The 72,089-nt window shown below is 39.0% G+C and overlaps 3 protein-coding genes across 10 annotated transcripts in view; all 3 read left to right on the top strand.

Moving 5' to 3' along the window:
- spon1a (spondin 1a) overlaps nt 1-6,200 on the top strand; it is a 62,297-nt gene extending 56,097 nt beyond the window's left edge. Inside the window, exons 10-16 of the mRNA XM_034875221.1 lie at nt 1,057-1,132; nt 1,244-1,426; nt 3,508-3,678; nt 3,792-3,959; nt 4,266-4,430; nt 4,914-5,180; nt 5,291-6,200. Of these exons, the coding sequence (XP_034731112.1) occupies nt 1,057-1,132; nt 1,244-1,426; nt 3,508-3,678; nt 3,792-3,959; nt 4,266-4,430; nt 4,914-5,180; nt 5,291-5,454 (1,194 nt within the window). The 3' untranslated portion in view covers nt 5,455-6,200. The remainder of the gene's footprint in view (nt 1-1,056; nt 1,133-1,243; nt 1,427-3,507; nt 3,679-3,791; nt 3,960-4,265; nt 4,431-4,913; nt 5,181-5,290) is intronic.
- A 23,571-nt stretch (nt 6,201-29,771) lies between these two features.
- Nucleotides 29,772-46,809, top strand: syt9a (synaptotagmin IXa). Of its 2 annotated transcripts, XM_034877041.1 has the most exons (7): nt 29,772-30,463; nt 35,647-36,142; nt 36,534-37,089; nt 43,388-43,508; nt 43,605-43,776; nt 43,980-44,109; nt 45,835-46,809. In XM_034877041.1, exons 1-7 carry the CDS (start codon nt 30,316-30,318, stop codon nt 45,901-45,903), a joined length of 1,692 nt encoding a protein of 563 aa, XP_034732932.1. In that variant the 5' UTR covers nt 29,772-30,315; the 3' UTR covers nt 45,904-46,809. The 2 variants fall into 2 exon arrangements, with proteins under 2 accessions (XP_034732932.1, XP_034732941.1); XM_034877050.1 differs by lacking the exon at nt 45,835-46,809 and having other exon boundaries at nt 43,980-44,118.
- A 4,376-nt stretch (nt 46,810-51,185) lies between these two features.
- Nucleotides 51,186-70,533, top strand: ppfibp2a (PPFIA binding protein 2a). 7 transcript variants are annotated; one of them, XM_034874680.1, is made up of 22 exons: nt 51,186-51,425; nt 56,357-56,443; nt 57,477-57,590; nt 59,358-59,489; nt 61,201-61,497; nt 61,782-61,874; nt 63,116-63,227; nt 64,015-64,076; nt 64,735-64,813; nt 64,970-65,094; nt 65,184-65,251; nt 65,340-65,394; nt 65,650-65,788; nt 66,663-66,807; nt 67,322-67,450; nt 67,740-67,890; nt 68,071-68,182; nt 68,489-68,577; nt 68,740-68,862; nt 69,209-69,334; nt 69,449-69,637; nt 69,733-70,533. In XM_034874680.1, exons 1-22 carry the CDS (start codon nt 51,198-51,200, stop codon nt 69,952-69,954), a joined length of 2,877 nt encoding a protein of 958 aa, XP_034730571.1. In that variant the 5' UTR covers nt 51,186-51,197; the 3' UTR covers nt 69,955-70,533. The 7 variants fall into 7 exon arrangements, with proteins under 7 accessions (XP_034730571.1, XP_034730588.1, XP_034730579.1 ...); XM_034874688.1 differs by lacking the exon at nt 51,186-51,425 and adding an exon at nt 52,068-52,625; XM_034874697.1 differs by lacking the exon at nt 61,201-61,497.
- The last annotated feature ends 1,556 nt before the right edge of the window (nt 70,534-72,089 follow it).

Here is a 72,089-nt window from a genome sequence, read left to right as displayed (position 1 = left end):
AGAATAATAAATTGCAAAACACCTCAAAAGAGTTGTGATGCAGCTCCTAAAAGACCTTCAGCCAATTAAAATTTCACAAATCAGTGAGAAAAAGGGACTTAAAACCTTTATGACAGGTATTAAAATCAGCTTAAATATAAAGTTCTTCTGGGACTTGGTGAGGAACATTGAAACATCAAAAACAGTAACAATGTTTCTCACCAAGTCCCATAGAAACTTTAATGTTGAGCCAGATGTTTTAGTGTCAGGGGAAAGGCCAACCCCAAAACTATAGTCTGATGGTCCAAACCCCCATTAATAAAGCTAGAAATTCCAATAATTAACCCTGACAAGGCACACCTGTGAAGTGAAAACCATTTCAGGTGACTACCTCATGAAGCTCATTGAGAGAACAAACAGGATTTGCAGCTATAAAAAAACAAAGGGTGGCTACTTTTAGAAACTAAAATATAAGACAATTTTTCAGTTATTTCACACTTTTTTGTTAAGCACATAATTCCATATGTTTTCATTCATAGTTTTGATGCCTTCAGTGAGAATCTACAATGTAAATATTCATGAAAATAAAGGAAACTTATTGAATGAGAAGGTGTAACCAAACTTTTGGCCTGTACTTTAATATGATGGATAATGAGTGAAACACATTCCCTGGGATCTCTGACTGCAAACTAGAAAGGGATAACATTTTAGCAGTCCTTCAGTGGCATCTAGAGGCAGTTGTAGGGATTTTAGTCTGTGATCCTTCTTCCACAATCCATTTTTAATCATTACATATACTGTACATACATGTACAGATGCTCAGTTTACACTTTTAGAATTTTAGAATGCATGGACTCGTATTCTCATAGTATCTCTTCTTCCAGTTTACTGTGTAGATACCCCAATTAAGAGAGTTTGTAAGCTTATGCTGACTCTCCCATTTTCCGGCTGTCACTCTTGCTGATTGCTATAAGAAACAAACAGAAGGATTTAAAGAGAGCAGAAAATTGAAGCAACAGAGCACCTAGAGAGTGTTGGAGTACGTCCTAACATTACTGTGTGTCTGTGTGTCTGCAGGGCGAACAGTGCAACATTGTGCCGGATAATGTGGATGACATTGTAGCAGATATTGCCCAGGAGGAGAAAGAGGAAGGTCTGAATCCTGCTCTCTCTCTCTCTCTCTTTTTCTCTCAAGATGAAAAACATTGTGTCAGCAACAGTGTTAAGCTATCATAGTATCTTTATTCCCTTTACCATATTTCAGATGACACCCCTGAGACGTGTATCTACTCCAACTGGTCTCCATGGTCCGCATGTAGCTCGGCCACTTGTGAAAAGGGCAAGCGGATGAGGCAGAGGATGTTAAAGGCCCAGTTGGACCTTAGTGTGCCCTGCCCACACACCCAGGACTTTGAGCCTTGCATGGGGCCGGGATGCAGTGATGAGGGTGAGCATCTATCAAAAGACTGAAGGTTACTGTGTTCACGAGGGAAACAAAAAAGTCCAAGTAGCTGATGACTTAAAAGACATCTGAACAAATTTTGAGTTTTCTAAAGGTTCGCCATCCACTAGGAGCATTTTATCTCTGATAAAAAAAGTGAAATGTTAGGATTACATTCCATTAATGTTTTGATACTCTAAAGACTGGAGGCCTGTTTAAAATCATTGTTCTTGTAGACCATTGATTACACCTTAGTGTACTGATTTCCTGCAGCAATGAATTGAAAACAGAAGGACAGGCTAGGACAGCTCTTTGTTTCTATGGCAGGCTTTTACATTTGATTTCAAGTTAAATTGCAGGAGGCTTATAAAATATTTTGTAAGATGTTAAGACAATAAGAAAGGATGTCTGCTGGTTTTTTAAGGTGTTTTATTTTACATTATTATATATTCTCGTTGTTCTCTTTCTCTCTATACAAACGTTTTTGCCCCAGAGGCAGGTTGGGTGTCCATGTCGATTAGTCAGTCTGTCAGTCTTTGTGTTTTACAATTTGGTCTTATCCAATGGCTAATGAAACATAATGACTTTGAACCCCTGACCTTTTGCCAAGCACCACCATCAATTGAAACTTTCCTTTGACCAACATCTCTATGACAATTGTGGATGATTTATATTAATCACAAATGATTAAATGATGTAATGATGAACCCAAACATTATTGCAAATTAAATTAATCAATAGGTTTGATTTTCTGTCATTGAAAGAAGCCCTTTATTTATAGATTAATGGCAGACAGATTGATACATTTAGAGATTAATTATTTGTGCCATGTTTTACACCTTGAATATGCAGAATTAACAAGATAATTACATGAGACGTGATAATATGGTAAACTTTAATTAATTTATATGGCACATTTAAAGGTCTCGTGGCATGAAAATGGTCCCACAATGGCTAGAAATGGTGATAGGTGTAAACAAAGCCATGGGTATCCTGCTCTGCCTTTGAGAAAATTAAAGCTCAGATGGGCCAATCTGGAATCTTGCTCCATATGATATCATAAGGGGAAAGGTTACCTCCCTTTTCTCTGCTTTGCCCGCCCGGAGAATTTGGCCCACCCATGAGAAAGAGGGAGACATCATGGCTTGCAAACAAGCGAAGCATGGCAGTTGGTCAAGGCTACACCCCCACTGGACTGGCTCTAGTAGCTGTTATTCTGCACCAAGGCTGAATTTTGGGAAAGAGACTTTAGATACAGCATGGGGGACCACTAAGGCCTATATAAAAGTATCCAAAAAGCATCATTGGACCTTTAAAGCACTTCAGCACTACAGTTGAATAAAATCAGGCAAATAAAAGTAAAATAGAAAAAGAAATGCCCAAATAAAACTGCTCATTTATTCAAATTAGCTTTGCTGAAAAAGTAGCTCCTGCTTCCTCATGTGGGTGCACATAACACATGCACACTGTTGTCCTCAGCCTGGCTGACTGCCTACACACATTTTCAGTGGCACGACAATAACATATTGGTGAAGCTATATATGTGTTTCATTCCTACGTTGTTTTGCCTGATGTGGATGTAATGACCCTGGAATTAAAGGTAAAAATTGGCATTTTAATCACAATCAATGTTTCATTTTAAATCCAGCGAGCTGGAGTATAGATGCAATACAACAAGAACATGTCACTGTATATTTACTTTACACACATGGCAATGGATGGAAATGCAGCTCAAAGTTATTTACATTAAGTTGTAAAACTATAAAGGTAAGTGAAGTATCTAACAGCCATGAACTGTATATTAGACTGCAATAAGCCCCCAACAACTAGGACTTACAGACAGTTTCACCAAGTTCAACCTCCATTCAAAAAAAAAACTTTGCAACAGGCAGCATTCAGCCAAACATGCGTCTAAACCAGCATTATAAAATATGGGCAAACAACCCCACATAGAAGTAATTTACAGCAATTGGCAATAAAACATGCATGACACCTGTTAAGCTACAATTACACGATTTTGAGTTTCCTGTGCATTTTAATCTTTTTGTCACCTACATCTCTTCCTTTTTTGTCATTTGACTCTTTAGATGCTTCCACCTGTATGTTGTCGGAGTGGATCTCCTGGTCTCCTTGTAGTTTGACCTGCGGGATGGGCACACGTTCCCGGGAGCGTTACGTGAAGCAGTTCCCTGATGATGGCTCTGTCTGCACCCAGCCCACACAGGACACCGAAAACTGTGTGGTCAATGAGGAATGCTGTGAGTTGTCCCTTGTCCCTTTGTTTGTCCCAAGTTTATTAGTTCATACTATGGATCTAATTTAAGTAGCACTGTGGGATTTCTGTACCTTTTCTTTCCCTTTTGGCCCCTAGCACCCAGCAGTTGTCTGGTTACAGAGTGGGGTGAATGGGATGTCTGCAGTGCCACTTGTGGTCTTGGCATGAAGAGGAGAGAGCGCATGGTGAAGATGCCTCCTGCAGATGGCTCCATTTGTGGGGCGGAAGTGCTTGAAGTGGAGAAGTGCATGATGCCAGAATGTCGTGAGTAGCAACATTTTCAGGACCACAACTATCTGCACACCTTTTACTTTTTTGCCTCATTAAGCAGCCAGGAACAAGTGGTCGTCAGCCTAACTGAATTCAGAACGACAAAACTTATAAATCAGGTTTTGTTCCTTCACGATTAAAAAGCCAGATGCTGTTTTGCTGCTACTATTCATGCATGCAACTGTTTAAAAAATTAAAAACTAAAGATTTGATCAGTTGCATTTGAGATATTTCACACATGTGATGTTTGTGTTTGATGGTAAAATACTGGTGTTACTGAGTGACTCGTGTTGTGTTTAGACACAATCCCCTGCATGCTGACTCCATGGTCTGACTGGAGTGACTGCAGTGTGACTTGCGGAAAGGGTTCAAGGACACGACAACGCACGCTCAAGTCTTCAGTGGAGCTGGGCGAGTGTACAGAAGACTTAGAACAGGTGGAGAAGTGCATGCTACCAGAGTGTCGTAAGTATCTCTAGCCACACACCCACATACTAAACATGTATAATTTATGGAAATTCATAATCAGTTTGTTATACAACCCGGTACCTTGATGCAGATAGATACAAGACGGATTAGAGTGTCCCCACAAAGTATTGTAATTTATGTAAAATACTATGGTGTTGTTTTTGGACTGACAGTTGTTAATATTTACTATATGCATTTGTTTTTCACGTCAGTGCTTATTAGTTTACAGCAGTGTGAGAATGCTACATCAGAGCCATGTGACAACAAATCGCACCCCGTGGCAAACCAGAAATGTATTCTGTGGTGTCAATGTATAATTTAGGATATAACAAATTATTATTCCCTAGAAGTGGATTCATATGCAATCCTTGACATCCATACACAGAACATTAAATCAAACACTATTTATTGTCCTTCTCATCAGTAACCACTCTCATCTCACAACTTCCTCTAAACCACTGTCCAATTCTGTCTACCCAGCCATAGACTGTGTCATGTCAGATTGGACTGACTGGTCGGAGTGCAATAAGTCCTGTGGGAAGGGTCACACTATCCGGACACGCATGGTGAAGCTGGAGCCTCAGTTTGGAGGAGACCCGTGTGCTGAAACCATCCAGAGGAAGAAGTGTAAGATCAGGAAGTGCAACCGAGGACAAGCCAACAGTGACGAGAAGAAACGACGCAAGGAACAGCGTGAAAAGAGGAGGAGCAAACAGGGCCGTGCTGAGGTCACCTCTGAGCATCCAGGTTTGTATTCACCCTCCTTAAAAGGAACTACAACGCCATCCAGATGACTAACAAAAAATCTGAGGGAAGAATTATTCTGGTGGTCTCTCTTTTCCTTTTTCTATTCTTAGGGTGTAAAATGAGGCCATGGTCGAGTTGGACAGAATGTACCAAGCTGTGCGGTGGAGGTATTCAAGAACGACTCATGACGGTGAAGCAGAGGTTTAAGACCGCCAAGCTGTCCAGCTGCAAGGACAGGAAGGAGATCAGGGCTTGTAATGTGCACCCCTGCTAGGAAGTAGTAGGGGAACGGGGGTGATTTTGAAGAGAGGAAGGGATGACAGTTGGGCTGGGAACAGAACAGGGCATGGCACACTGTCACACAATGATCCAATGCACTCTGTTTAGGGCTGAAATGACACATGCTTGAATCTGTCATGGTTAAATCCAGAGCTCAGGTCAGTGGTCCTCAAGAGAATTTGAACTCAAAGATCTCACTGGAAAACTCTGGATTTAAACTAGGCTGATTCTTCGGTTTTCAAACTAGCTCTTATACACATAAGACTCTTTTGCAAGATTACTGTAAACTTGTTGTGGTATAATATATCTTGAAAAATATAATTATGAAATATAAATTGATTTAATAAAAAGATAAAGAACTGTTATATATTGTGGTATCCTTAAGTAGAACAGTATATTCCAGACTTTAAAGCACAGGTGCCCAGCCATTCCAGTGTTTTATACGCCTACAATTGTTCAGTTGTTTCTAGGACACAAAATGCCCAGTTGGCTTTTTACCCAGCTATATTGTTTTACATGTAGATGCACCACAATTGAAATCTATATCATTTTGAGCATTGTTAGAAGATTTTATTATTTTTCCTGTGAAATGTTTTGATAAGAATGTGTCCCAAGATTCTTACCAAAGTCTTGTGTAGATGTTTTCTAGATGTCTCCTCCTCCTTTTCTTCTCTGTTCCTCTAACATATTAATATTTTGGAATAATATCACCTTTACAATAAAAGTAAACGTGACAACATGTCACCTGGATTTGTCTTTTTTTATTTTGGAGGGTATATGTGCAAAGTAGAGAGCTGATAGTTTATACTTCTGCTTCCACTAGATGGCGACAACTAGCTTAACACCTTTCATATGGAAATTGGTCTTTCCTGAGGCTGCTTGTTCTTCAGCAGCAAAATATCAGACACACGGCACACATACAGAATATACATAAACGAGTCTTATTCCACTCAGTGATGAAGTGTTAAAAAGTTGTATTGCCTGTAGTAGGATTGATTTCTTGTAGTGGTCCATGTGAAATCGAAGCTGTCAAAGCCTCTTAGAGAAGGTGCTCCTCTGTTGGACCAGTGTGGGGTGGAGAGGGTGGTCGGGGTTATCCATGATAGATAGAACCGTTTGTTCAGTGACCTCTTCTCCACCACAGATTCAAAAGTGTCCTGTTTAAAGCCAACAACGGTGCCAGCCTTCCTGATCAGTTTGTCGATCAGGAAGGCTGGCTGTTTCTGTTTGTGTTGCTGGCTCCGATCCTGCTGCCCCAGCAGACTGCGGAGGAGAACGGAGCGCTGGCCACAACAGACTGGTAGAACATCTCCAACATTCTGCTGCGCACGTTGAAGGATCTCAGCTTCCACAGGAAATAGAATCTGCTCATCCCATTCTTGTAAACAGCAGTGCTGTTGATTGTTCAGTTCCACCAATGGTCAGTGTCAACACCTAGGTACCTGTACCCCTCAACCATGGCAACATCTCCTCCCAGGATGCAAAAGGTCTGCGGAGCCGTTCCCTTTCTCCTGAAGTCAATCACCATCTCTCTGGTCTTATCCACATTCAGCAGCATGTGATTCTTACCAGACCACTCCACAAACTCAATGGCCAAAATGGACAGTGTGATTAAGGAAGACACAGTTAAAATTACAGAGGGGTATTTTATTCATTATTGCATTGTAATTTGATCTTTGGTGGAAGTAGGACTCAGATCATTTACTTAAGCAATGTGACAGAAATATACAGTTAACGGTAAAAGTCCTGGAGCTGCTGCCCCAGCGGCCCGATACCGGATAGCGGGTCGAAGATGGATGGATGGATGGTAAAAGTCCTGCATTCAGAATTTTAAAAGCACAAAAGTATTAGCGTTAAAATATACAATGTATAAATTACCAAAAGTAAAAGTACTGAAGAATGGCCTATTTCAGATAATTCATTATAATACTTATTCATACAGTAGCAAGCTGAACAACTTCTAGTCAAAGGCAATGGCATATTGGCGTATTTTGTAACTCTACAGAGAGGGAGTACTCTCACTTTAAAGGAACATAGAGGTTTGTAGTGCAGTGAGTTGTTACGTTCATGTGCTGGCTCAGATCTTGAAAGAATTTGCCCCCCAACTCTCTGGTGTAATAGATGGGGGGAGGGGATGGAGTCAGGCTTTCCTCACTGCAGGGGCGGAGTTGAAAATTGCAATACACACATTACAATGCCATTCTTGTTTCCATGCCAACACAACCACACATGGGGGAAGCCTACACACTTCACAAGCGTCGGAAACATTGATGGGGAATTAATACAGTCGTGATTGAGCTGTTAAAACCGAACTTGCTTCAGAGACTGTGACAAGAGATGCATGGATTAAATATAAAAAATGCACAAAGAATGTGTGTGTTTATCTTTGAATGTGGTCCGGTTGAAAACCCCTCTAGACCTTATCCAGTCTTGTGCAGTGCAGGTTGTGTATTGCTGCTCTGGGAGCTGACTCAGACTGAAAATACACTCAAAGATGCAGTTTCTGCCAGTAAACCTTCCATGTTTCTGATATTATAATGAGTTTCTTCTGTCTGTGGACACATTCATGAATATTTATATTCTGGGGGCAGGCCACACTGCTGACATAAAAACTGGAACTCTCCAACCTAACTCTCATTTATCCTGTTTCCCACTGAGCTTCAAAGGTTTCAATAACTGAAAAAAATGTAGGTGCATAATGTGGGGATGGAGGTACTCTGCCACATGAGATAGGTAGCATCTTTTTGCATTACTAATCTGAAACATCACCTTTTTGATTTTGACTGGTCTAGTTATTGTGCCTCAAGATCTAACTGTAGGTTACACTTCTTATTTAAAAAATGCCTCAGGAACATTGTTATGTGGCGAAAGCAGTGCACAGTGGTTTTATGCGTACAATTTTCTTTTACAGTGTCTATTAAACTCACTAAGTATGTGGTCACAATTGCTGACTCAACTGTGTACTGAATCTGTAACAGAGATTAAATTCCTTTAGCTTTTTCAAACTGTGAACATCTCTGTGCACATTTAATAATGTAGGCTACTGAAGCTATAAATAGAGACACCTGCAAGAGACACAGGGGTCTTCACAACACGACACTACAACCATGCCAGTGACACTGTTCTTAGGCTAAATGGTTTGTTGAACTTAATGCTAACTTTAGCATACTAACATGCTCATGAAGAAAATGGTAACATGCTGATGTTTGATTCAGTCAAATCAGCAGTGAGACAGATTCAAACTCAATACCAATTTTCAGATTTCCGGTCTCTTTGTCAAGTGTTTTTCCTGGAAAAAGGTAAATGCCCCTACTTGTAAGATTTGATGGTCTAAAGACAGGTTGTCAAAACAAAAATTACGAACTTACTTTCAAATCAAACATTATTTTTGTCCTAAACTTTATGGTACAGCAAACTTATCGTGAATACTGTGAGTTGAGAATGAATCCTATTTTTTTTGTTTTGTCATCATTATGTGTTGGGAACACCCATTTTAAATGCAATGTCTTTTCAAAATCAACCTGACATGTTTTTGTGTACTGATGATAACAAAATGGAGTGGTCATTAAAATTGAAATATATAAGTTGGTGACTCTAAAGCATGGCAAAAAAGGCAAGAACGTTTTTATTATTTAATATGTGTGATTTATGTTGATTTTCTGGTATCTGGCTCCCTGCTGTAAATAATGTCTTCTTAGCCTGTTTGAACTGGGCATATGTGCATGACACAAAAATAAAATGATTCATTCATTTGTTCAGCCCACTCTGTGGAACAATGCAATAGCCCTGCAATAAACACTAACTACAAACCTGAAGGTTATAACATTATAATACTGTATATAGTTTTTGTAAGGGCTGGGTCTTGCCAATGATTTCCTGAATAAATTCCAATTCGCAAGCGCCCAATTAGATTATATTTCCGATTTGATTTAATATCAATTAGGTTATGGAAACGTCAGTTACAACACCAATTTATACTAGACTATGACTTTTTAAGACATTTTGTGACACATTATACTATGACTTTTTTACAACTTTTTAAGACATACAATACTATGACTCATTTAAGACTTTTTATGGCATGCTATACTATGACTTTTATGACATATTATAATATGATTTTTTAGGAGTTTTTGACATACTGTAGACTTTCTATGACTTTTTTGAGATATTACACTATGACTTTTTTATAAACTTTTTACGACATACTACACTATGACTTTATAGGACTTTTTTTGACATACCACATATACATTATTATGACATGCTATATTATGATTTTTAAAGACTTTTTGACATACTATACTATGAATTTTTAAGACTTTTATGACATGCTATAATATGACTTTTATGACACATTATCATTATACCAGGACTTTTCATAATTCTTAATGCCATAGTATACCATGGCTTTTTAAGGACTTTTTTGAAATATTATTATATACATTTTTAAGTTAGTTTTTTTTTTAGGACATTTTGACTTACTGCAGACCTAGTATGACTTTTTGACATATTACACTGTGACATTTTGTGACAAATTATACCATGACTTTTAATGAAATATTATACTATGACTTTTTTACAAGTTTTTCACGACATATTATACTATGACTAGGACTTTTTGACATTTCAAAAATTTCGTTTTGGGATTTATAATGACATGCTATAATATGACTTTTTAAGATTTTTTTGAATTGATATACTTTGACTTTTTTAGACATACTATACTATGACATTTACTGACACAGGTCTACAAAACTAATACTTTTTAATAACTTTTTCATGACATACAACACTTTACTATGAGTTCTCATGACATACTATACTATATCTTTTTAAGATTTTTTTGTGATATATTGTATTATGACTTTTTTACAACTTTTTAAGACATACTATACAATTACTTTTTTAAGACTCTTTTGCTATATATGCTGTACTGTGACTTTCATGAAATACTATACTGTGACTTTTTTACATACTGCACTATGACTTTTTAAGTCTTTTTTACGACATGCTATATTAATGTTGTTGTGACATATTATACTATCATCTTTTAATATTATGCTATTCTACAATAGCATCATATTGACAGGGGGAGAACCTGACCCCCCAAGAGGGTTGGATTGCCAATGGCGTACATGGATAACTGGCCTTCCGCCCCAATGTTTAATAGGTGATCAAAGCCCTGGGTGTACAAGATTACTAAGTCAAGGATGTAGAGGTCCACTTATCAGCATGATTACACAACTCTTAAATCACACTGTATCATCATAAGGCAATTTAACAACTTAAGCTCTTAATAATGATACATAACTGCCCCCCTTCCCCTCTGCTAATCTACATGATAATATATTAACATTTATATAACATTGTAATCAATCTTAACACACCAGAAATACTGTTTCACATAACTACTATATATTCTTTATAAATCATTTTGCTAAGAAACATAGCCAAGTCTTGAAATTGTTGCAAAGTTTTTATTTTTGAGCAGTTTAAACATAAATTTGTCTTCCTTTAAATTATTCTTAATGACAAGGGAAAACCTTAACTGATTGTGATGTGGATATATAAAGTGGATTATTCTTGTTTTCTTTCATTTTGACAAACATTTTGTTTAGCTCTGTAAAGGCAGTGAAGCATTAGTGAGAAAAGCTCTGTGGAACTTGGAAGGTGGGTGAGTTGGTACATTCTGCTCACTGGTTTGATTGACCTCTGAACATTTTTGAATGTGACTGGGTTGATCTACTCCTTGACAAAACATACAAGAAGAAAGAAATACAGCTGCCTTTCTGTTCTTATAACGAGGAAGGAAATGCAGGTATACTATAGCTCCCCCTACTATTGGTATTTCAGCCTTGAAAGAGAGACAGAGGAAATATAGGATTTCATAAACTAATAAACCTTAGAGGGAAAATCAATATTCTAGCCGGCAAAGGCTCTTTTCCACAAATTTATAGACTACAGCAGCAATTAATGTCCTGAGTTTATAACCTCTTTAGACTTGAAACAGGAAAAAATCTGTGAAATGTCAGTTAGTATTATAGCATCTTCAGAATATTTAGTTAAATAAACAATGATCGTCTGTAAGGCAGAGCTGGGGCTTCTCTTTGTGAAGTTTGCAGCCCCAGGCTCCATAATGCTTCCCTGGGGAGGCTCATTATCTGGCTCCAGTGTTATGCACGTTTAATAAAAAAAAGAAAAAAAAATCTTTCTTTCATTCACCCATTTCTAGTGCTGGCAAAGAAAAAACCTTTTACAGTGATGGAACAAGATGATTTGCCGGTCATGTTTTCTTTCTGTTTCTGGGGAAATGCCTTTTGCAGGGATTCACAGAGCACTATTCTGAAACTGACTAGCATTCTACAGCAAGGCTACAAAGACTCACTACCAGGCTTTTGTAGGGTCATTGTAAATTAACACTTGAGTTGGTGACAACACAAACAAAAAACAGAACATTGAGTAATACAAGATTATTGTCAGGCATGCTAAATAGTTTAGCACCTCATTCCTACTCTATGTACATTTGTATGTACTCTGATTTGTATGGCCTGTGGTTTAATTTTATTTATATTCTAATTTAAATAATTGTACATATGATATATATGTGTATATATACAGTGTGTGTGTGTGTGTGTGTGTGTGTGTGTGTGTGTAGTGTGATTATGTTATTCTAGTGAAATGGACATTCTGATAATCTGAATGAAAATAAATTCTTGTGTTGGCCAATAATTTGTATATGTTTCTATATAACACATACATAAATTAATTTGACAGTGGTCTGATTCAAAGTATTTGCACAGGTGAATTGCCCTGCCACACTCCAGATAACAATGTTACACTATTTTAGTGTTAAAATTGTATTTGATGGTCTTATTGCTGTTATGATAACAGAGCCAATCCAATAAATTACATGGACTTTAAAGGGATAGCTCATGTATTTTTCAATGATTTTCCTCCCTTTAAAATGGTATTTAATCAGTAGTGTTATACACACCTTGAAGCCAAAAGCTAGATTTTTTTCCGCTGCAATTGGATAATCTCCCTCCAAATAAGGTTAGTTTGCTCAATGGGGCTTGAAGTTAGATTGAGCGCTGCTGTCAGTACAGTTAAACTACTATTAAATTATGTAGACTAATGTAAAGATTCATCAAACTCAAACTCAACTGTTTCAACTAAATGTTCAAATTTAACTTCCATGCATTTGGACCTAGCCTCAAACCACATTAAACATATTGAATATCTTAGATGTATCCGCTCTAGCAGATACCATAACTTGTATTATGTTAATTAAAAATGAAATATTCAGCCCTGACTTTAATGAGCCACATATCATGGTGAAGTATAATTTATTTATTAAAAACATGATGCCAGCATGTGTCAGTCAGCCAATTAGGTATTTTTCCTAAAGCCAATTCTAATCCACTATAATGTCTAATTAATGTGTTTTGATTTTCACTCACAGCAGCTTCCAAACAGGGATTGTGCTGTTACATGTTGGTTGTTGGTGTGTCCAAATGTGTGTGTGTATTCAGTTTGTTTCTGTGGCTACATCCCCCCCCCCCGCTTACTAAACTGGTTGATTACTTTCCTCCATCTAGATTGATCTGGGTCACACTGAATCAGAGGGAGATGCAGAGAATAACATCACACATCCATCTGTTCCAAAAAAGGACACATCATTGACCTGGTCTGCTCCACAAACCAACCTCCTTCCATGCTTCTTTCTCCTCCCTGATCACAAACTGATACGGTTCACCATCTCTTCTCCAACCCAATGCCCTCACCTCCTCAGAGAAATCACCTTCCGCAATCTTGAATCAATTGATTCCCACCGTCTCTCTGACCTGCTCGCCACCAAGCTCCACCTGGACTCAACCATCATCTTGCCTGAGGATCTTGCAAACCACCTCAAATCCACCTTGTCTACTTCTCTCAACACTCCGACCCCCCTCAAAACAAAGACTCTCACTTTTATAACTCCTTCTCCCTGGAACACACCGGCACTCCAGAAAATAAAACAAACTGGCCGCCAACTTGAATGTCCGGCAAATAAATAATCTCTTACGGTCCATCATGAAGCCTATAAACTTTGCCTCACTGCCAATAAAGACGCCGTTATGGCTGCCAAGTCTGCCTATCTCTCCACCCTCCTCACCGACCTCTGCCAAAACCCCAGAACCCTCTTCTCCCCCTCTATCTCACACCCTCCCTTCCTCTACTACGGATCTCTGCAACTCACTCCCCCACTTTTTCACTGACAAACTCAAGAACATTTATCAACTCTATCCCCTGTACCAAACCTCCTAGTATCTACTCCATGGCCCCCTCTTTATTAAAACAACCACATGCTCCCTTTAACCCCTCCCTACTCCCCTCCTGAAGACCTGCCTCCCGGTCCCATGCCCCTAACCTCTTCACCTCCACAGCTATTAAAACCCGGATGCAACACAACGTCTTCAAACTCAACAGCCATAAAACAGAATTCATCCTCATGGGCTTTAAATCCACACTCAGCAAAATCAATAACCCCACTCTCACCATCAACGGCACTATCTTCTCCCCATCTCCCCAGGCCGCCAGTCTTGGTGTGATCTATATCTCCACCCTCTCCCTTGAGCCCCACATCCGTCATGTCATTAAAACCTCTACAACAACGCCAAAATCAGACCCTCTCTCACACCCCCCGCTGCCGAAAGACTCATTCACGCCTTCATCTCCTCCCGACTGGACTATTGCAACTCACTTTTCCTTGACATCAGGTCTACTTACATTAAGCAACCCCAACTGGTCCAGAACGCAGCTGCCCGACTCATGACCCAGACCAAATCCTGGCACCACATCACTCCAGTCCTAAAACAACTCCACTGGCTTCCCATCTCCGACCAGATCACCTACAAAATCCTGGTCCTCAAGTACAAAGCCCTCCACCATCTGGCACCCTCATACCTCACTGACCTCCTCTCCCCCTTCCAACCCTCACAGTCCCGCACATCCACCTCAACCAGTCTCTTCTTCATCCAACCTCCGCAGTTTTGGGGACAGAGCCTTCTCCAGGGCAGCTCCCAGGGTCTGAAACTCCCTCCCACAAGAGATCCGCAACTCTGAATCCCTTACCATCTTCCAGTTCCTCCTCAAACCCATCTCTTTGCCTTGGCCTATCCGTAGCCCCACTCCCTACTCCCTTTTCATTGGTGCCTGAATCTTGTTTTTTGTTGTTTTGTTTTGGTTTGTTTAGCCTTGTTTTGTTTTCTACCTTGCCCTGGAAAGCGACTTTGGGTCCTTGAAAAGCGCTTTACAAATTCTTTTACAATTTCTTTTCTTACTTTTGTTAGCCAATGTACAGGTATTTTGACCTAAAATTAGGTAAGAAGGAGACACAACATGAGTAAAAAACTGGATAATTCTCTAACTTGAGGCTGCACCAACAGATGGTGTTTCTATTTTTTAACAGAAATAGTGGGTATAGTGGTTTTCTCACTCTGGAAACACCCCTTTAGGATTTCTATGTCTCCTTTTGATAGTCATGGCTAGATAGGGTAATTGTCTCAGGATAAAAATCCCAGATCCAGATCACCATTAAGACAGAGTTATTCATTCCATGGCCTGAGGCCTTCTGCATTTTACGGAAGTCTGTCCTCAAGTTTTTGAGCTATACTGCTGACTAACATAGACAAAATGTGAGCAGAGCCAATTAGTTTTGTGGATTCCTGTAATGGATATACAATGGTTTTGTAAAGTTATAAGGTTGACTGTAGGCTAATTTATTCTACTATTCTAGCAGTTTTGCCAAGACTCAACAAAGCTTTGAGACCTCAAAAATGGGAAAGAGCTCTGTTGTCTCACTTAAAGTGAAAACAGTTTTGGCACATGGCAGAGCAACATGCTCCGCATGATCAATTATCAAGCTGTCTCTATCACCTCTGAGTTTGAAGTACATATAATTAATTTACCCAACACTTAAATTTAAAAGTTGTTTGAATGTTAAAATCTTCCTATGCTGTAGAGACGCCTGCTCAATAAAGTCACGCCAACCAGAAATCAGCACAGTTTCAAAAGGAGGTTGGTGAGGCCAGGTTATTAAGCATGTAACCTTCCAGGTTTTTAATTGTCTGTCTGACAACTGTCTGATGTGATAGATCTGTTTCATCTAACCAATGCATCTGTCTGCACCACTCATTTAATAAGTCATGCTTTTTCTGTACAGTATATTGCGATCCAAAGCACACTATTTTCCTTAGAGTCTACATTTTTACACATACATTTATTAAAGGTCCCATGGCATGAATATTTCACATGAGGTTTTGAGGGTTTTTAACATTACTTTGCGTTCCCCCAGCTTGCCTATGGTCCCCCGGTGGCTAGAAATGGTGATAGGTGTAAACCGAGCCCTGGGTATCCTGCTATGCATTGAGAAAATAAAGGCTCAGATGGGCCGATCGGGAATCTTGCCCTTATGACGTCATGAGGGGAACCTATCTCCCCTTTCTATGCTTAAAAAAGGCATTTCAGTTCTAAAAATACATTGCAAACACCAACTGAATACTTAGTGAGCTTGTGAAATGCTCAAATCCTGCTTGCGTGTGGCATCTGCCCTAGCATGGTTTTCCATATGGGACTAGTTCAATTCATATTAAGTTAAATTTGGTAGGCCTTCATCACCACACCCTGCTTGTCTCGAGCACAGATTCAGCAGTGTATCAAACATGCTTTATATTTGCAAGATGCTTACACCAGCAAGCCTTACTATGCAAGCCATCACAACAAAATAAGGTCAAAGAGAGTTTCTGTTAGGTTTGCTGTCTCACTCGCCCACTTCATCCCTCTTGCGTGCTCCCTTACTTTTCCATAAAAAAACTAAATGTCACCCATGCGGTAAATGGGTAAAACTGTATTTTTGTGTGGAGAGGATCATGACTAAACCAGTATACAGTACATATGCTTCTTGATATACTATCACACCTTTGCATCTTGTTTCCTCACAACATCCACTCATCTTCCAGTAAGCTTTCCCGCCCTGATGGTGTAAACAACATTCAGGATGTGGTCAAAGATGAAGTATCTCAGAGTAAGCATGAAGCCTCCAACAAAACTATGTTATCTGCTCTTTTATTCTCTACTGATTTGTGTGAGATAGACAAATAAAAGCAAGGCTTCTGTCCGATTACAATTTCTTCTTATTATATATACCGGTAATCTATCCTCTAGAAAAGACACCAGAGGTTTGATGGTGCTATGGTTGCCTCAGAAGGGGAGCTTGTTCTTTACAGCGCCATCAACAGGGAATGCTTGTTGTACAAACTGATTCTCTGCAATAGTCTGCATTGATTAAAAACACAATAAAGGCTATCCTGCATCATTAATAATTTAATTGAAAGTTTTAAATGTGGCAGACCGGTGACATTCTTGGCAGCACAACATGTACTGTAGTGCCGACCAGACTGTGCTCAGTTAGTGTGAGCAGGAGAAGCAAAGACAGATAATCTGTGAATCGATGAGTAGAGCTAAGTGGAGGAATGACCTGTTTACATAAGATAATGGCTCCCAGCGCAGCGCCAGAGCATGTAATGGTTCCTGCTAATGTTTTCTCACATCGTTTAAAATCTCTCTTTCTCTCTCTCTCTCTCTCTCTCTCTCTCTCTCTTTCTCTCTTTCTATCTCTCTCTCACACACACAATAACACACACAGACACACACACACAAACCAAGGAATTCTTTATCGCAGGCAGTACAACTCTTGCTTCTTCCAATACTGCTTATACCTCCTGAACATGCTCCAGTGTTATTCCCTTTAACCAAAAGGCTTGGAACTATTTTTGGCATTGTAGGCTTGCATGGGATGTGGGAAGTGTGTACAGTGTGTGTATGTGTTTGGTTATGTCATATGCAGACTAAGCAGACTTAAAGACAAAGTAACTGGGTCAAGAAGAGTCATCAGAAAACAAAGTCTGTTTCTTATTCACACACATTTTGCTCCATCTAACCCTAATGTTTAACAAAGTGGAAAAGTTTGTTGAACAATGCAAGTCAATGCTTCATTGATGACCATGCCATTTCTACTGTGTTTATGAAAATTTGACTGTTTGGATGATACTTTTAAGGCAACCAATACAATGCTTGTTAATCTATTTTAATGAACACATGGTAGTCCATATTCAGTTTTTCTATACATTCTTTCATGTTGTGGAAATATTTCATGATGATAGTCAGAGTGTGCACATGTAAATGAAACACGCAGAGAACTTAAAGGAACCACAGACCATGGTGTCTGATTCAGAAGGTCTCAAATTTGCTGGAATACATTTTTCGGACACAGAGCATCTTCTGAACCCATGCGTCTCAACTGAGACAACAGATCGTTCAATCGTGTGATGTAATTTGCTTCTGTTGAAAAGATGCTTTTTAATGTGTAAACAACACAGGCAGCAAGTGGTCTCTGAATATCATCACTTCAATAGAAATGCTTTTCAGAAAGTGCAGGACAAATCCCACCTCACTAGTTTTCAGCCACTGCAGTACTGTATAGTCAAGTTGAAGGAATGAGTGAAATATTAATTAAATACTGCATATAACTTATTTAATTAAAGTATTTCATGAGCATGGCTCAATATGATTCCACATGTTTATGTAATGTGTCAGGTTTTCTTTTCCTGTTAAGAGACACACTATGCCATTTGTCATGGTTATTTGCATCTTAACGGGGTCTGCTCTTCTGACTAACACTGTTGAAGATCACGTTTGGCTTCACAGCCATACCCAAAACACATAGTTTCCTATTTAGCTTAATTCTGTGTTGCTAAGCAATCTCAACTGTACCGGCAGTTACAAAAGCCAGAAAATTATCAGATATAAATCAACCACCGTCATAGACAGTTTGGCCACAGAATATCATCTTTTTTAAGGTTCAAGATAAAAAATGTAGTTATTCTCTGATTGGTCATTTGCAACATTCAGGTTAAAAATGGAACAACATTTTTTAACTTTGTAGTAGTCCCAAAAAGACTAGTCAGCCGTATATCAGTTCATGTGGCCTATTTATGTGTGAATTTAACAGATCTGAAGGAATGTGTGTTTTCATCAGGTTTTCCCTATCAATTGTTTTGTCCAGTAAGAAACACGTAGTCAGTCTCAGCACAGGATATTCCCAGCTGTGGTACCCTGACATTTGGTATGCAGTATAATGATCCATTCCTTTACTTATGAAAGGAAACGGACAGCCATAACCAGAGACAAAGGAGCTATGGAGCTACTTGCCGCACTGTTACCACGGCAACAGGCTGTGCGGGGGGGTGGGGGGGTGGGCCTCATCATCAGCTCTCTGAGATTGGCTGGTTTGGTAGTTGTGTGCAATGGTTCATCTTACTTGGTTGTTCTGCCCTCGAGAGACACAGATAGTGGTACCTTGATCTGGTGGAAGAAGATTTATGATGGAAAAAACGGAAAGACTATAGATCAGACAAATGAAAGCCTGGGATGGGATGATCACACATTTGATTTAACTGCATAATCTACACACATTTATCAAATACCTATGCCTGTGGTCTATTATTGACACAATTGTTTGACAGTAAAGCTCAAAAACTATTTGGCTTTTTAAATGATTGACACATGTAATGGTAAACGTATAGCAAATCAAAGTAAGATCAAATATTTATATGTATATAGTTGGAACATACAACTATACAACTAAGTGCACAACTATCATGTCTGTGTATCCCTTACCATACTGAGCCCATGGGACACATGTGCAATATACACTTCCAGCCTTAACAGATTCTATCTGATAAATTATTACTCACATGGTAACACAGCCACAAACATGAGATAGCTTACTGTCCCAAGTTGCACACTTTATGTTCAATATGATATGAGCTCTGAAAACATGTACTGAAGGAGTTGTCTCATGTGGGATTTACCAATAAGGGCTTATAGGTTAGGACAGAAAGACTTGACCTGGATTTACATAACCACATGACAGTTTCAATAACAGTTAACCAAACAGCCTAATTACTTCCATTCACCTGCTCACACATGTGGGAAGGTTTTCTGGGATTAAGTCCTTTCATGGGAAATTTCAGAAACCGGCATTGTCTGCCATTGCCATGGCGATTAATTGGCGTGTGAATGCATTGCCAGAGCCTTTTCTATGTATGCAATATGCAGTACATATAAATACACACATTAACAATACAGATGAATCGTTGCACACACAAAATCACACAACTCTGAACCTTAGCCCTGCCTGGCTGAGTATGTTTACAGAGCTCTTTCACTAACATGCAGTGAATCTGCTGATACTTTGTGAAGGTGTAAGACTAGCTGCGGGGTTAGTGACTACATTGGTCACTCTAGTGACCACTCTCAGGATAAGGCTATCACTTATAGGATAATCAATCAAAGGATGTTACACACAAAAATGTCAACATTGCACTGTGTGGTTCATGACAGTCCATGCACATTAATAACAAGGTGCAACCATCCTCCTACTGAATGCAACACCTCTATTTGCTTAGTATTTTTGTACTTAGCGATTTACTACTTTTTGTACACGTTTTAATATATATTAAATATATTGGGTAGTTTCTGTCTCCCCATGAGGAATTCTATGTAATGAAATCAATCCTGTCAGTGCATCCACATGACATAAGCCTTCTGGTAACATGCTTCACCCCCACCCCTCCTCTATCCAGTTGTTGCTAGTAGCTAAGGCTTAGGCTTTGTATCCACTACTTTGGCGACATGTAACAGACGTTCATTATTATAAGCTACACACAAAAGCTTTAACAAAACAAAATGACAACGTCAACGTTTAATGTGTTTTTTTCTTCAGAAAGGAAATAATGTTATAGCTTCCTTGATTGTTTCATCAAACTCTAACAAATTGAATCTGGTAATGGCCGCACCATTAACCAAATATGAAACATCTGGGAGTCTGCTACAGACAATGTGATGCTTAGCAATTTTGTGTTTTCCAAGTGATTCAAATTGTAATAATGAAAGGCAAAGCAGCTACATTCCCCAGTGCCTCGTGGCTAAATGAAACAGAGAGCGACTAAGCATTGTAAAGTGGTCCTTTCCTTTCAAGTGTAAATTTAATTCTTTGTCTACAAATAAAGGAATTTGATTTCACAGCTGTGGGGCTATATAGAAGCATCAGCAACATAAACAGCACAAATATAAGGCCAAAGTAATTTGCACTTTGCTGTAATTATGCAATTTGTTATATTCTGCAATCAACAGATGTCGATGTGCAGATTTGACACTGTACTGGTTAACAGTAATGTTAGTGCTAGTAATTCAAGAGATGTATTGTTAACTTGACCCAAGAGATCTATGTAGTGTGCCTGGCATCAATTCTCTGCTTTATTCCTCTAATCTGAGGCTTACAGCTTGAACCTGTACTTGAGGTGGTAGTGAAACACTTTGAATAACACTGCCACCTGACAGTAAAAAGCAGACACACAGAGAGGTCACTAATTGTTCAAACAGTGTCTTCATTTCATACAAATGTCTACTTCATTTATATTTGCCCAGTACAGTAGACATGTCAACTGGAGCAGGAAGCTGTGTGTATGTTTTTTTCCTTCTCTAGCAAGTAAATCCTTTTTATGGGCGCGTCTTCCCACGAGCCCCAGCAGGTTTAGCAGGTGTTAACCTCTCTCTGGAAGGTTCCCTCCTGAGGCAACGCACAGTCTAGCAAAGCAACACTTCTCATTCCCCGAGCAGTTTGCAGTCTGCCTATCACACATGTAGACATGATGGACAGTCAGATGAGTGACTAAGCATTGTGAAGTGGTCCCATCCTTTCAAGTGTGAATTTAATTCATTTGGTCCTTAAGTAATATTACTATCTGCTACTAATCAGGAAAAATCCCCACTGTCTTTGCAGTAAGTTCATTAGGTGGCTAAACCACAACGTTTTTCATTAGGTAACTTTTTCTACTTTGTTAGCTCTTTCTTAGCCATCTATCGACATAGATTTAGCTGTGCACATCCTTTAGTAAAATATTTGATTTCTCAACAACCAATACAGTAGATGGATGAAGTTCAGCTGTATATGTGTTGTTGTCTAGACAGTATAGTGTTTGCTGTGCCAAGCCCCAAGGTTTCAGAACATGCATGTGTTTTGCACTTTGAGGACTAACCTGTGAGCCCAGATTTCCACAGAAATTGTTATTTCCACAACAGGTGAGCCTCAATGTGACCACTGAAGGGACATTTTACTTGGTGGCCTTTTGTTACATTAACTGTAGGTACAGATGCCTTATTTCATTGGACTATGATTCAACTCATGCACACCGCACAACTATTCCTAGGAGGGTTGATCACGGATTGGCTAATCATATGACAAGAAAGGACCAAATGATCTCAGTTTTTGCAACCTGCTTTTAAGCTACCTGTACTTACCCAAATTAGTGCTGTCTGTGTGTTATTGTTTAGTTATCAAAATATTATTTTGCCCCCAACACTGTGTCAATTCTTTGTTTTTTGTTATCTGGCAACTGCAGTAATGATGGCTACAGATTGTGGGAGGACATTCTTACTTACAGTCTTAGTCTTGGGAGACTTGGAAAGTTGGAAAGTTTGTCCTAATTCTCAGAAACTGCCTGCTGTACAGAAAGTAAAACAAATCAGTGCAGTGCTTATTTATGAGCTGGTCTCATGTCATTATACAGGGAAATAAATTAAAAATACCACCACAATACACCTGTAGAGATTTGCTAAGGTCTGTTTTCATGAGTACATTACCTTTGGGCTTCATGTCCATGCAGTAGAAACATAAACTGTGAACGCAGCCAGCCAATCTGAGTGCATAGGTTTTGTGCATCACAAGCAATTAATGTAATTCAATACGCAAGATAGAGAGAGAGAGAGAGAGAGAGAGAGAGAGAGAGAGTAAGAGAGGGAGAGAGAAAGTCATATCTAATATCTAATTCTATCTAATCTAATTCTCTCTGGTTACAGAGAATAGCATGTGCTTCTATGGTTATTTTTAACATCATTCACACATTATTTTGCATTCAAGCTTACAGAGAGGTTTGTGGCCATGCTTCCTACTTTTTGAAAAAGACCTCACCCTCCACTCCCTCTTCTCTTATATTTTGTATTCGTTTTACAGGCATCTTTTAATTTGTTTCACACTTCAAATCAAAAGTTGTGGAAATGATTTAGTAGTGGTGCTTTGACACCTCTTGCCCTGTTTGACAACTCCACATTTTCTGAGTACCATAAGTGCACTCTTGGCTTTGCTGCTACTATAGCACGAGGCATCACAGTGTATTGTGGGATAAAAGTTGTAAACATGCCAGAAACCTTGACCGTATCCCCAGTGTATACTACTGTATAAATATAACAAGTTTTATAACATTTTAAGTAGCAGCAAAAATTTAGACATGTATTAGATTTAAACATCAGACAAATCTAACTGCCTATTTCAGTAACTCCCCAGCTTGTCTGCAAATTGTCTAGTTGCAGTGTACATTTCCCATCTGAGACATGCACTGTAGCTTGTTAAGTACTAGAAAACTGTCTTTTTCTCATTAAATTTCTTCATCGATTACTTTTAACAATAAAACATAACCTTATGTGTTTATGTCTAACAGGCCGAGATGGCAAAAGTAGTTACTACCCGTACTCAAGTAGAAGTACAGATGCTTTTGTTAAAAATACTCTGGTAGAAATAATGATTTAACTCATTTACTCAAGTAAAAGTAACATAGTGCAGGCTTGGAAATGTACTTAAAGTATTAAAGTAAAAGTAGGCTTGCTGATCACCATTTGTTATGCTAAGCTACCTGGACCACACACATGTTACTAAAGAGCAAGCTGAGACAGTGGACATGAAAAAAGGCTCTTTCTTTGTCTTTGCCTACATTTTAAATGGATGTCTGCCAATAGGCCTAAAACATCACATATATGATTATAGTGGCGAGATGTCTTCAGATTCAGATGTTCAACAACCACTGAGGGACCCAAGGAGTGAATCTTATGCAGAGATTAAACTTGTATTGTACAGGCAGAGATGGCATTCTGTGAGGTTTATTAATCCAATTGCTCGGCATACAAACATTTCACAAGAGGGATCAATGGCGTCTCTAGGCTCTGGTAAAAATCCTCAGCCCTGCCCGGTGTCAGCCTCCCACATAGCTGTTCCCCCATATATGTAGACTACACCGGGTGGCTAAGGCTGCCAGGTTCAAAACAAAAGTACTAACAAATACTAAAAATAACCCAAATAAAATACTAATTATGAACAAATGTATGTGGCTGTATAATTTAAGCAAAACTGACATTAAATGAACAAAATTTTTAATAATGTAATAATAATATGATATTTAACTATTATATGTAACAAAACAATGAACAGTTCCAACAATAATAAAATAATGAATAACTCCAACAGCGATTATTGTGACAGAGACTTGGACTCCAAGTTAATACAATTCTGAATGAGTAGCAAGATATGAATTCAATTGGGATTCTGTGAGAATTCACAGACCCAGTTTCTCTTTTTTAATCGTCATCTTAACATTGAAAGGAAAATGAAATGTGTGCTCAAATATGGCTTCTGGAAAGGAAATTCAGGATAAAATATGAATTGCTAAAAAAACATTATTAGAGAAGTTACGCAGCACATTCGCCTGAGGTCATTCTTGATGCCTACAATCTCAAACATCTCTCTGAGATAAGGCCGAGGATGATTGGGGATGTCTTGCTGTCTTATAGTGGTGCGTCAAGTGCAACGCACATTCCCATCCAATTAGACTGAATTTGGTATTGATGATGGGAAAAATAATAATGGTAACTCCACTGAAATTGTTTGAAACTAAAGTAACGAGCTAATTTTAGAAAATGTAAGGATTAGAAAGTATCAATATTTGTGTCAAAATGTAAAGAGTAAAAGTAAAAAGTCAGCACAAAAATAAACAGTAAAGTAAAAAATACCTGAACAACTTGAGTACAGTTACAAAGTATTTGTACTTTGTTACTTCCCATCTCTGCTAACAGTAGTCCCTCACTTCTGATGCTCCCACTGTCACAATGTGGCCCAGGAGAGTATGCTATGCTTTCAAGCAAGTAGGCTGATATCTGGGTGTGAGACTACATCACATTTGTTCGTTTGTTGTTTGTTACATGCTGACCAGTTTGATGTACACAAAATAGTCAACAACCATTTAATTTTTAACTCAACTTTTTCAGGTGTTGTTTCCATTCCCCTCGGGGTCACAGGGGAAAAGATTCTTGCTAAGTATGTTGAAGGCATGTTCAACGTTGGGTAAATTGACTATTATAATACATAAAAAGCAATTCTTGGCGTGTTCTTTTTTTCTCTCTAATGTTTAAAGATCCACTTTTAAAAGGCAATCAATGATTTCATCAGTGAATTAAGTAGATTGTTCAGTGGTAAAGAAAGAAATGGCTGTAGGCATTGATAACCAGCTCATGCTGAAGTAAGACTGAAATGTTTTAGCTGCATCGTCATGAAACCCCAGTAATAATATGGATTCAAAAAAAATTGATCTTCGCATTAATGCAAGCAATGCTTGGTCATAAAAATAATTACAATGTGAGTGAAAACACTGGGGATGCTGATAAACTAAGTAAAATTAAAGTTGTTGGAAATCTACATCAAAGTACTCTGAACAGTCCCTTAGAAATTCTGTCCTCTGTTCCCATCACAGCTTAATTGTATGTTGATCTCTTCTTCCCTCTGGACAGTCATCTCAGTTATTAAGCAATTGTTGGTTCAGCTGGGAGCCTTTCTGTATACCTCCTTATGTGTCAGTGTCACATTAGAAATTGTCAGTCTTGTGTTTTCTTACTTCAAACTCCTAACTTTTGTCTTGTAAATGAGTGCTATGGACATTTTGAAGCATGCTCTACATATGATGATGATGAGGATGAAGGGGATGTGCAGTGGGGGCTCAGTTGAGCATTGTGTATGGCGTAAACTGGCCAGTTAGTCAGCTGTAACTGTGTGCATATTTTTGATAAAGTGTGTGGGCAGCAAACAGAACTGTGTTTTATGAAGTGTGATACTGGGCTATTCTTGAGGTTCCAAATATCAAACTGTGAAGATGACTCCTGCATCCTCCTTTTGCCTATGTCTGTGTCATGTGCTATTTTGTGTTATCTTGGCTGGATACCTCACCTGCGCTCTAGGCCACTTTGGTGAGTTCTCTGCTCCTACACACCTGCTCCCCATCAACTGATCACCCCCGTGACCCACAACCTTCCTGCACAGCTGTCTCTCACTGGCTCATTACATTACCAGATACAGGTGTCTTTTTTTCAGAGGTACTTGTCACACAATCTTAGTTGCTTTAGTGTTTGAGACATTTAAATTACCTTGCATGTTATCTGCGTGTGTGATTGCATGTTGTCTGTGTTATACTTTCCTGCTGATTTAACTGAACTATGTTTGTCTGATATTGCCCACCCATCAACTGTAAACCTGACAGTTAACAGAGTTATGTGCTGTTTAACAGTTTTGCTTTTGGGTACTCAGTACTCAAGTTCTCATTTCTTGTATCACATCAACATGTGTTGACCTATTAACACCTTTACAGCTCCAACTAAATGTTGGTATGTAAAAGAAAATGTGCCGTGAAACTGTAGACTTTAGGTTGTTTTGAAACGTGGAGATGCTCATAGTTTGTGTTAGATGGAGCTATATGTAAAAGGGTAGATTACAAGCACGACTGTATAGTTATTCAAGAGATGGCTTCCAAATGGATTCAACCGCTTAAAGAGGGGAGAATGTGTAATGCATTGTAACCACAATCCTGGGGCTTTTTAATGATCCACTTTTCAAAACTCATTTTCAATACATTTCAAAGAATTATAACATAGGAGCAAGTGTGATGAGTTCACAGTTAAATATCTTACCATATTATCACCATTATCACATGCATGAAAAAAAAAATCTTAAAGCTTTAGAGCATAACCTTTTGTAATGATGAACGACCGTTACATTGAATTTGTTGCAAATGAGTTGGTACAAAGCTAATTAAGACTAGTAGCTCCACAAAACTCTCACTGTATTTCTCAGTATGGCTATATTCAGAAGATTTTGTTGTATGATGACTATTGTGTGCAGAAAGTTGAGCAAAGATAATGACCTCTTCTGAAGAGTCAATGTTTTTTTAGTCTTCCTTGTCCTCCTTGGATATTTTAGCTTTAACGATTTTATGGTTTAAGAACCGAATTTGTAAAGAAACCCCACCTAAACACTAAAACATTGTTGTTTCTTACTCATCAATTAACTCACATGAGCGTTCAAACATTTAAATATTTAAACGTCAAATTAAATACTTTTTCACTTGTTGATTTCTGTAATATTTGCTTTTATTAAAGTAAAACACTATTATTAAAGTAAAACACAGTTTCTGGGATGTTTATAAACTATAAAACCACCAAGAATGTTTGTACCTGGTGTAACCCAATTTAAATGTTCATTTCAACTTCTTGGAGCAGTGATATTATCTATGGATGATACATCAGTGGCACACAAATCCCAGCCTGAGAAACCTCTGTTGGCTTTATGATGAACATGTCTCATGTATTGCCTCACTTTATGTTTTTCTCACAGTTCTCCTCCTTTTCCCCTCCCCTCCCCCCACACACCAACACCCTACATTACTCTGTTCTTCATAGACACAGCATGAGATATCTCTTTCTCTCTCTCTCTCTCTCTCAATCACACACACACACAAATATCTTGAATTGGCTTTGCCATTTTGCCTTTTGTTTTTTGAGACCCGTTGCTAAAACCCTCAAGGCCTCTTTTTTAGCCAACGAGAAAAATAGAAGCAGAGAAAGAGCAATAGAGATGAGAGAAAATTAGGCTACAGCCCGTCCTTCTGCTCTTTCTGTACAGCTCCTCTGCTAACCACACTTTGTTTGATTCAAAGAATTTTGAGGCTCAAGAAGCAGATGTGAGATTTTGTGGAACTTAACGAGTAATGAATCTCTTCAACGCTCATATAGTCACATACATGAACAGTATATGATGTTTTTGCCCGCCTGCGGCTTATGGATCCATTTATCAAAGCAGTGATTCCGATTTTCACTCTTATGTCTGCAGTTAAAAAGAACATTCAGAAACTCCATCTTGTGATCCAGTATTATTATATAGATTATATTATATGCATATAGTAATAACAATGGAAGATTATATTTTGTTTTTAGCGAGACGATGATCCTCTTTTTGTTACACATGTTGAAAGCCCTTAGGAAACATTTTTGATACCTCCATCTCGAGGATTCACTCAGTGTGTGTTTAGGGGATCATTACCACCAAAGCACCGGTGCCCTGAAATTAATAAATTTAATTCTGCTGCATTAGAGGCAAGCCGCTGTTTTATTGAGATGATCTGCTCAGCATTGCAATGCCAGAGGCAAAAACTCCCACCATTTCTGTGACCAGTGTAAACATGGAATGAAAGAGGGATCCATAAAGCACTAAAAACATCTCATTATAGTAGTTACTCATTGCAACAAAATCAATTAGAATTGGATAAACATATAAAAAACAAAACATCACATTAAATTCAATCCAACATGTTGTGGCATACATAGCAAACATATCTGTGACATGATCAAATCTTATTAACTCCAAATATATAATTAATTGTAGGTATGATACACATGCGTTTGGTTGCTGTATATTTAACTCAGCTAAATGTTTAATGATTTTGCAAACTTGTGTAGAATATGCTATGCATGCTTTGTCCTGTACATTGTTGTATGCATGTGTACACACTTAAGTCTTGAAAGCTTGCAAATAGTTTTAGCTTATTCAAGCCAAGACTGAGATGCTTTTCTTTTTTTCCTTTACCACATTTAGATCACCATACTCATTCAACATAAACACTGTGAGGACAAGTGTCAGTCCATGCTGAGCTGGGAGATAGCTCATGGGAAGGCAGTCCATGCAGGGACTCCATGCATTCTTGATATTGGCCTTTTACCACTCTGAGGGCACTGTCCTCAATTTTCTGGAACTCCTGACCCCCCAGCAGATGAACTGAAAAGAAAAATGCATCAGTACATGGAGAGAAACATTGAGAGAGTGACAGACACAGTGAGAGTTATGGACATATTGAGAAGTAGTTTACAATGAAAGAAGACAGCAAGGAAAGAAGAGGAAACATCTTTGTGAAATGACAATGGGGAAGAAGGTTGAGTAGAAAGAAAATGCTGGAGCATTGAAGGGTAGTGTGGAGAAGAGTGGCTGACAGAAAAGAGAAGAAATGGGCGAAGAGTGCCTTCTGTCTTTTTCAGTTGCCATGGACACCAAGAAAGCTGACTTACTGCTATGAGAAGATTTTTTGGATGTTGTGTATGGAAAACACACTTTTTGTTAGCGGAAAAGGCATTGAAATCACCAACAGGGCATTCAAATGTATGTCATTTTTGCATCCCTTTCTCTTAGTATTTCTTTTTTCCATTTGAAATCATCAGAAATTGTGAGACATCCTGAACCTCTGAAATATTCATAAAAATTATTTACATGAGGAAATTCTGTCCCATTGTTGTTCTCTCTATTGGCATCCTCTTTGAACTTTCTTGCTTCCAGTAACGTCATCATCATTATTATTATATCTTCAATACATCAAAGGACCATTTTATATCATACAAAAGAATATCATTCAAGATTATAAATTAGCCTACAGCATATTACATGTCCTTGCATGGTGCATGTCACAGACTTCCTGGTTTTACGCACACTCAGGCTATTACTTTCTCCACTCAAGTGTAATGGCATTCACCCTGAAACCACATAGTATATGCCCTAATTACTAGACTTGATACATAGGTCTGTGTGCCTTTATAAAGACCACCTGATCAGTTGTGTAAATGGATAACAGATAATGAGAGCACAACAATGTACACTCTTTGAAAGATTGACATGACTTGATTGTCCCATGAGAAATACATGGAGGTCTTGATTACAATCATGCCCGAAGGAATTCAGAAACGATTAGACAACAAACAAATTACAAAATAAAGACAGGATTTCTCTCTCTCTCTCTCTCTCTCTCTCTCTTTCTCTCTCTCTCTCTCCGTTCCTAATTTCAAATTAGTTCAGGGTATGGCAAGACCAATTACGGACGTCATTGCAGATGAACCCATAGCTGCTATTATCTTGGCAGAACCATAACGTAAAGAGATCACTTAAAAAGTTAATTTACACAAAACGTGCACATGCAACGTTATATGCGAGGTGCGGCTACTGAATGATGCGTCGCTTTTCAAAAAAATTTAAAAAAAAAATCATGTCATTCTCTGATTGGCCACGTGCAGGCACGTAAAACCACACCAGGTTCGTCGTAGCGGAGAAGTGGTCGGATTTTGTAGAGCCGGTCTCAAATCCAGTTATTTCTCCCTTTAGGTGAATACTGCTCAACTTTTCCTAAGCTTGTGGCCGCTTGAAGGCGTAAATACATTTAAATGATAACGGACCGCCTGGTGCAAAGATTCTCTGTGCAAGAGTCGCGCACATTTCAGCACCCTGGACAGCGCACGACGCCGCAGTGGCGATGCGTGGATTCAACCGGTGGCTTTCAACCAGTGTGAGGAGACCGCTCGATTGAATGTTGCATAAAAAACTCGTTGTGTTCCATATTTGGGAAACGCATCTCGCTTTTTGGATCACTTCGACCAATGTTTTTTCGTTTTTTCTAATAGAGAGCGTCTCCGTCGACTCCATCGTGTGAGTAGGCGTGCCGCTGTTTGCACAGCTCACAGAAGCCGTGCTGAGTAGCGTGGAATAGGTGACTGTCAGGCGGGTGGAGTTGGGTGGTGGTGGTGCCGATAAGAGACCTTCCATTTCTAAGGATGCTGGTGGGAAATGCCTGGAGACAGAGATGAAAAGATTTGTCAAAAGGCACTTGAACTCTTGTCAGATCTTTGTTCGAAGGGGGAAGTGCAGAACGAACACTGCCTGGATTTCATCTACTATTTCCGAGACCTTGCCAGGCCACGTTATACGGATTCAGGTGAGGCATCATTTGCACGCTTGATTGAACAGTTGCATTTGTTAGAACTGAACGCGCATGTGACCTCTTTAATTGGATATTCTGCACCTAAAACTCAAAAGGTGGTCCAAGCTTTTACTTAGAGTGCTTTTACAATCAGTACCCTTTGTTTCTAAATTCGATCTTCACTATGTTTCCCCACATTACTTATTATCTCGTGTATTATATCATTTCCATTGCCACAAAATACACTTGTACGGCAAGCCTCTCATTTTCACGGAGTGCCAAACTCGAGGTCTAAAATGTTCAATTGTTATTTCAGATGTACATTCACGTAAAACAGATATTTTCCAAGTGCGAGATGTTGGAGCAGATCATTTTTGACACGTGCACAGATGCCGGTGCTGTATCGAACTCTGTTTCGCCGTCGAGATCTGCCCCCCCCAAACCAACCTTCACATTAACCCTAACTACGGAAGGGGGAGCTATACAGACAACCCCGGCAGCGCTCGTACAGAATGACACATCATACACAACTGCATGTATAGGATTCTCCTCCTTGAGTTGCGCTTGTGCCTGCGCTCATCGGTAGCAGTTTCTTTCGTGGCACACTCCCTCTATCCTACTTCTTTAATAGTTTATATTATTATTATGAATATTTAAGTTTTCGTCTTATCGAGAGCATGTAGGCACGGTGAAACATTCACTAAATGGATGTACAGAAATTGAAATATGACTGTGTTGCAGGAAGGACGTCGTTGTGAAATAAAGCGGACATTCAGTCACATGCAAAGAATTGTGTGACTGTAGAGTCACGTTTCATCATTAGCAACACCTAGGCTAACCATCTTTGTCTGATTGTTACGTTTTTCTGTGTGTGTGTAGATAGATAGATAGATAACTGTATAACTGTGTAAGTGTGGTTGTGTGTGTCTGTGTGTGTATGTGTGTGTGTGTGTGTGTGTGTGTGTGTGTGTGCAGAAGAAAAAAACGAGGGAGATAATGTGAAGGAGCGAGAAAGCACAGTAACTGCAGTCCTCCTTAGTTTGCTTTATCATTAATCCCTCTTCACCACAATGAATACCTTTTTTATATTCCCACCCCTTTCCTAATGCTACCCCTGACTCCTACTCCTACTGTCCTACTTGTTTCCTCCTGCTTTCCTCCATTCCTTAATCTCTCAGCTCTCCCTTCTCTCCCTCAATCAAATAGGCCCATCTAGTCTTGTCTTTTCCATTGCACTGACAGTTTGAAAAGTGAAATTGCCATAGTAGGTGCTGTCTGCGGTAGTGGAATTAGCTATCAGGATGGCTGGTCTATAAAATTCAAGTTATGTAACCCAGCATGTTGGCAGCACCCATAATAAGAATGTCAAATGAAATAGATAACAGTAGACAAAAGATCAAATACTCTAACACTCTTTGACCCAGAGTTTAGGTTGGTCTGGATGGCATTCAGTGTATTTGTTAAGGGTACTGCCCCTGAACGTTTATGTGCTTTTGATAAACATTCATAAAACATATTGAAATGACAACTTGAGAAATCCTTTCTTCTTAAAAGTAATTTATAATGGAGATGTATTTGTGGCCATCTTGTCAAATGTGTCTGGTATCAGAAAGATAATCAGAGTGATCAATTAACGTGGAAAGTGGAACACATCAAATAGAATCAATATATCACTCCCTTACCAGAGTCCATCATTTAAAGGGCAACTATAATAGAGCATTTTCAGGAATATACTTGTATTTTGTGTTTGTAATAGAACATGTTTAATGTTAACCTTTAATGTTAAAAAGAATATGTTTTTTTCCCATCATACTGCCCATGGCTGCTGCAACTTCACTATGTACTTTAAAAAATAAACAATAAAGGCTCCTAAACCGAATGCTACACAACCGGACACGTCCCCCTAGGAAAGTGACCTGAAATTGGGGAGAAATGACCAGTAAAAATAAAGGTCAACTTAGAGTTGCGTGTCACGAGCCGAGAGTAGTAAAAAGTGTTGAAACTGGAGCGTTCAGAACAGTTGGAAATCTGACCGTTTTAGCTCAAAGGGATTTGTCTAAAATACATTTTCCTCATCATTTCAAGTTTTGGCCATGTTTAACGGGAAAATCCGACATTACACCATTGTAGATATGGCGAAAAATACGGAAAAGCATATGTCCACTTTAAGGTTATTTAACCCAAATGTATTGAATGTGTTTCATTGTCACTGTGCAGTATTTGTTATGCTCACACAGCCAACCAACAATCACACAGCCATCTTAAGTTATCCGGTAATGCAAATGCTCGCAAAATGGAAATCATACATATCCACCCTTTATGATGTGAATGCCACCATGAATTAGTCTAGCACATAAGCCCCGTAAAACCATGATTTGTCTTGTTTTCACTTTGCTTCAAACAAAGGAGATTTAATGTGTTAATTGATAAGCTTTAGCTTTTATGTTTTGTTACCATTGGACCGAGCCAAACTAGCTGTTTCCCCCTGTTTCAGGTCTTTAGGCTAAGCTAACTGGCTGCAGGCTGTAGCTTCACATTTAGTGTACAGACACAAGGGCTATCATTTCATCTAATAATTGGCAAGAAAGTGAGTGTGCATTCAGTAATGGTTGCCAAAGCCGGATCCAAAGTACCAGTTTTTTTGTAGCCCTCTAATTAGTTAGAAAAGGAACATCAGGTCAATGCAACTAACATTCTGTGAGGCTAGAAACCAGCAGTAGCCAGGGCCTTGACTATAACCGACTGGCAACCACTTAGAACCAACTTAGAACCAACTTAGAACCACTCACGTGTAATATACGTATGCACTCTGTGTTGATAATAACTGTACTACAAAGGTGAAATGAAGATATTTCTAATAACTGTATACACAAACACACATATACGCATGTATATATATACATATAAATGTTTAAAGAAAATAACATCTCAGGAGGTAGAAGGTCATATATTGCTTTTTTACTTTGCCTCCTACACTATTGCACCTTCGAAAGAACTGTGGTCTAAAACTGGTTCACCCTCCTTGTTGTGAGGCAGTCTTTGAGTTCTTCCAGATGTCTTTAGATTCTTCTCTGCCAGGCAGCACTCTGCAGGCAGGCTACCAAACTCACTGACTGTTGACTCAGTGTCCTCATATGGCAAGTCCCTCAATGTATCCACATTTTTCTCCCAAATCACACATACACTGGTATTCACAGGATCTCAGAGCACAGAAAGGACAGTTTGTCTAAGTGCCGTATTAGGCAGTGCTGATTTGGAGGATATGTAATGCAAAAGTGTTGCTGTCAAAGTCTTTTGATATTTGTTATGACTGTAAACGTGGTGTGACATTGTGACTTATTTACTTGCCACTAATGTGAATGCTAATTACTTAACAAAAAATATAAAAGCTAACTAACAAACACAGCAAGTGCTAGCGCTACATCAGACGTACCTTTTCAATGTGTTTCCTCGATTATTCCTGCTTGCAACATGATTTGATGTTTTAAACAGCACTTTTCAAAAGAACAAACTCTTTCAGGAAAAATTGTTGTAGCATATCTTTGTATTCAGGATTTTCTACTGAATGTAGAGTGCAATAATTAGAAAAGGAAAAAAGAGGATTAAATTGAATAACTATCAGAAATGTTTCACTTGTAACTTATTATTCATACCTTAGTAAGGGAGTAGCAACAGGAACACATAATAGTAATATTGTCTTCATATTACTATACTATCCTATTTCATTTATATTTATTTATAATGAAAGGTTTTCCCGTCATTGATTTGGTTTTACTGTGGGACAGTGAGGTTAGATATCCGGCTGCTTTTAGATACTACCTGTTACTACATGCACCATATGAATACTAAATATTGGCCACTGCCACTGCTAATCTTAATTGTCGAAGTTTGTCATGAAGTTAGCAAGTCACTGAAAAGATACTGTATATAGCGATTCGTCAGCTCATATGAAAAATACATCTACCTGATATGATGCTCATTATGTTTATTATGATTATTATGTTTCTTTAAACATGTCAGCATGCATGCACACTGTGCTAAACGATGTAAGGATAATTACTCAGGAAAAGCAATCATTAGTGCATCTAAATTAAAATGGGCTAATTTTACTCATTACTAAAATGCACTGATTATAAACGCATCCGTTTCTTTTGAGTTTTTGTTTTAAATCCCGACAACTCTTCACAAACATTGAAGTCAACAAAATCTCTTTGCTATAATACTGTAGGCAACTGTTGCACAGTCAGCACATAAACTCAAGTCTGTTTCCCTGCCCTCGCACAGAACAAGGTTTAGCCAATAAAAAACATGGTTATGGCGACACAGTAGACTGATACAAAAGAACACACTGTACAAAAGCCTGGACTTTTCAATATTTCAATACAGTAAATGAAAGTAAAAAGCAGCTATACAGAGAGGCAGTTCATAAGTCCTTATAAGACTCAAGGATGTTAAATACAGTACTCACATTCCCTAATGCACGTTGGAAAGGTTTTTTGACTCTGTGATCATTCTTCTTGTCCATACTCTGCTTTCTACATTCTGAAGTTCAGACAAAGCTAATAAGATGCTTCAACAGTCTGAGTTAGCCATTTTAAGAGGCTACATTCCAAAGTTACAGTCCTTTATAGAACACAATTCATTGTTTGTTACTATACACCAGCCACACCTCAGCAAGGAAACACTGTCAGGGGAAGCATGAGGTCATAAACATGATTTTGAGCTAATGTCATGTTTCACAAGTCCACAACAATAAATGGGGCATTACTTCTGTTTGGTGTCACTTGTCAGATATAGTACATTTTCATGTGATCTGCATTTGTTATTTTTGTTGTCTGGTTTTATTTTAACACACTATGTCACCTCTGTTGTTTGCAAAGGACTGGGAATTACAGTATGCAGTCAGAGGCTCCAGAGGATAATTAAATAAATTTATCCATATTATTCTTTTTGTTGAGAAAATTGAGAGACCAGCATAAACCGTCACATACCCATGAGCGATATTACAATAACATGATGAAACATTTGTAAAAAGGTTTTTACAGTACTCAATACAAGTTGCTTCTGCAGCTGCTGCTGCTGCTGCTGCTAATGATGATGATGATGAAGGGGTAAAGGTGTAGCTTTGCAACAAAGCAGGAAGAAAATTGAATTCACTGTCAGATCCTTATTTCCTGTCTCTCATGTCACCTTCTCAGATATATCGGTGAGTCTGTTGTCACTGGTAGTGACTGCCTGTGGCTTGGCCCTGTTTGGGGTCTCCCTGTTTGTTTCCTGGAAGCTCTGCTGGATACCATGGAGGGAGCGTGGGCTCTCCCCCACCACCAAGGAGGCCCATGGGCACCTCAACCCCTCCATGAGCCCTCTGCCCTCACAGCTTGCAGCCAGGCAGCCAGTATACACAGCTGTGGACCCCCCGCCGCACAACCGCCGTGAGTCGTCCCACTGCTTCATGGCCAGAGATCCTACTCCTGTGGCGTCTGTAGTGTCTGTGGAGGCTCCGGTGACTCCCATGTCACCCCCACCCATGGTCATGGCCACACCTGAGGCAGCTATGAAGATTAGTCACACATCTCCAGACATTCCACTGGACGCACAGAGTAAAAGCCAGGAAAATGGGGTTCACACCAACCCTCGTATGCAGAGACAGACAACTGAACCCCCACCCTCTAGTGACTTGATGTCAGAAGTCGGGTCAGTATAAGCTTTTGAATCATCATTTTGTCTTAGTCATGACTACAATTTTACTAGCTTTCTGGAACACTTTGACCAACCTCTTACATGTATTGCTGTTTGAACTGATCAGTGCTCATGGCTCTTAACCATTGCCAGACAAAAAATATCAATTTATTCCGCAAAACTAAATTCAAAGCCCTAGTTTAACATGTCCAATTCCAATGGTTTTTTTCAACTTTTTGCTTTCTACAATGTCTCTGCAAGACAACTATGATACATTATAGTATCATAGTTACGTACTTAATGTAAATTGTGAGGTGCAGAATTATCCAGTACGGTTGTAAATCCCTGTTCTGACTTAATCTGTTGATGTTGTATGATGATGTTTGTTGTTTTCCTCTGCCCACAGACAAGGGTCCATTCGCAGGCATATCAACCTGTCCAACCCAGACTTCAATGTAGCCCAGTTCCAAAGGCAGGACTCCCTCACTGGAATGGGGCTTGGCCTTGGTCGCCTTAAACCTGAGCTCTACAAACAGCGCTCCCTTGAGGGAGATGAAGGCAGTCGCAGAGGAGGGGGCTGTGGGCGCCTGCACTTCATCCTCAAATTTGACTGCGACCAGGAACAGTTAATAGTTAAGATCCACAAAGCAGAGGACCTCCCTGCTAAAGACTTCTCTGGTACCTCTGACCCTTATGTTAAGATCTACCTGCTACCTGATCGTAAGACCAAGCACCAGACCAAGGTGCACCGGAAGACACTGAACCCTGTGTTTGATGAGGTCTTCCTGTTTCCAGTGGCGTACTCTGAGCTTCCCACACGTAAGCTGCACTTCAGTGTCTATGACTTTGACCGGTTTTCACGCCATGACATTATTGGCCAAGTGGTTGTGGACAACTTCCTGGATCTGGCAGATTTTCCCAGGGAGACAAAACTCTGTCGGGACATCCAGTACGTCTCCTCGGTGAGTCATCAGTTATGTTTAATAATGTCATGCTCACTTAGATATGCCATGTCATATTTAATTTATTACTATTACCACAAATGGCAAAGTGTGTTTTAAGAAGTCTGACAGATTTGCTGCAACTTTAATGAGAGCTACATATTTAGCTCAGTTGAGTCCTTTATTTGAGCACGGCCTTTCTTTTGCTGACAGGATAAAGTGTAAAATAAAGTTGACTGCTTGTTTAAACACATTGAGCTGTCAGGTCTGAATAAACAAGAGAAGCATTAGTTGGTAGGTAAGGTCACTAGGTCTCACTTTGAAGAGGAGGATTTGTGTGTCTCTGATTGCTGGTGAGATGAAGAGTCTTGTAGCAGAAAGTAAAGTATCTGTTAAATATCTAATATCGACATAGTTCCCTCCTGCAGTATTTTATAGACTAACTACTACCAACACTACATCTCAGGCATTTGTGTGTGTGTGTGTGTGTGTGTGTGAGAGAGAGGAAGAGCATTACGTGTCATGCTTTAGTCTGAGGTCATGAGTGCCTGTAACTATGCTTTTGTCACTCTCCACACAAGTCAGAGACAAGATGTGTCAATTTAAATGGGTATAAGCTTCTAATGATTGCTTCATTGACAGGCATTTTATCATGTGAGTGTATCCAGCTGTAATGTGCAATTCTTGCCATTGATTGCCGCAGACAAATTAATCTCATCCTAGTGAGGTCAATGAAGCAAGATCAGTGAGGCGCAGGTGTTGTGTTGGGTCAAAATTCTGTAAATGTAACTGTAATGTCAAATACCTGGAACCATTTCGCAAAACACTAAGTCAGTTCTACAGTGTATGAAGCAGCATGCAGCTATATTACTGAGCAGCTGTGTGTGTGAGGATTTGTCACCTGCTGCTCTGTCCCTCAATGCATATGCAAATGACCTGCACTGCAGCCATTTCAATTTAATAAGCTTGGTAACTCAGGACCTGAATTATGTGTCCTTTACCAATCCTCTGTCAATCCAGGCTAAATATAGCCAGTGCAGAAATGTGATGTATGTAATTTAGCCTGAAAAAGTAAACTTGTTAAAACTTGAAACTTGCTAACGTGTTTTCTACTCTGGTCTCTCACATTGTGCAAGAGAGCTGCGTCATTTAATTTTGATTTTCATCTTTGTTCATTCAGAATAACTGCTCCACTGTGTAACATTTGTGTCTGTGTTTATTGTTAAACCAGCTGGCAGTACAGAAATACATTTGAAAGGCATCTGTTTAACATGTTTTGGCTGTATAATCATCTACAATTGCCTATTTGAGCGTATTTTTTTAAAGCAATATCTAAAGACAGGCCATGATATTTTGTGATTACATCACAGCTAAGAGGTGTTGTTTGGCCCATTGCCAAGCTAAAGTATTAAGTATGGTAATAAAAAAGTTATAGTCACTTTACAATTTAAATATATTAACATACATGTTCACAATAAAATGGGCCCTTATGGACTGGCTGGTACGTAAATTTAGGTCACACTAGCAGCTAGAAATCGCTACTACTTTTGCTTAACACTAAAAAGTTAGTTCAGATTCAGCAAAATCACACAAAAATGCAAATAAACTAACTTATCACGGCAACCTTAGACCAGCAACTAACCTTTGGAGTCAGTGGTAAACTAGCAACTCCTGTGTTTTTTTAGGTGAAATTGCTTCCACCTTCCTTTCTTCAGCTATCCTATCCAAAAAAGCCCAGAAAAAATAACCCTGTGTCAATGGAGTTTGGTGTCTTTGAAGACAGCATAAATTACAGCTTCAGTTCCCTGTTGGAAAGGGCTGTCTGCATTGTAGACGGACCACATACTAGCATTGTGAAACTCTGGAAATGTGAAACTAGCTAAAGACCATTAACATCTTCCTACTCATGGCCTCTAAAAATACTCTCTCTCTTACACTTACGCATATACACACGCATATATGCACACACGCACTCAAACACGCACACGCACACACACGCACACACACACACACACACACACACACACACACACACACACACACACACACACACACACACACACACACATACACACACACACTCTGTATCCTCCTGCTTTACCTAGCTGCTGCTTTGTGTAACCAGTGAATGCTGAAAGCAAAGGCAGGTTGGTTGGATCCATCCAACAGTCTTTGCTTGACCACACTCACTGTTCTAAAATGTACATGTAGGCCATTTCAGCCACTCACACAGTACAAGCCACATATTCGGCCATAACCACACTTGGCATCCACAAAATCAGCAGCTGTGTCCCACTTTTATGATACATATAAAGTCTAACTGGGTTTTGAGTACGTAAAAGGGACAAAAATAAGTAGTAGTTTATAAATAGTAGATGTCAATCATAAAGTAGGTTCACATGAACTGTCTGGTGTTGATGGACACAGCGGCCTCATATTACTGTTCATGTTGGAAATGGAAGAGGAACTCATAGCAAGAAAGAGTTTAAAGACAGCTGCTTTAAGATCCTGAAAAAAAGCTTTAGGAAAAAGTTAAAAATGTGTCTTTTAGTTAAGTTTAATTAGGTGCAGTTGTTTGATTGATGTTTATTGACATTCATCTTGGGTAATTTGCTCATCTCAATCGAACACTTAGCTTAACTGTGACACAACACAACACTGTAGACAAGGAAAAGTCAAATAAAAATAGGAAATAATAGGCTCATGACAAAATGTCATGTTTGTACAGCGGGTGACTGCTTAGCTAATATGGCACCAATTGTGGTTAGAAAGTCAGAGAGCCATGGTGAAATACAATCTATTTGACTTCCCATAATGTAGAATAAAGCACCAGCACTGCCATCCCCCCATTTTGAAAAGTTCACTGACAAATATTGAACCGTACGTCGATTAGTGTCCACTCGCTGTAAAAAGCTGTGCAGCTTCAGGTTTATGGATGCTTCTCTGCTGCTGACATGCTGCGGCAGATGTGTCCCGTTAAAGCTCTGTGTATTTCTGTCGTGGTTTCAGTTTTCCATCTCCGATGTAGAGCAGCGTACAGCCAATTCCCTAAACTTTGTCCAGAGAACAGAGTTTCAATTGGGGCTCTAAGTCTGTCAGAAGGTCTGAGAGCTACCCTGTCAGCAGAGCATCACCCTATCACGTATTGCACAGCAGGCTATGGTGCAGGTGGATTATTTTCTGAATTATTATGACTTTATACTTGTAATAGCTTATTATATATAATAAACAACTTCATTTTTCACATACTATCACAACTCCTCTAAACTTCAAAGAACACAGATGGGATGAGTTATATTTTAATGTGCACAAAGTTTTGTGTTGAAAGAAGCAGTACAGTCCAGGGGTTTATTAATTAATTAAAATAAATAATACATCAATGAGGTGAATAATTGTCATGCACATTTAAGGGGGTTACATCCCCAACAAAAGATGCAAAAGAGGAGTGAAGAATAAATTATGCCTATATGTGCACTGACCCAGATGTAATTACATAGGAAAGTGGAGATCTAAAAGAGGATAAATACAAAGCAATATGGAATGCCTGAGAACCTTACTGCAATGTATTACATTATGTTTTTACATTTGGATTGTAATGTTTAAATAAAGAAATTTCAGACATATTTATTCAGAAAAAAAAAAATAGATGCATACAAATTCACCAAAGTGCAGGAAGTGAAGTGCTTAATGCTAAAACAAATTCTGGGGGTGGAGCCCCAGACTCCACCCCCAGAATTTGTTCAACCTAATTTTCTTGTTTGAAAAAGATTTAGAGAGTCTTTGTGCCTCCAGACATTAAATGCAATTAAAATGCACAGTGCCACATGACGAGAAGATGTGTTTTCAACTCAGACATTGTTTAAATTGACCTCCCCTGGTCCCTGTCTCAATCCTGCCAGTAGCTGGTAGGTTGGAGCTGGTGGTTTGTAGCTGGTAACTGGTAGCTGCTAGCTGGTAGCTGGTAGCTGGTAGCTCCTAAATGCCTTCCGGTTGGTGTGTTCAGCCAGGCTTCTGTGATAATCACTTGGGTAGCTTAATTTAAACAATGTCCAGGTGAAAACGCATCTTATTGTCACGTAAGGGCCCTGTTCATGTTGCACAGACATTTTAATTGCATTGTATGTCTGTTAAGAGGCATAAAGGCACTCTAAAACTTGCTCCGACAACTGCCGTTTTAGCTCATTGGAAGCTCGTACACGTGACTGCAGCTACACCATGTTACCTGCACTGATTTGGGTCCGGGGGGTTTCAATCGAAAGTACATGCATATTTACGACAATCAAGATTAACGTAAAAAATGGCCGGAATTCTCCTTTAAGTCATAATTGTCGGTGGGACCGACCATATGGTTTGTTACATTGCCAGATTTGGCTTGTTTAGCTCTATGAGTTTTTATGGTTTTGAAAAGAACATGGCAATACTAACAAACACTTTAAAATTCATTACTATTAAATGTGTCTTACTTCTGGTTTCTTTGGTTTTATTTATTATTTTGATTGATGGTCATGTCTTTTAATGTGCTAGGACATAAACAAGTGCAGTGTTTTAAGTTATGGGTATAGCCGGATTATCAGAGACTTGACATTCGACCCATTAAATGAGTTGTTGCCTGAGAGGGACTCTGGAGCACATGACAATGACCCCTAATCTCTCTCTATTCCAACCTGTATCTGGAGTGTGCACAAAGACCATGGACTATGAAGCGTGTAAAACACACAGAATCCTTTGATGTGGAATGCATTTCTGGAATGATTGTCAGTTAATCATGCATATTAAAATCCCTTATACCATAACCTTTTAGAATACTTGATCCTGATTGTAATAAAAGACCAACGTCACGATACTAGGCGATTTGGGTCTTTTGTTCTTTTGGATACTCATACAGTTTGTGAGAAAGAAAGAGGGCAACAAATGTATTTATTTTTTCATAAATCATGACCTATTTTCATAATAAAATGACAATTTCATTAAACTTCTTCAGAATCTGCTAACCCAAAAGAACTATATTTTGTCATGCACATTAGCTAACTTTATTTTATACTATGCAAAGGGTAATTTCTTTCCTTTGTTTAAAAAAAAAAATGAAATAATGATTTCATTAAATAACATTTAATATAAAAAAATGAATTACCCCCAACTTAGATTAGGCTCCAATTATAAGTAGTATATCTATTTTCAGAAAATGTTATTTTTCTGAAGGTTTTTTGCACAGTGAAGTTCAATCAACCAAGATCAATTACTCAATAGTGCCTGAGTGTGTGAGACACTTAAGGAAAAAGTTGAAATGCCATAAGCCATCATCGATCTCCAATAGACCTTACTCTCTTAATAGGCGGACAGCAATACATGTCTGCTCCATCCTCCCTTTCTATACTGTACTAGCATAGTGATCAACCACGGTTTGCCCTTGGCACACATTATACTTTGGCTAACAAACACCTGGCTATACTGTACAGCTCAAGCAGAGTATTTTACAAAGTGTGTTTTACAAAGACAACTCAGATAGCATCCAAAAGGGACTATTGTATTTAATATGTATTATTTAGGGTGAAAGCTTGCTTGAAATTATCTACAAAACAAGTTGAAGCTCATTCGTATCTAAATCTCCCAGTATATTTCAGCATAGGCGTAATTTACAGGGGGGATGGGGGTTAACACCCCCCCCAATGATCAAAACTGGCCAGGCCAGACATTAGATGCCATTTATCTCATTATCTCAACTACAGTTAACAGAGCAGCTTTGAGTAGTAATGTGATACCAAATTCTTTGTTCTCAGGTTTTATGGCCACACGTGTATTAAACTCACTAAGCATCCCTTTTTAAGAATGATTGCACAAAACGTTAATAGCAGAAACGCAATCTTTTCGACAAACCACTAGATCAGCGAGAGATTGTGCTGTGGGAGGAGTTGTCTTCACCAGACATGATTGTGTGCTTTCCTGGTTCTCACTTCTTTGGTAGAGTTATTTTAAGAGCAAGTGAGAAGTGAGCTTCTGCCTTTCTGCAGCTCAACAGAAGTCTCCATGCCGGGTGAAATGTGGGAGGCTTGTACAGTATTTGAGCAATGTGACAGAAGAGAGTAGAGAGAGATTCAACTCTGTAACCAAACGCCAGATGGCTATGCCTTTGTTATTCACTTTCAACAAGTGTACATTATTGAAAAGCAGCAGTACTAGCAATAATGTCATCAATATAATTTAGATAAGAGCAGCTGTCAATGTAATTATAATAGCAATAGAAATTTGCATGACAAAATTAGTAATACATCATCAAAATAAAACTTATGGTAGAGTAAATGCGTTCTGTGTTGTCTTTCAGGATAACGTGGACCTCGGGGATCTGATGTTTTCGCTCTGTTACTTGCCCACTGCGGGCAGATTAACCATTACCATGATAAAGGCCCGCAATCTCAAGGCCATGGACATCACTGGTGCATCTGGTAATTGAAAACTGATACGGTCTACAGCTACATAGTTTCCCTGGTATCCTGAATGAAAGTGAATGTCTTTCCGTTCTGTTTGTCTCACTTTCATAGATCCATATGTGAAGGTTTCACTAATGTGCGATGGTCGCAGACTGAAGAAGAGGAAGACATCAACAAAGAGGAACACTTTGAATCCAGTCTATAACGAGGCCATTGTCTTTGATGTCCCGCCAGAAAACATAGAGCAAATCAGCCTTATGATTGCAGTGATGGATTATGACCGGTTAGGAACCTTTACAATTCTCTACCTGCTGCAGGACAAAAAGAATGAAACATTTTTAAAGTGTTTTTGTAAACTCTGACTCTTTGTTGCTTACAATAGTTTAACAGCTTGAGTTTCCACTCTCAAGATGTTATACATCTATATTTATGGAACGCATGGATGTGATCACATTTTTTTCCTCTCTCCCCCCTCTGCACCTACAGCGTAGGCCATAATGAGGTCATTGGTGTGTGTCGAGTTGGCAATGATGCAGACAGCCTCGGTCGAGACCATTGGAGTGAAATGCTCACATGTCCCAGAAAACCTGTCGCCCACTGGCATCCTATCGTTGAGGTGAGATGACTTTACTGTGATGGATGTGACATGTGTCTCCATGCAGGACTGACCACATTTTGAACACAGACACATTTTTTGCTCTTGCTAAACATAGTTTGCTATTAAAGTGCCATTGTTATTATATACAGTATGTAGGTTTTATGTAGGCAGGAACATGCTAACAAATGTTAGAGCAAATTCTAACAATGAATGAATTAAATTACATTTGGTATATGGTTATAATTGGCTATTACTCCAAGAGACCCTGAGACGTGTGTCCAATTCAGTAAATTGTCTTAGTCAAGAGTCAGTCAATTGTTACTAAAAGCAAAGTGTGTGCAAAATGTAGATTTCCAGGAAACATTATTAGAGAAGATAAAACTTTATTTAGCCATGTGGTGAAATTGCAGCGGGAGAAGTAAAGGGATTCAGTAGAGGATACAAAGCAGGATGTGTACAGTATATGTATGCTGCCAACATGTTTCTGCAACACAAAGAATGGATGAGGCAGATATGCTATAGAACCTATCTTGAAAACAGAGAATGGGAAGTCTCGCTAGGAATCTTCGGTGTCTCTGACCAGTGCTCTCGTCCTGGAAAACAATTGCTTTATTGGGTATATTTGTGTGCACATCAAAGGTCTGCATCTTGCAAAATACAAAATATAGGAGACAGTGAGAGTTAGAGAAAGTCGGAAATTAAGCTAGTTATGTTTCTTTCGGGGCTATTAAAATATGTACTGTAGTACTGTGAAATCTTCATTGGAGCCTCAAGAAACCTCACTTTTTATTTACTTCCTCCCAGTGTATATCAGTCAGTGGTTCTGTCTTCACAAGCCCCTCATCCTCACATCACTTCCAAAACTGTAAAGCACTAGCCCTAACATGCTGATAGGTTTCAAATGCAGATTTATTTTGATGTTTGTTTGCCAAGTAACCTACTTTGTCTGTAATATTTGTGCTTGCATTTGGCAACAAACAGTCTCACAGTTTATTCCAATAAAAGTTAGTGAATATATAAATAGATTAACTTCACAAAAGTCCAAAATAAAATAGGAGACAGTCACTGTGTCAGGAATTGCGAGGCTTGTGCTCAAATGCAGAGTTATGAATTTATTTAAACAACACTTACAAAATAAGTTGTCCTCAAGAAGGCAGGTAGGTACGCACAAACAAGAACAACCAGAAGACATAACAAGGAACAAACTAACAGGAAGAGCAACACAGAGACAACCAGGAAAGGAAGGGAAGGGAAGACAAAACCATACACCGACACCGCCAACCTACAGTAAACAACAATGATCTGACAAGAGACAAAGAAAGCACAGGGACTAAATACACAAGGCAACGAGGTTCAAACAAGGGATAGGTGACACAAGGGCTCAGGAACAGGTGAAACAAATCAGGGCGAGCTAGAAAATCAGACAGGAGGGAAAACACAAGGCAGGGAGTAAAACAAGACATGACAAGGGAGAAAACAAGTACTACAAAATACAACAGGAAACACTGCAACAGAAACTCACAATTGTGACAGTTTGTTTTAGCGCCCAATCTATAACTCTATGATGGTTGGTACATTTGTTTATTTGTTGAGGTTCCGAGATAAAAAGCTACGATTTGGACAATGTACCTCCGGGTTTCTTTGCTATGACATCTGTTTATATAACTGTGTGAGAGAGGGCTTGTTTCTGCACATGCATCGCACAACTCTAACTGAATGTTTCTGCTTGACTATTCTTTGCAGTACCAGGGGACCACAGGTGGTAGCCAGGGAGGATCCTGTAATTCTCTGAAGACGCCTCCTTCTCCGTAGCCTTGAGCAACATGTCAGATAAGAGCACTGATCAGCCTGATGCCATGGCTGTATACCTTTGGACTGTAGTATTGCTGAGGGATGCACACATATGGTCCTAAAAGAAGAATGCAGACATTGATAAACTAATGTGGAAAAGAAAGACACAAACTGTCTTGAGCTCTGATCAGTTGGATCAGTCGCATGTTGAATGACCGCACTGATGGATGTTTTGTTTTCTATGATGTTCCATAAGAAAAACAACAGGCATAATGCAGACATTATAAGTCTGTGCTATTTCTGGGTTTATACATTATTAATTGTTTTTTACTTAGTCTTGTTACTTGTTCCAATGAGGTGAGTCTGTATTTGCACAATGTACTAACAACCAGTTGAACTGCCATACTGTATTTTATTCGGTGGTAAATTGGTGCATGAGGTCATGGTTTGGTGGGATACCTTCTCCTAGTTTTTTGTTTCTGTTTTGGGGAATACGATGTGTTATTATGTCAGTTGATGTACAGTGACGGTTGATTTTCTAGGCAAAGTATCTGTAGGAAAAAATATGTTAAATGTTATCAATAAATATTATTCCAATAAAAAAAACATTCTTGATCTCTGCCAGTTCAGTTGTTGTGTGCAGTACAATTTAATTGCGCAGAAATGTTTTCCTCATTTTAGGAATATTAGAAAAAACAAGATGGACAAGTAGAGAACATATGAAACAATAAAATAATGAAAATGAAAATGTAAAAAGAGTCTCAATTACATTGTTAAAGTTGTGACTTCTTCTGTAGCATGTCAATTGAATTCCTCTTTAAAATGAGTGTTATTGGAAGTGCAGTCCATAGAAAGACAGCCACATGGAGTTCTGAAACACGTAAGAAAGGCTTTTTGTGTGAGTAGATTAGCAATGCTTGCAGCCACAGCATTGAACCTTTGCCAAATTAACTTGTTACACTGTTAATGCAACTCTAAATGCTTCTGTGAATCCTGTGTATTATATACAACAATTCAAAAGGGGACAAATAAACAAAACAGGAGAGTCTTATGAAGAAATACAAAGATATTGTAAAATGAGATTTACTGAAATTTCACCTAAAGAAAGAGAAGAATCTAAGATGCGATTTATTTTGTGAATATAAAGTTAACAGATGACCTTTTTAAGGATTACTGAAATAAGTCACATATTTCTATTAATTGTAGCTTCATAGTGTATTCTGTTCCTTGAGTTAATAATTGAGCTATTTAACATGTTGAACCCTGCCTGTAATGTTGTTGAGATGATGAAGCACATTTTGTTAGGAGTCTTGAGTTGTTCTACGTATGTATTAACGATGAGTTAATAGTTTTTGCTAACAATACCTAGCGTTACAGTATTATGGAATTTAATGGCTTTTCTGATTAAATTATGCAGAATTCCAAGAGGAACGCTAATAAGATTTTTTTTTCAAAGCCTGAGAAAAAAGATAAGACAGAAATCAAAATGAGATTTGGAGAGCTAAAGTTAGGTCAACTTCCAACAATGTGATTAACTAATAACTGCAAATTACTTCTGAAATAGAGAACGCAGTATTGACACTTTGGACTGCACGCTAGAAAGGCCTCTTCTGCTTCTTCTATTTCATTTTAATGAGGTTTTGAGTGTCTTGTTATCCATAGTTATAATGTTTTGCATTCATCAGTGTTGTGTTAAGATGCTACAATAATGCTGGTGTCTAATTACTTTTGTGAAATGTAGACTGTAAACACATACAATATTTAAACTAGCTGATTTGGTATGAATGACACAGTGACATTTTAAGGATCCATATCCATATGAAATTTATTTCTTTATGCTGCTGGCTTAAGTTTTACTTAAAAAGCAGTAAAAAAGATATTTTTTTTATTACAATGTCTGACCCAAATCTTGTTACTTAATCACAACTGCACTGCTGCCAAGTAATTAACTTGGAGAGACAAAGATGAAACGAGGGAACAGAAAGTGGATAAAGAACAAAAAGATAAAAGAGGGAAATTGGGGAGACTGAGAGAATGTGTCATCCTCACAAAGAACTGTCTTTTCTATTTTCTAGTGTCTTGCAGTTATGTTGGTGTTGTTGTGAGTGTGATGAATATAAACAAGGGCCTAGCATCTTACTAGCACCACATTGTACTAAAGTTTCTATCCACTCACACTTCAAACTGCCTGAGGACACTTAAGCTCTAGTAATTACCCAAAAAGTCTGAATAGCATAAAATAGCAGAAAAATAGCAAGTATAAACGTAACCCTAGCATAATCCACCTCTAACACTGCAAATATAGATAAACTGTTGAATGACAGTGAATGAATATATAATATTGGACAATATTACATTTTTGATGACAACAAAAACAATTAATGTGCTAACAGTAGGTGCTGATGTGCAATGTTGGAAAAGATGAGGGAAAAAATAATAATAAAATTGTATTTTTACATCCAGAACAGGTTCATTAGAAATATTTGTGCCATAATCCCAATGCAAGGTGCAAATGTGTTTTCTGGTGTTTGTGATTTAAATTAATGCCGTTTGTTTCTATTTTATTTACACTTTCTGTCCTTTGGGTTAGGATGGTGATGGCAGGACTCTGACCTCTTGGCATTTAATATCTGTATGGTCTCTGTGAGTTCAAAGAGTAAGTCGCCCAGCAGTGTGAAAGATAATTAAACAGTTTAGTGTGTGCACTCTCACCTGGTGCTTAGCCAAGACATGGCTGGACGGATTGATATTTTAGGTGAATAGATAATAAACATCTATTAAATGAATGCTATGCATACTTGGTATGTTTAGAAATATATTGTGTGGTCTTTATTCTAATGCATGCACAATTTCAACAAAGATCTGACGTTAAAGAGAAATCTCATATTCAATATCATGAATAGTAGAAATTGAACAGCAGCCAGGCTTTCTATAGGAGCGGCACATTATTGTTGTTCTTGCCTTTTCTCCCCATTTTAAATATATGCTGTAACCTAATCTAAATTTAGATGCACCCGCATCTAAATGTTAGATATAAAACATTTAGGTGCTTGCTGGAAACGTACAGTATACTTCCTTGGCAGCATAGTTTAAAAAGAAAAGAAAAAAGTAAGCTCACTATAGAGATTGCTCCATGAAGATGTTATTTTTTGTTGAGTAGTGATGCACCCTGTTGGTCATACTGTGTATAACAGCACAGATTATGACCTGACACATAATATCAAAGATAAGGTAATAAATAGAAGGCAATCAATCTGTGTAACCAGTTAAACCAGTCAAGTAAGTTGACTTCAGTTGTACAATAACCCTCCAGAAGATATGCTACATATTAAATGATTGATTCATTTTTTTAAAGACTCAAAATGAAACAAAGAAATTTAAAAGCAGTGTTTTTTTTATTGTGATTCATAGTGACTTTAACAATTTAGCTTAATTTTCCATATTTTAATTCAGATATTTGTAGGGGCCACAGTAAAATATGTAGGAAAAAAACATGTTTTAGTAATTTTAAAGTTTAGACTTTTAAAGTTTCCCTATAGACGGTAGTCAGAAATTACAACAAATGAGCATATCCCAAGTGAATTCTGTGTGTCAAGACTGTTTTTTTAATCTAATGAAAATCGAACCACTGACTCTGATATCACTCAATAAATGAAATACCAAACACCAAGCTCTTATGGGTGGGACTTCTCAGTCAGCTGCTGCTTTTTCTAGCTTCATTGTGCTTTACTTATCATTATGAAGTGTCTCCTCTGTCATTAATGTGAAACCAAAATGGGGTTACTATGGTCCACTGTGCTGCTGTGACCTCTGTGGCTCCACCTAAACAAATGTTGATCAAAACTGTTGGTTTTTGCGCTAAATATATAAGTATCGTCACTTCTTCCACTTTGTTTAAGTAAAACTAGTCTAAATTCATTCACATATATATAGTGTGGAGTGAAAATATATACAGACTAACAATTACTACTTGTAGAAACAAAGAAACAAATTATTCTAAATACAAGCTTTGTCCTCATGTGGATAACAGCACTGACAATGAGCATGCTTCTCTCCTGCCACAAAATGAGAGGGGACCCAAAAGCCACTTTCAGGAGGTTATTTACTTGGAAGTCACTCAAATGTCAGGACAGCTGTTTGGTGTAAAAAAGGATCCAAGTGCAACAAGAAAGGGAGTAGTCTGCGACACACTGTCTTTCTGTTGAAGAACTATCACTTGTACCGTTGCATGAGGATCTACTTGTGTTGCTTCATAAAACGGAGAAGTTTGTTGCCATGGCGTCAAATGCCAGCCACATGTTGGAGGCCGCCTTGGAGCAAATGGATGACATTATTGCTGGTAAGAATTTCTGTTTCCTAATCAGGCCTTCAATAGACTGCCCAGTTTATGATTGCAGGCCTCCATGAAACCTGTGATATCCATGCGATTTTCACATACACATGTAGTACAGAGAAAAAAAGTGTTTTTATATTGCGCTGGATAATTTACGAACAAGAGGTTGAAATGCAAACATTAAAACATGTGTTGAGGATGAGACATCTGTTTTTAGCCATGTTGAGAGGTTTGATTGAAAAAGAAATGAGCAGTATTTTGATTAGATGAGTACCTTTCTGTAATCTTTCTTCTCAATTTTCTTCAATCAGGGAAACGCTTTTGGACTTTTATTGCTGCTGCTCGAGCTTCTAAACCTCACTGTACACTAATTGCCTGAACTCAGAGTTATTTTGCAATGTCCACCCTTCTGTATTTTCTAGCAGTGGTGATACATTTTAGTCAGAGATGTTTGCCCCAACCCTGAGCAGTCTGTTGGGGTTGTTGCACAGGGTCAGAAGACAATGTTCTATTGATAGAAGTGACGGTCCAACCATTACCACACTCGAATCACTCTAACCCTTACTACACCACAGATGACAACTAGTAATCACACACTGTCATTAATGATAAAATACGCTACAAAACAATACACATGTCCACATTGTGTCTCGACTGCGTTACTGTACCTTTAATTCAACTTCAGATGGCATAAATAATATGTACTTTTTGCAACTAAGACATGATGATTACGGTATCAGTCAAGCCTTTAATTTGTGGATTTTGGATCCCACAGTGTACAGCCATTTGATGCTATTTACATGTGGGGCTTTACATCCACTGGAGCTACACTGGAGCACAATAGCACCCTCAAGAGACCATTTCAGGAACTGTTGTTATTGTTCTGCAGCCTGCCAGTCACTTCTTGAACAGTTGTTTACCCTGATGCCAAAGAAATTAAGAGGCTGTAGTTGATTTCCTGTTATTCTTTCCTCTAGGCAAAATGGGTGAAGGGCTTTTGAGTCCTCTAATGCGGTCCGGTGGCCAGGATTGCCAGGCCTCAGAGGGTAAATCACAGGTGACCCATGCCGCCCTCAAGACTCTCCAATTGACTGAGGCCCTCAGGGAAGTGCTGGAGGGGCAAGGGAGTGATGAAGAACAGGACTCTCTTGGGAAACATTTCTCCACTAATACTGCAAATATAATATTAAAATGGCTGAAGAGAGATGAGGTATGTGCTGTGTCACTTACATGTAGGCCCTAACAACTCAAACAGGGATGGATGATAGACAAGAACAGCATTATATTACAACTAGTATGCAAATACAATACCCAATCTAAAATATCCAAAATCCAATTTATGAGAGAGGGTTATGTTAGAATTGTGCAAAGGCATATACTATGCATTCTTTACATTCTACTGGTCCATGAGACCCTGGGTTTTATTAGTTGTGTGATATGGTGGTCTTTAAACTGGCCGTCAAAGTCTGGAGGGCTTTTTCCTGTCTGCTAAGAAGTAGTGAGATGGAAGCTGGATCTATTGCAAACTGCTCTGGTAATGAGATCCAGAGCTCCTGTTTAAAGTATAAGCAGTTGCTCCCCCTTTTCACTCCCTTACTTCCTTTATTGTGGTGCCTCTGCATTGCTCCTGTACTCCTTTTTCTCCAAGTATTTCTTTGTCCGGTCCATGTTAGCCACCATCTGCATTTTCCCTATTTTACTATACTTAAAATTTAATATTGTCAACTTTACACTCCGGTTCCCCTTCAGTCTCCTGCACTGCCTCCTCCTCCCCTTATGTGTCGTCTTTACTGACTTCTTGCTCTGCACCGCATCTGACAAGCATGTGCTGCAGAAGGTTTCCTCTCCCCTGTGCCCCTTTAGGAAGCCCCACAAAATTGTCTTGACCAAGAGGTCCCGCAGACAGAGAGAGATTGGGCTAGAGACAGACAGAAAAAGGTACAGGAGAAAGAAAGGGAGGACAGAAAAAGATGAGATATAATTGCTGAAGCATTTTTTGTGTGCTTGAGAGGGAAAGCAGGAAAAGCAAAAGGGGGAGTAATAAAGTGAAAAAGAGAAGAGAAGAAAGAAAGGGAGTACAGCCAACTGGCATGGTTTGAGTTATTTGCCTCAGCTCTAAAAGTCTCAGGCTGCCCAGAATTCAAACCACACGGACCAAGGTCTTCTCTGCACTCTCTTCAACTTCAGTAATGGAGGGTCTGTGAGAAGAGAGTTGGATTCAAAGAGATTGAGTGTATCACCATTGTTATGTTTTAGTGTGGATTTTGGTTGTCTTCATCCTCTTTTCAGCTTCATAGCGCTGACTTAATTCTCTTAGTATCAAACATTGAGAGTCAGACCTCCAGTACAATGGGCATGCAGAATGGAGTATGAAATTGACTTCTACAGACATTTTGCCTGGCTTAGAAAGGTAAGACATTCTCCACTTGCATGTCTGCTCTTCATGCTTTCATATGGCACCAAAAGTTGCACAAAGGATCTTGCTTGTTCATTTTGCTCTTGCAATGATGCATGTATGGTTGCCATGAAGAAAAGTTGGGAGCAAGTGTTGTGAAGTGTTTTCATTGGGAGTTAGAGTGGTGTGCTGCAAAAAATGCAACACATGCACTCAGATATTCAAGCTCCTTGTGGACTGTCAAAGTAAACAATACCAATACTGGCTACTATGTGATTGCAGAAATGCCAGACATCTTGTGTTAGGGTAGATAAATAGATCACCACAAAGGTGAATTGATGAATGCACAACAAGTACGCCAAACTGGTCACAAGCTTGAAGTGTTTGAGGTGAAAGATAAATGCATGTCAGCGGAGATCTTTGGACAGCACATAACTTCTTGCTACCATTAAGAAGGCATTGGTCCTTCTCTCCCTGCCTCTATTAGACTATAATACTTACTGAATGTTAAATCCATGGAGCTATGAAGCTAGTATTTTCATAGATGCACTTGTCAATCAATATGTTACATTTTTAACCTTGGGTTCATGATGTATGGAGGACATGCTAGCTTTACTTAATGATCGACACCGGCAAATTAGTAGATTTTTCTCTACACCAGAGATATGACGTGTCTACATGACGTTATTTGAAATCTTTTGAATTAGCAAATAAGTAAGAATAGTAAATATAGTGTATTTATAAAACACTGTTCAAGTCAATATACAAGGTGCTATGTAAGAATTATGGAAATTAAAACTTGAAAATAATTAAGAGGAAAAATAAAAATAATAATTATTATTATTATTATCGTTGTTGTTGTTATGGTGTGTCAGTATAACTCTTAAAGATCAGTGCTACTCATCAAACCTCAGGTAGACCTGACTGGATATTATTTACGTTACTGTATTAGTAATTGTTTAGTAAAGTATTATTGTCCAAATTGCAGAGCACTTGTGTTACCTAGATTTTTTGGAAATGAAAGAGAATTTTGATATACATCTGCAGTTAGGAGGAGGATCTAGGATTGGATTATTTTTTAAAGTTGAGTTGAAAACAGTCTCAAAACGATAGCTTCTCCGCAGCAATGGTCGGTGATAAGCATTTTAAACAGGGAAGATGTTCAAAGAGCAATGGCCGATTTTCTAGAAGATGTGTCATTGTGACCGTTGAACTCGCATTCTTCAGGTCAAAAGGCAAACCTAGATCTCAGTGATCTATTATCTAAGCAATGACTCCTTAAGCAATTTGAGCAATATTTTATTGAGTCAGTCTGGGTTGACTCAATAACATGACTTTCCAAAACTGGAACTGGACTGATTGTTAATCATAATCAGGTGTGTTAATGCAGACAGACATAAAAGAAATATACAAGGCAGTTGTGCACAGCGCAATGCCTGATCAGATATGTGTATGATCATCTTGCAATACCAGGTGCTTGAACTTAGAATCTTCAAGGCTGAGGCAGGCACTGATCTTAGGAAGCTTTTATCTGGATGAAGTCAGAAGTGGCATTTCAACAACTAGTAGACAAGGCACAGAACTGCAATAAAATGATGAATTTTAAATTGCTTCTTTGTAGCATGTACTGCAGATTTTTCATGAATTTTTAAAAATTAGAAATTTTAAATGGCCTTTGTAGCGCCACCATCAGGACCATTTTTGGCATTGGACTGGATTTATGTGCAAAGTTTGGGGAGTTTTTGTGCTTGGGAACTTTGATTTCTTAGGAAGAAAAATAAAAATAATTAAAGCTGCAAGCAACGTTGGACACGTCCTCCTCCGTGCGCAATGGGGTTACTGGTGGACGCTGCTCCTCGTGACCGCGTATTTCCACAGCACTCAGACACTGCAAATCATCACCAGTTCAATGGTACCTTACACAAGACTCTACATCATAGAGTTCATTAGCTGTGAAAGTGGGTATGGATAAAGCATAGTGAGCGGGCCAAACCATGACCAATGAAAACAGAACTCTCTGTTGAGTTCAATAACACCTCACACAAGACTCTACATCAAATGGCATGAAAGTCCATGGCCTGAGTGATTGGGCGTAGTGCAAATATAGGAGGTGGCTTACTTTCACATCTAGACCACACATTATAATCTCCATGTAAATTGGATGACGTTAAAGTATAGCACGTATAGTTTTGGGCCTACGTCCTGCTGGCACTAGGGGGCACTATGACTTTGAGTAAATTTTGGCCGGTAATCTCCTCAGGGTTGGAGTCTTATGAATCATGAAAAGTTTTAAGCCTATATTTGAAGTTAATTGGATGAAATCTCTAGAAGGAGTTTGTTAAAGAACAACATGTGGGAACGGCCAAAACCGCACTAATTTAAAACTTTCTATTAAAAATGGTGGACTTCCTGTTGGGTGTAGGGTATGGCGCCAATGACATTTTTTGTATGTCTTGACATGCTACATATGTGTACCATCTTATGTTCATCAGAGGATCAGTTTTTTAAGTTTTGTTGCAGGCTGCTTGCAAGCCATTTTTGTGCGCCTATTCCCAAAACCCCTACAATATGTTAATTTTTACCAAACCTGTGATCGCCAAATTTGGTGAGTTTTTGAGTATGTTAAGCCCCTCAACAAGGTGATTAATTTGCCGGAAAAAAGGAAAGGAAAGCAAAGGAAAGCAAAGGAAAGAAAAGGATAGGAAAGGAAGAATTCCTTCCCTTTCAATAAGGCCTTTGCTGCTGTCGGGGCTCGGCTCCTAATGCTACACATCATGTGTAAGAAAAGTGACTATGCAACGGAGCGACTGAACGGGACGCAAATGCTATTGATCACCAAAAGTTACATAAAATAACATTTTTAATAACACTAGTATGTACACACAAAGTAGGCATACTGAACATTCAAATATTATTCTGCTAAAACAGATGTTTTCAGTGTTTAAAGGTCTGACTCAAACAGTATATTAAAGGCTTAATGGTATTTTAAAATGATTGTAAACCACTTCTTGGCTCAGGATGATGGACTTTGGTCTACATAATGTTTCCATGATTGTGGTTGCACTTTGCTTCCCTTGCACACAGATGGCTCTGAAATATCCCTGACTGCACAGGCAGCTCGGAGCTCAGCTAACATTTTTAATTTCCACTCATCAGCCGGCATTACATATTGTACACAATGCTTACTGCTGGATCCTAATACAGCAGTGAACATTCCACCTGCAAACCTTTTACAGATATTTCCCAGATCATTCTCACTCCAAAGGCGTAAAATATGGAGGTTTGGTAAGGTGCCTTTGTTGTTGTTATATGACGGTAAAGGACACATTTACTGTCATAACATGCACTTGGTCGCGTCTCCTTTACAGCGAGTAGTATGCAAGGGGGAAATTCCACATAGAGTAGTTGGTCGGGTTGGTTGATAGGTCAAACATAGGACTATCACCCAGGAGAGCAGGATGCATGTCCCGTGCATGTCCTTAACCGTCCCATTATTCCTCTGTGTGACAGAACTGTAATTCCACCCTTGATCTTTTCCTAAACCCAACCATCCCATTCCCCCGTGTTACGGAACAGTAAGTAACACACACTTGATCCACTGACACAACAACGTTTGAGACTTGTGCGTGTACACGCATCTATGTGTTTGTTCGGAGAGTGCAACCGTATTAAAGAAAACCAACAGGGCAACTGTTCTGTATTAAGAGTGTATCTACTGAACTTAACAGCTGACCTTTATTCTGAAGGTAAACCCCCATTCATCTGGCAATAGTGAGTCCTACCAGGAGCGGTTATCACGTCTGGAGGGAGACAAAGAGTCACTTATTCTGCAGGTGAGATTTGTCACTACTAACATAAAAAATTCAAAACAATGTGAAATCTGTCTTTCTCTTTTATCTAAGATCTACATGCCCTATTAATAGGTTTTACACTGAAGCATGCCCAGACATTTGTTTATAAAGGTGAATCAATTTCATTGGCTATAAGCCTGCTCAAAGAAATGAGGAACTATGACACCACACTGTGAGCGGGAACTGATTCTAAACAGTGCCCATATCACTTGACAGCGCTACTGGAGAGAGACAAGGAAAGGAGTGCCAACGGCAGCTCAGAGTGTTGTGTTGTAAATGTTGCCTAATTGTTTTGTTTTCCTTTTGGATGGGGGAACCAACAGTTTAAAAGCTGGGTTTGGTGCTGTTACAACACTAGAATATCCTGTTTTGTGTGATGTCTTTGTCCGCATATGCTTGTGTGTAGGTGTGTGTAGCTATGAGGACTGCTGAACAAGTGCTTATTTCAGACAGGTTGAGGCTAGAACCACCATGTGCTGTAGCGTGTAGGTGTGTGTGAGAGCAGGTGCCCTGTTTGTTTTTTTCAGGCTCCACATTAAAACATTCTTTTAGAAAATCCGCTCTACTTGGCTTGTAATACCGGCCTTTTTTCACATGTGATTAGCTATTTTGTGGCTTTATAGTTTCTCCGCAGATTTATATTTAAACTGCATTCTCCTAAGACTACTGGAGCCACTGAAGTGTCGCAAGCATCTAGCGAGCACAAAGGATCATTCATTTCTTCTCAAAAGAAATATTTGCATTGTTTGATCTGTTTGATGTAGAAATTTCAACAAATATTAAGGGTAGAAATTCTATGAAAAAAGCTGGTATTAGTGTGCACTGTGATAATCTCTGTAGTATAAGAGATAATCATAGGCCTAAAGTTTAAATTTTGTGCTGTCTATGCTGCAATTATGCAATAACAAATGTAAAACTAAACAATGGAAAAACAGCTTTATTGGGAAGTTTTGATGTGGAGCAAAAGTCTCTTATCTATCTATCTATTTTTCTGTCCACACACAAATACACACAGGTAAGTGTGCTGACAGACCAGGTGGAAGCTCAGGGGGCCAAGATCAGCGATCTACAGAGTTCTCTGGTGGAGCATCAGCACAAACTCAACTCCACCGAGGAAATGCTACAGCAGGTACACAACTTTAAGACCGTGTATGAAAAAAATATCTTACATTGGACTTACTCCACACCAAAGGCTTGATGTGTTACTGAACCAAAATCTGGAAAGTCTGACTTTCGTTTGGAGACATCCAGGGCTTTTATATCAATAATGCTATATACCATTTATGAGATTTGACAGGGCCTTAGACTGTTATTCTATCTTTAAAATATGAGTCGTCTGCAGATCCAATCTTTTCTCAAAAGCTGTAGAATGTAACTCGGAATGAGTTCTGCTTCCTGGGAATAAATACCTTGCTACGATTCCAGTCTTTCTGCCGGCAGAGTACCTTGACAACTAACATATTTAGGAAGCTCAGACTCATTCCATGGCTCAGTGTTGTTTTCTGGTTCATGTGGGGCCAGACTGCTCTGTCTGAGCAGGTGATTGCAGCACACACACACACGAACACACACAAACACACAAAGAGACACAGAGAGACAGAGAGAGACAGAGAGAGATAATGAGAGAGAGAGAGAGAGAGAGAGAGAGAGAGAGAGAGAGAGAGAGAGACAGAGAGAGAGACAGAGAGAGACACACAGGAAAGCAGAGAGAGAAAAATCAGTAAGGGAGGAACAGCTGGAAAAGGTGGAGAGATGGGAGGGAGAAAGAATAGGGGTGGTGCTCCTTTAAGAGCTAGAAGTGTGTGCAACTTTCAGTTGTTTGCTTTTGACTTCTAATCTACAACAGAGACTCTGCTAAACACTACAAAGGACACTGAATGGATTGGATGTATTAAACTGTAATCTACTAAAAACTATTAGAATCTTGAAACCAATGAATCCATGAGGGAAATATACTAACTCCTCTTTTGCTGCAGGCAGACACTGGAGGAAGATGAACCAGGTATTACACAGAATCAATCCTGTATTGCTGCTTTTGTGAAATTTCCATTCAAAGTAGACTGTTTCACCCTATTCTGACTGATAGCATGGGTGCAGGGAATGTGTTTTTTTAACTATTTGATGAGTTGTGAACTTAATGCTCAGTGTCAACTTCTACGGCATTGTATGTTATGCAGTGTATTAAAGGGCAGCCAGGGCTGGTTTCTTGGAGACATGGTCATTATGAGGCTTTGGACCTGAGCTGTAAATCTCTTCCTGGTGACAAAGATCTAATATTTTCCATGTGTATGCTCTAGAAGAAGCCCAGATATTTTCCAAAGCCAGAGTTTTAAATGGATGTATCCATATGTACTGTTTTCCTGCCTCCGATGCTCATTTCTGGACTTTAAGTGATTTGACACCTGCTTGACATCCACCAAATTAGTAATACACCATCCCGCATAGCCTAACTTTCAAGGCTAACAGCCGCTCAGGACAGATAGTCACAGAACTGTGTAGCAGACCCATAGTCTTCCTCAGCACCAGGTTTGATTGGCAGCGGTTCACAGTTACAGGAAAATGCACCTGTCAAAGTTATTTTATTTTTTTTTATGAATGTTTTGCATGCTTTTGGTATATTTCTCTCTCTCTCTCTCTCTCTCTCACTCTCGCTCCCTCTGCTGTGGACTTTGGTTGAGCTGTGAAATAGGCATTATAAATAGTGGTCATGGGTTGTGTATATTTAGCCACTCAACGGCATCTAACCAGTGAGTTTGTCTGAAGGGACTGTCAGAACAGCAAGCTTGCTCAGCCCCATACTTAATGTGGCCTTTGTTCAGTGAGTATTGAGTAGTGTGTATCATTGAAGGGATTATGTATTTATGTATGTTTGTATGCTGTATGTTGTTAATGACAGGAACTCCTACATAGAGCGTCACTGGAAAAACAGAAGTTGAATCTTATGGGGGAGGTGTCCTACCTGAAACTAAAGCTGGCAGACATGGAGGGAAAACAGAGCCATGGAGCTGAAAGGCAGCACAAAGCAGAGGTAGCGCTTCTCACAGAGCCAAATATGCATACTTCCTTGTGGTGTTTTATTTTTTAATATGTAGTACAATCTGTAGGTATGGTGTTGTTTGTAAGAACTTATTTAAAGCCAATATGTATCCACCAAAACAATGTTGCCATGTTGAGTTGTACTGGACTTCATTTACTTACTTTTTTAATTAGTAGCATTATTTAGCTGAAAACCTCAGAAACCTCTGATTTACTGTAGTCCTCAGAAATGCAAACCTAATTCTGCCAGAAATTAAGAAGGTAAACATACAAATCTGCCTTGTGTTCTGATGGATCTAACCTTGAAGTCAGCTCCGGATTTTATGGGAGATCATAAACACTTTCTGGACGGCCGGAGGGGAACATTCACCCAAACCCTGGATCTGTTCTTACTGGTCAAAGTCCACAGGAAAAAAGTCTCAAAGGGGTTTACATTTTTTGTCAGTTTAAACTGAATCATGTATTTGCTTAAGACAGATGTGTTAGGTTACCAGCAGGCATCCTGGGCATTCAGTGACCATATGATTTGGGGAAAAGGGGAAGCAGAGAACGCAGCATTACCACCAGACAGGATATTGTAATGTATGTAGTTACCATCAAAATACTGCTGGTCAAAGAGTCTTTTATGTACTCAGGTTAAAAGAGTTCCTGCGAAGCAGAGCTGGCATGATGGATGGTGGGCCAAATATAAGTGTGTGTAGGCTTAAGCCCAGAGAATTTTGTTCTTGGTGGTGGGTACAGGTTGACTTAGCCATTCTGAAAAAAGGACCTGCTTTCTAACTGGAGGCATGTTCCCAAAACATTTGACATTTACAGTATAAAGAACAAGCAGAAAGGATTTATTTAAATTTGCTTGGGTGTTTTGATTTGCTTTGTATTTCTAAGCAAAAAGTAATGGTGTCTATACGTGTGTTTCAGTAGACAGCAGTGTTTCACCACTTCTTAATCCTGCTTTCATCATGTGCAGAAACACAACTTTCCCCACAGCAGCTGCTAGGACTTAAGTAGAATGGGGGGAAAAATCTGCTTTGAACGCTTTACTGGCCTCCCACGTGCTGCCTCTACTACACAAACATGTCCACACACACACACGCACACACACACACACACACACACACACACACACACACACACACACACACACACACACACACAAACACTAAACATATGGAAGCCTTCTTGCTGTGGAGCCAGTAAGCTCACAGTTAAATTTAGCCACGCAGGCACTCCATATCATCTGTCATATCCGCTGTACTGGACCCCAAGTGAGACTTCCTCTGTCCACAGTCCGGGCATAGCTTGGCTGCTGTTTACACTCTTTCTGAAGGAATATGGGCACCGATCACCTCTGAAAGATGGCAAACTTACTTACCCCTCTTGCAATTTGTCAATGCAAACTGCCTAAACTAGATTTGTTTGAAGTTAGAAATATGGCACAGCATAATCTTAATACAATTAGGGCCAAATCAAGGGTTCAGGTTCATGAACAAATACAAAAAATGTGTTTAACCAGATGAGACTGGCCCAGCGTGTCTATATAGGACAAAACTAAGATTTGTGTTTCTAACACAGGCTCACTAGCATATTGGTGTATTTAGGCTAAAGACCAAATTCACACACTCTCAGGATTTACACTCTATAGTATTTCCCCTTCTCTTTCTAAACGTGTCTCTCAACTATTTCCCCCCCACTGCATCTGTTAGACTGTAGTGAATTTTATTAGTGAACTGCAGGAGCAGATGTGTAGGTTTCAGAAGGAGATCAATAGCAAGATCCAGGAGAAAAAGGCCTTGGAGATCCCGACTGACAGCAGCTCTCCAGTGTCGTGCCCCACTGAGTCCACCAAGGGCGAGGGCGAAAACATCGGGCCGTCCTGTGACAGAAACCCAGGGCTGATGCACAAACTAGAAGAGGCTTCAGAGGGGCCTGATGGGAACGCACACAACCTGGGAGAGGGTAGCTCAGATGATGAGCAGCAATACTACTGTGGAGAAGAAAGTGTAGGCACAGCCTGCGGGCATGACTTACGTTGTGTACAGCATGGGTTGTCCCACTTTAGTGTGTGTAGATGCAAATAAAACAATCACTCACTAAACATCCTCAGAAGCACTAAATGTCACTGTGCAACTTGCTTGATCTAACTGAAAATAATAATCACATTTATCAGCTATGTATCAGTTTGGGGCACAACTGATAAATGCATTTCATGCAATCTTTAATCAAATTTACTAACAACACCTTCATATTTTAAACTAGCTAAATGTTCTCATGCCTTCTGTTTTAGGTCTTAGTTAAAGAGCTCGGGATTCTTAAGGACAAAGTGGAGCACCTGGAGGATCAGAAGTTACATTATGAGAAGAAACTCAAAGCAACAAAGGTAAAAGAAAGTTCTTCTTTCATGGTGTCTAGACTTTGTAATACACCATTAATGCCCAGATTCCACTGCTAACTGTCCATTCAACTTTCCTAAATGATGTCCAATCTGATGTTCCAGCCATTTCAGTGAGTCATTCTGTTCTGCACGAACACCTGTTTTCTTAAGAAGTCTGAGAACTATTTCACCTTCCATTTTAAAGTCCTGTAGAAATAGATTTAATGATGGCTTAGTCATGTTTTAATGCCCCAGTTGTATACCTTGGCATGACCCCATAGCATTCAACTTCTTAAGCTTACTTAAGCAATTTTTCTTGCACTAACCTTTTGATAAATTCATATCTTGCTGTCTTCCTTCTAGTACAATATCTGTCTCTGTCTGTGTATGAAATATACATGTTGTGACTGCACACTAAAACAGCAATTTGATTTTACTACTTTGTTCATATAAGTGTTGCCTGGTCAACCTATAGTCACAACAGATTAGATTTAGATGGGCATTAGAGTTACATGGAGGTCATGTGAGTACTGTATATTACCATCTGCAGTTCTTTATTTTTTCATCAAATGTCCTATTGGCATCTCTCCATCAACTGGGTGTTTATCCAGAATTGCAAAATCCAAAAGCATATGTTACATTTCACAGAATGTGTAGGTGTGTGTGGGGCTTTGGTTAATGCACCTTCAAGAAATTGGCTACCTATGTTGACATGGCTGATATTGAGCTATATAAACACGTTTTCATGTGTACACTTAATGTAACTTAGTCTACCTTTTTAAACAAACCACCGGGGAGTAGTGTTTTGAGTATTACACTTACTAACTTTCACTTTCCTCCAAACAACTTATACAGACAGAAAACACTGCTAAATAGATCTGACTGAACTTAACTTTATTGCCATCTGTTTTTTCCTTATACTCTGCAACGTATTTCAAAACAAACTATAAACTCCAGACAGGAATGACCCATTATTGGATTCTTTTAAATTTAAATAAGAACCATGTCTGTGCTTTGTTTTATGTGTTCTAGTTATACGTGGGGAAAAATAAACAACCTATATCTTATTGAGTTTGAGTTTCTAGTGCAGGCACTAGGGACCTGTGTAAATGTTTTGTTTTTGTGAATGTAAAAAGCGCTTTTAGCTGTGCATGTTAAAACAGATGTATGTTGGCACACACAGTGCACAGACCTGCATGTCCTTTCTGCTAAGATTGCTAAGATTCCTGCTTGTGTTGCACCCACAGGAAGAGATCAGCAGCCTTCAGCAGCTTCTGCTCAGTAAGAATGCTCAGATCGAGAGCTTGCACACTCGGCTGCTGGCCAGACCATCTCCATCCCCTGAGAGCTTGGAGAGAGGTAAGCAAAGCACCCAACCTCAAGCCCTTGACCAACCTGCCAACAACAGCCTCTCACTCTGAAAGAGTTACTCAGCCTGATAGGTGACACAGTTAATGCCTCCTTTTTGCATTCATTATCTGGCAGTAATAGCTGTGGGGAAAAGTCTGTCTTGGCCCTTAATAAACTGTTTCATTATGGGTATCTGTCTCTCTATCTCTCTCAGAGGAGATGTACAGGAAATGTAAGCCTGAACAGTTAATTAAGTTGAATTTAAACCCATGGGCGATGTCTACTTTTGATCTTTCATAATTTTTTTACTCCAGACATGTCTCGGTTTTGAATTATGTTTTGTTTTCTTCTGCTCTGAGGGCCAGCTTTACAATCACCAACTGGTTTCCAAAAATTATTCAATGCAATCTCTCTTCCCTTTGGCTTTTTCATTGTGTTTATGAATTTCTGAGGGCATAATGTCTTGTTTTTTGTTCATTTTGTCGGTCATAGATTAACACATCTCTGGGGTACATGTTTAGTATGATCACTGTTCCTCACCAGCAATGCTGCCTGTGTGCCTGCAATAGTTATGAAGGAAGTTTATAAAATATGTGAAAGCTGAAATGGCCAAAGCTATGATTGGTAGATAAACAAGGCTTGGGTGAATCTAAAAATACATAGTTTGAATGGGACTTTAGTGAGGAATAAATCTACAACATGCTAGCATGTATTTCTGCATATTCTTTCTTTCTAAAGACAGATAGAAGGAGCTGCATATACATATTAATAATCAATGTTGGATTTCTCTTTATAGATCAGGAGCTGCAGAGCCTTAGGAGTGGAATGAAATCACTAGCAGCTGCTAATGATGAAAAGGTAAGTAGCCAGTGATCTGGAAATCTATCCTTTCTCTTTTTGGTCAACACAGCTGTACAGAATGTACTGATGCAACTTGTGTGTTGCCATCAGTTTACTACAATGTTAAGTTTTTTAACTGGCCTGTATAAACAGCTGATATTATCATGCTGTTTAAAAGGGTAGAAGGTAACTGTTTTTAGATGTTGTCATTTCTGAAAGGGAACCACCCTCCAACAATTTTTAGTACAGAGGGGCTTTTGTATTCTCCCTCCCAGAGAATCTTGGACTTTAAAGACTCACATATGAGGGCCTGCAATGGCACATTACTATAGACCCACACGCACACCCACCCCAAGGCGAGCCATTTCAGGCAAAGCCACACTTAAGTAGGCCTCGATGTGCCAAGCCTAATTTTGGAGTGAGCTGCATTAAAAGAACCATGACAAAACCAGGCATGGGCACCACTTCAAAACACAAGGTCTATATGCAGCTGCTTTCCACAACTAAGATTTCGAGCCAGGCCTGTGTCAATCCCCACCCTATCCACTACTTTGATGCAAAGGCCATATGGTGAAAGAGGGACGTTTGTGTGGCGTATCGGTCAGTAATAGAGTGAAGCAGATAGTCTACATGTGTGTTTCCTAACCTTAAGGTTTCCTCTCTGTTTCTTCTTCAGGACAGACGTATCGAAGAGCTCACACTGCTCTTGAATCAGTGCAGGCAATTCAAAGAGGTCCCTAACACCACAAGGCAAGGTAATTAGTATCAATTAAATCCTTTATCCTTCCTTTGTTGCATATGTTAACAACACTGCTGAGCACAATGAAAGGCACCACACTTCCCTCCTTAACAGAAACATGCGCCACTTCTCAAGATAAGGAAAAAAAATTCTCTTCTCTTTGTTACTGTAGCTCCACCTGCTGTTCGTTCATTTTCAAATGGTAGGACCCCATCAAGCAGCAGTGAGGAAGAGGCGCATGTATTGATGAAGACTACTGACTCAGCTAGTGCAAAATCAGAAGATGTAAAGTCTGAAGTGGGTACAAACAGTTTCAGCTATGAGGTCAAATTTCTTCTTTTTTTTTTTTTGCATAATCATAAACATTTTTTTAATACCCATCACAGGTTTCCACAAGCAGTTCTTCCTCCCAACAAACGTCTGTTTCATCAGCCCAGAAGGACAGTGATTCCCGGTAGAAAAGCAGCCTTTCGTCCGTGGATGAATCGCCAATATTTTTTTGTTGGAATTTTGCTGAGAATACTGTCTTCTTATCTTCTCAGATCAGAACCTTTCTCAAGTAGTATGAACGACCTAACGAAAGCACCTTTACAAAAGGTATGTTATAGTCATCGTTCAGATCTGGTATGCCAATCATTCTTACCATTTAGTTTAGCTTAAGTTAATATGCATTACCAACCCGGAATTATTCAGATCCTTAATTTTTCTATGGTATATAAGCTACTGTTGCTGTTTCTTACATAATTGATACATGAAATAACTCAGAATTTGCTCATTTGTACAGTATCTGGTTTTGTACAGATATTTACAGTTATTGTCTTTTCTATTTGTATCTGTGTGTGGTTTATCCAGAGTGGTCTGGATGACACCAGCAGTCAGACGCCGCCTGTGAATTCCTCTCTGTCAGAGCAGAACGGGAGCAGAGACAGCAGCAGTGAAATCCAGAGTCAAAGGTCTCCAGATGGGAGCGAAGATGGAGACTCCAGCCAAAGTAAATCCAGACATACTTATTCAGTCAAGTGTGCAGTAATAATCCCTGACGTAGGATCAGACTTTCTTTTTCTGTGGACTAGTCGTGAGAGAGGCCAGTAATTCCCATGTGATTTATTCATATTTGGAACAAACCACTCTCCTTTGACCAGACAACCACTGTATCTTTGATCACATCTAATTGCAAAGGCTCCTGACAGCGCAGATGTATCATGGGATAGACTTTCTTACCAAACACACCCTCTCTCTTGCTCAGATTGACCACATTCATCCCAGCTCCACCCTTCCTCAGCTACATTGACCAGAATTAACTTGAGCCCCACCCTGATTTCTTTCTGGTGCATTCTGCTGTAGAGTGGTGACTGACTGCACGTATCATAAAGATCACACCTTGTAAAATGTAGCTAAAACCCCTACATTTTCACAGGGCATTAACAGATTATTTGCTGAACTCAATGGTCTGTAACCTGTGTTCCCTCTCCTGAATAGAGCACTGTGAAAAGGCAGACTGCCACATGTGCACTACTTAGCTCTTTGGTATGCTAAGAGACAAAATAGCGTCCACTGCTTTCTACTCTTTGATCATCATCATCAAGATTGTGCCTTTTACAACGCCTCAACTAAAGGAGAACTATAAATTTAGACAGTCTAATCTTTTCAAAGTTCCCATTATTGAAATGTTGTTTAATTTGGCAAGATTACAGTGTGGCTATGTCTGCTAATTATTAAAGGTAAACTGCCATTTTTAACTACTAATTAAATGCATCTATGCAATGTTGCTTATATGTAGCCCTCAACAGTACATTCATACAATTTATACCATCATTTTATAACCTTAAGTATTAACTGACTGGTGTTTTTGAAACCTCTTACAGTAAAGTTGGAGAAAGTCGACGACAGCACTTCAAGTGATAATTCCCCTGTTCCCCATTCTGGAGCAAACACACAGCCTGGCCAACGGGCTGTGGGCTCACCAGAATACATGAAGAATAACAGGAGCTTTAAAAGGCTCTGGGGAAAGTGAGTGTGTGAAAATACATTGATCATCAACAATGCATCAACAAAAATGAGCACCAAGACCAATAAAAGAACAACCAAACATTAAATTGAATTAAGGGTAAAAGAATGTGTATGATGTATATAGTAAATTTAAATCTAACATACGGTTCATGTAAAAATACATTCAGTTGTATAAATAACACATAAAGGTTTATGTGAAGAGAGTTGTGTGTTTACGTAAAGAGATAAAATCATTAAGAAATAATTTATGCATATGTGGAAGTATTCTTCTTCTACTACACTTGGCCTACTATCACACTGATCAAGTTAACGCAAACAATATCATTACTGAAACACAATTACACATAATAATCAGACGATGAGTGATATTGATAACTGCTATTGACTTTTAGCATAAAAAGTGTACAGTAGTCTAAAATATATTCAATTATCACCTATATCTTACATCTTATTAGATATGTAACAACAATGAAAAAGTAGTTTCTGACATGTTTACCCTCCCTCTCCCATACAGACTTCGAAGAACCCAATCTGGAGGGCTCCAGGCAGCGGATCCAGATGCCGGTCAGTTTAGAAGAGGTGGGCTGCGTGCAACAGCAGGACCCAGACTGACCAGGGCCCCAGAATCTCATGATTCTGCACGGTAAAGCTCATTGTGCCTCTATTGAACCTGACTTTGTGGTATGGTACTCCTATTTTAAGTTATTAAGGGTTTTGTATCAGTCAAGTCGCAAACTTTGCTGCTTTAAAATAATCTGGTTTGGTTCTCCCACCTCCACCATTTCTTAAATACCCAAATGAAAAGAGGCTTGAGGGCTTTTCTTAGCATAACAAATTCAGTTTTAAATGTGTGATGTGATTCCTTCAATTAAAATGACCATTTTAAATACATGTAATACATTTGTAAATGAATTGTATTTTATTTATTTCAGTGATATGAATGTTCCATTCAGCCAGTGGACCAAAGAGCAAGTATGTGGCTGGCTGGAGGACTATGGATTGGGCCAGTATGTCAATCTCACCAGGCAGTGGGTTGAAAATGGACAGATACTGCTGTCTGCCACACCTCAAGACTTTGAGAGGGTTAGAGCATAAAACAGGATATACAGTATTTAGGTATTAGGTCGGGCAAAAGAAACATCCATGGATACATTTGAAAATTAGATTAATCAGATGAAATTAAACTGCATAGTGTGTGGTTAAACCATCAATTATTCCTCAATCTTTGATTTTATTGTGACAAACATTCCTTTCTGACCTCAGGAGATGGGTATGAAGAATCCACTGCACAGGAAGAAGCTGCAACTTGCTCTGAAAGCATTCACCACTAAAGTTATAGAAAAATCGTCAGAGCTGGACTACATCTGGGTCACCCGTAAGACTCTTTCTAAATACTGTATTACATATTCTGAACTCACACTGCATTCTCATTTGAATTAGATCTACAAATAGAGATTGAGACTTCTCGTGCCACAAACCAAACAAAGACATGTCATGTGTGAGATATAATATATATATATATATAAATATAATTGAAAACATGCAAATATGGCCAGAATTCAAAACAAGGAACTGCATTTTAACTGAGCTATTACAGGCAATTCACAGCTGAGGATACTTAAATTAGCATTCCAAAGTGTAATGAGTGAAGTGAATTAATGTCTGATTTTCACCCATTTAGGCTGGTTGGATGACATCGGTTTGCCTCAGTATAAAGATCACTTCCATGAAGCACGAGTGGATGGTCGAATGATACAATACCTCACAGTGGTACGAATTATCCATGCATCTACTGTAACATTTTCTATTAAAGTGGAGGCCTGCAAATACATTTAAATTATATCAACATGACTTAAAACATGATTTAAAACATGGTATGGATTTGTATACTTTTCTTTGAAGTTCACTGATGTTCTTTTGTCGTTCACTCAGAATGACCTCTTGACGCTAAAGGTCACCAGCCAGCTTCATCATCTCAGTATTAAATGTGCCATCCATGTCCTTCATGCCAACAAGTTCAACCCCAACTGTCTTCGACGTAGGCCAGGGGAGGAGGTAAGCCAAGATAGACAGGAGTAAGTGGAAATTGGGGATTGTGCGAGGGAGTGTTGTATGTAGTAGTTATACTATATATGTTTTATGTTGTATGTTATGCTGCAGTTTTTGTGTGAATTCTGCTCTCAGATGGTGGATAGGTGTCATCAAATAAGTTTCCCACAAGATGGCGACAGACAGACATCAAATGCTTTCAAACACAGAGCACATTTCCTTTTATGCTGTATGATTGCCTACAAAGCATAATCACTGTTAAGCTTCATTCTGCCAACTTCCGGTGTATTTAGTAAATAGGTCAAACAGTTACGAGTAAATGATTAATAAGTTCTATTTTTAACTTCTTAAGAAACAGCCCTCTCCCTCAGAGGTGGTTCAGTGGTCTAACCATCGCGTGATGGAGTGGCTGAGAGCAGTGGATTTAGCCGAGTATGCCCCCAATCTACGGGGCAGTGGTGTTCATGGTGGGCTGATTGTAAGTCCTGTAGATTTCAAACTTGTCTGCAAGTTTTTCAAAAGCTTACATGCTGACGTTCCCTGGAGACTCAAATTTGTTGCTTTCACATGCTGTCAATATGCTCTTCCATAGATCTTGGAGCCTCGTTTCAGCTCAGAGACTTTGGCTCTGCTGTTAAATATTCCTCCGCAAAAGACTTTGCTACGTCGCCACCTCGCCACTGCCTTCTCTGCCCTGGTGGGACATCAGGCCACGCAGGAGAAGCGAGAGTATGGAAATGCCACAGGCCATGTGCCCCTCACTACCACTGCTAAAGTAAAGGTAAGAGCACAATCTAAGAATCACACTGCTATGTATTTGAAGCAGCATTAAATCTAAATGCTTAATTAATGAGTTTAACTTGTTTGTGTTTTCAGCCAAAGAAGCTGGGTTTCACTCAATTTAGTCACCTCAGGAAGAGGAAACCTGATGAATCTGCAGACTATATCTGTCCAATAGACAGTGGGGCGCTGACAGTGAATGGAGTTTCTCGCTTGTCCTCTGCAGCACTCAGGGGCCTTAGCCCCAACATGGACAGACAGACTGAGAGGCGCGAGCAGGTGGGGACAAGAGCTCTTGCTAATGGCCCAAAACAATAATTAAAGAAATCCCGCACACTCCCGTCTCACTCTCTAAGTTACTTTGCAAATCAGTGGAAATTCTGATGCAATAAAGAACCCAAGATGAATCCATGAGGTGACTTGCTGAATGGGCTGCAATAGTGCTGTATTAAGCAGCCAATGTTAATTGTTGTAAATGTATTTTTAACCAGACGTTGCTTAATTCAAAATTGATCTAAATTGGTGATGAATGGTGACATTGTGTTAAATGTTTCATGAAAGCTGCTCTCTGCATTCCTTCTACATTTGGATTCCACAGCTTCTACTTTCACTACTACTAACTATTTTACAGACCATTTTGTATATAAACGTTTGCAGATTTAGTTAGAATGTTGATAGCCATTTCTTGTTATACATCTGCACACTATAATAGGTGACACCAGTTACTTTAAGAATGTCTTGTCTATATGAAAAATTAAAACATGTTTCTAGCCACTACACTTACTCTTCTGCACCTTTGAATCAGGTGTGTTTGTAAAGGATTCTCCTATCTAAATGTTGCGATGTTTCATTGATTATGACTATGCAGTAATATAATAAGCATCGGGTCAAAGGTTACCATAGTCTTGTTATTGTAATTTTGGAGACCATCAACGCAAATGCTTTTGCTTCCACCTGGTGCTTTAATGCGTACTGCTGTCTCTAAACAGCTTCATCAAATGTCAGCTCAATTGTTCAATACAGTACTTGCTGTATGTGAATAACAGATGCAGTTTTTAAGTTTAAGTTTTGAGACTTTTCAATTTCAGAACACTTTTAGCGTTGGTGCAATACATTTCATTATAGTTAGAGAGACACCTTACTTTCTGAGGATGGATCTTAGGATCTTAAATGTGATCCAAGGCTGCCAATCTCTGGTCAAATATCTGAAATATAGAATGGTTGGCACCACACTATTGAACAGGAGGTTTGGTTTGTGCCAGCCCAGGTTCTTTGAAGGGGAGGAGTCTTAATAGCTGCCATAGCAGTCGAGACTGAAATAAAATCAATATTGATTTGGTTGGTGAGTTAATGAAAATAAATGAATCAAACAATCAATGATCCTCTTGCTGGTGAATATTACAGCGTAACTCTAGTCAAAATGCAATCTATAGGGTCTTTTTGTTAATCTACTTTGGTTTAAAAGCATAATTAGTAAGGAAGTTCCATATTTAAGATTTACTGTATTATCGTTTTTCAGTCAAATGGCCTTTTGAATGGGATTGCCAGGGGCATATTATTATATGATAACATCAAAATCACTATTTTTAAAACACTAAGACAGCTCAACAAAGCATTAAACTTTGCTTCCAAAGTCTCGCCAGGGGCTCTACAAATGAAATCTAGCACTGAGAAAATTGTTTGTGTACACAGAGTTTACTAAAAAGATTCAACAACTCACTGTAGCTGTTGGTTTTTCCAGTCAGCTCTCCCATTCAAAGGCCATTTGTCCGAACAACGCTAAAACGGTAAATCTTAACAGTGGCTTCCATCTTTGAAATATAGGTTTGACTCAGGTACATTCATAAAATTACCCTAGGTTGCATTTTGAAGAGAGTTGTGCTTTGATTTAAAAATTGGATTGTTTTCATACAGTTATAAAATGTTTTGTTCATAGCCTAGTAAGGAAGCTAATATGATACATTGCCAACCTTACCAAGACATAATCTGGAGTTTAATATTGCCTGCTTATACAGAGGCAGTTGTAGATAGTCTTCCAGTGAATGTTGTTGACCCCAGAACGATGTTCTATGGTTTGTGTACCGTAGGTTATATAATAGAAAGGATGTTATACAATATCCAGCTTTAATTTGAACTAATTATTATTGACTATGTCTTAAAGGACCTTACTGTAGTACAAAGTACCATGTCTTTGACTTTTTGAATAAAGAAAAAAAAACTAAAATAGTTTCAGGGATGCAATTTTTACAGTTTAATGGGTCAACCATAAATAAGTGCCATGTCGCACTGTATTGCATATTTGGTTTTCTAAATAAATAATTCTCTTTGTGAGTAGCTCATACAAAATAAAAGATTCCAAGATTGTGTTGCACCCAGCAACCACTGGCTAACTATTCTGACTGGAGAGAAGGGAGGGCCCTGAAAGGACATTTTAAGCAGGGTATGTATTGGTA

Source organism: Etheostoma cragini, chromosome 1, assembly GCF_013103735.1.
Source record: "Etheostoma cragini isolate CJK2018 chromosome 1, CSU_Ecrag_1.0, whole genome shotgun sequence".
NCBI classification, from domain to species: Eukaryota; Metazoa; Chordata; class Actinopteri; order Perciformes; family Percidae; genus Etheostoma; species Etheostoma cragini.
Note: the sequence above shows the minus strand (reverse complement) of the source record. Positions and strands in the feature narration are given on the sequence as shown.

Bases quoted from the DNA above. Each gene is read 5' to 3' on its own strand.
- ppfibp2a (XM_034874680.1), top strand. From the start codon at position 51,198: ATGGGTGAAGGGCTTTTGAGTCCTCTAATGCGGTCCGGTGGCCAGGAT. The intron at 65,789-66,662 runs GTAAATCCAGAC...AACCTCTTACAG, and splicing joins AGATGGAGACTCCAGCCAAA to TAAAGTTGGAGAAAGTCGAC. The intron at 67,891-68,070 runs GTTAGAGCATAA...TTCTGACCTCAG, and splicing joins CACCTCAAGACTTTGAGAGG to GAGATGGGTATGAAGAATCC.
- syt9a (XM_034877041.1), top strand. From the start codon at position 30,316: ATGCCTGGAGACAGAGATGAAAAGATTTGTCAAAAGGCACTTGAACTC. The intron at 30,464-35,646 runs GTGAGGCATCAT...TCACCTTCTCAG, and splicing joins GCCACGTTATACGGATTCAG to ATATATCGGTGAGTCTGTTG. The intron at 37,090-43,387 runs GTGAGTCATCAG...GTTGTCTTTCAG, and splicing joins ACATCCAGTACGTCTCCTCG to GATAACGTGGACCTCGGGGA.